The 72,089-nt window shown below is 48.5% G+C and overlaps 2 protein-coding genes across 2 annotated transcripts in view; both read left to right on the top strand.

Moving 5' to 3' along the window:
* The first annotated feature begins 7,655 nt into the window (after nt 1–7,655).
* On the top strand, nt 7,656–23,499 carry LOC116359573 (uncharacterized). Its single transcript, XM_031812407.1, has 14 exons — nt 7,656–7,831; nt 9,163–9,368; nt 9,617–9,754; nt 11,303–11,438; nt 11,548–11,888; nt 12,243–12,484; nt 12,844–12,985; nt 18,009–18,152; nt 18,833–18,891; nt 20,109–20,299; nt 20,707–21,107; nt 21,464–21,563; nt 21,918–22,113; nt 22,484–23,499. Exons 1-14 carry the CDS (start codon nt 7,706–7,708, stop codon nt 22,612–22,614), a joined length of 2,553 nt encoding a protein of 850 aa, XP_031668267.1. The 5' UTR covers nt 7,656–7,705; the 3' UTR covers nt 22,615–23,499.
* Nucleotides 23,500–46,744: 23,245 nt separating this feature from the next.
* The window catches only part of LOC109886628 (liprin-alpha-1-like), a 76,907-nt gene continuing 51,562 nt past the window's right edge, over nt 46,745–72,089 (top strand). The window contains 2 exon segments of the mRNA XM_031812978.1: nt 46,745–47,752; nt 54,333–54,590. Of these exon segments, the coding sequence (XP_031668838.1) occupies nt 54,333–54,590 (258 nt within the window). The 5' untranslated portion in view covers nt 46,745–47,752.

A 72,089-nucleotide genomic window follows, 5' to 3' on the forward strand; every position in this document is an offset into this window, starting at 1 on the left:
TTGACTTCATCATGTCCATTTTGTGATGTTTTTCACTGTTGAATCATATTGCAAGTGTACGTGCATTGTTGTGCAACTGGTAACCCAAAAATAAAAATATGGTGATTTCATTATGTCCATTTGTTTATGTTTTCTTACTTTTGCAAAGTCACTGGGCATTTGCAATATGGTTCAATGGGCAGGTACCATCACGAATTTGTCATGCTATAAAAATCCTCAAGGAATGTGAAATTGACTGGCCTGATGAACACAGGATGGCCTGGCAGTGATAGTTGCTCCTTTCCATCGCTCGTTGTGTTGACTTCATCATGTCCATTTTGTGATGTTTTTCACTGTTGAATCATATTGCAAGTGTACGTGCATTGTTGTGCAACTGGTAACCCAAAAATAAAAATATGGTGATTTCATTATGTCCATTTGTTTATGTTTTCTTACTTTAGCAAAGTCACTGGGCATTTGCAATATGGTTCAATGGGCAGGTACCATCACGAATTTGTCATGCTATAAAAATCCTCAAGGAATGTGAAATTGACTGGCCTGATGAACACAGGATGGCCTGGCAGTGATAGTTGCTCCTTTCCATCGCTCGTTGTGTTGACTTCATCATGTCCATTTTGTGATGTTTCTCACTGTTGAATCATATTGCAAGTGTACGTGCATTGTTGTGCAACTGGTAACCCCCCAAAAAAATATGGTGATTTCATTATGTCCATTTGTTTATGTTTTCTTACTTTAGCAAAGTCACTGGGCATTTGCAATATGGTTCAATGGGCAGGTACCATCACGAATTTGTCATGCTATAAAAATCCTCAAGGAATGTGAAATTGACTGGCCTGATGAACACAGGATGGCCTGGCAGTGATAGTTGCTCCTTTTCATCGCTCGTTGTGTTGACTTCATCATGTCCATTTTGTGATGTTTTTCACTGTTGAATCATATTGCAAGTGTACGTGCATTGTTGTGCAACTGGTAACCCAAAAATAAAAATATGGTGATTTCATTATGTCCATTTGTTTATGTTTTCTTACTTTTGCAAAGTCACTGGGCATTTGCAATATGGTTCAATGGGCAGGTACCATCACGAATTTGTCATGCTATAAAAATCCTCAAGGAATGTGAAATTGACTGGCCTGATGAACACAGGATGGCCTGGCAGTGATAGTTGCTCCTTTCCATCGCTCGTTGTGTTGACTTCATCATGTCCATTTTGTGATGTTTTTCACTGTTGAATCATATTGCAAGTGTACGTGCATTGTTGTGCAACTGGTAACCCAAAAATAAAAATATGGTGATTTCATTATGTCCATTTGTTTATGTTTTCTTACTTTTGCAAAGTCACTGGGCATTTGCAATATGGTTCAATGGGCAGGTACCATCACGAATTTGTCATGCTATAAAAATCCTGCAGGAATGTGAAATTGACTGGCCCGATGAACTTGGGATGGCTGGGCAGTGATTCTGGTTAATCTCAGTCGCTCGTTAGGGTTGATTTCAGAATGTCACTTTGGTGATGGTACCTCACTGTTTAAACATATTGCAAATGGACAAGAGTCACCAGCAAGTCACCGTCCGTCAGTCAATTAGATATCATTCTGACACCAAACTGATACAAACTGACACCAAACCCACTTTTTCCAACTCGTTTAGTAGCCAACTATCACATACTTCAGAGCTGGCCCAAAATTCACAACGCCTTCGGTTCAAACCATAAAAAAAACATAAAACACGTAGTTACGTTCTAGCTGCGGGTCCATTTCTTATGTTATGTGTAGGCCTAGCTGAGGCGACCCCGAATCCCAAGTTTCGGCTCGATCGGTCATTTGGTGTCCGAGCAAAACCCTAATTGGTGCTGAAAATCCACTTTTTTCCATGACTTGCTACGGGGTCCTTGAATGAGCTATCGGACAGAAACATTGGGGTCCGTCTCTATGAAACGAGACGGTCGCAATGCACCTAGTCTTGCGTCTCTGAGACTTTTCTAAATGTCGTCATTTTCGTAACGGTCAAAATGAATTGAAGTCATTGCAAATGTACGAGGCTGTTTCTCGGTCCGAGAACCTTCTAGAGCCACGTAACTCACCACGCACTATTGACCGGAGGTCTAGAACAGGATTCTAAAGTTTCGGAACTCTAGGTCTGACGGTTCTTTTTTAGCTCGAACAAAGCTAACTATTGCAGTCACTGTCTGTCTCTACGCACCCCAATACGTCCCTCCATCCAAGTTGAGTTTTAGGGTGATTTATTTTTCCTTTGAAATTTTATGGGAAAAATGACTGATTTACAGTTCATGGGGGTTGCCTAATCACATATATGAAGTTTTGGAAAGATCTGACTTTTTTAACCCCTCGAAACAGCCCAAGAGACACCAATTATGACACTTCCGGTTGGCACAGGAAGCTATAAATCAACACATATCCTCAATGCGGTATGCTTGTACAGAATCCTGAGTTTTAAGTCCTTACGTTAAGAATTGACTGATTTACACAGGGTTGAATGCACTATGTCTATCAAACTGCAGGCAGGGTATGGATAAACACTTTTAGGGTGATTTTAACCACTTCCGGTTGGTCCAGGAAGCTTAGAATCAACACAGGTAGACCTCGTAGTGGCCTGATGGACTGTCATTGAAGACAGGTTCATACGACATTCATAACCCACATAGGCTTCAGGTTGAATTTAGGGGTGCAGGCAATGTATTCCTATGGGGAGAGAAGTCAATGCAAACTCTTTGAAGTAAACACCCTCTTTTAACTATTAAGGGTTAATGCCACACGGTCAACGTTAGGCTTGCACGGATCGGGAGGACCTTAGGAACGTACCTGAGGTCGAATTGTGCTTCTCACCCTAACGGTTCTCTCACTGTCACCCAAAAGCAAATGACGTTGTGGGGCAGGCTTCATTTTGGGCCTACTTTTCTAATGGTCGCTGCGCCTAGACCGAGCGAGCTACGGTCAAGCGGGATATCTCGTTGAACTCGGCACGGCCTAGAGATTATGTTTATGCCATTGCCTGCTCTCTGTGTCTTTGAGCACCGCACTTTATCACTCCATCCTTGCTGTGTGTGTATGTGAAAGCTTTTCTTTGACATCTGTTGGGAGAAATGACTGATTTACAGTTCATGAGGGTTACCTAGTCACACATATGAAGTTTTGGAGAGATGTGACTTTTCTAACCCTTCAAAACAGACAGTGTGACCCAATTAAAGGCACTTCCGGTTGGCACAGGAAGCTATAAGTAAACACATGTCTTGATTGACATAGAAACTTACAGAATCCTGAGTTTTAAGTCTTTAAGTTAAGAATTGACTGATCTACGATCTACACAGGATTGAATGTAGTCATTTTCACCTTTGAAGGTTATGTACATCAAAACACCTTTTGGGTTATAACCTGGTTAGGGGTGTTTGGCCTTTAGGCCTGTATGTCCCTTCATCCCATGAGAGAGAGTTTAACTTTTTAAGCCTCTCTGTGTCTTCTTATTCATAATCTTTAAATTTTTGGGTTACCAGATGCACAACAATCAGTATCCATCGTGAAATTTCAAAGTGTCCATAATGCACTCAGGTCGCCCCTGACAGAGAGAGGGCCGTAGTAGGGTGTTTCCATAGCGGGCATTAATATCAGAATGACCCTTAAATGCATTTAGGACCATATTTGAATTTTTGGGTTACCAGATGCACGTTTTCAATCACCAGGTGCACGGGTCTATTTCCTCCTCCAGCACTTGGCTAACAGTCCATAAAGCACCCAGGACGGCCCTGAGTGAAAGAGGGCCGTAGTAGGGTGCTCCTATAGCGGGCATTAAAATCAGAATGACCGTTAAATGGATTTAGGACCATATTTGTATTTTTGGGTTACCGGGTGCACAACAATCAGTATCCATCGTGAAATTTCAAAGTGTCCATAATGCACTCAGGTCGCCCCCGACAGAGAGAGGGCCGTAGTAGGGTGTTTCCATAGCGGGCATTAATATCAGAATGACCCTTAAATGCATTTAGGACCATATTTGAATTTTTGGGTTACCAGATGCACGTTTTCAATCACCAGGTGCACGGGTCTATTTCCTCTTGGGTTACCAGATGCACGTTTTCAATCACCAGGTGCACGGGTCTATTTCCTCCTCCAGCACTTGGCTAACAGTCCATAAAGCACCCAGGACGGCCCTGAGTGAAAGAGGGCCGTAGTAGGGTGCTCCTATAGCGGGCATTAAAATCAGAATGACCGTTAAATGCATTTTGGGCCTTCTTTTTTTCAAAGTCGCTGCACTCAGAACGAGCTACGGTCAAGCGGGGCGTCTCGTTGAACTCGGCACAGTCTGGAGACTGTGGTGATGCCATTTTTTGTGTTGATTTCAGAATGCCATTTTGGTGATGGTCCCTCTCCGTTTAAACACATTGCAAATGTACAAAAGTCAACTAGCAAGTCAGTGTCCATCAGTCAATTAGATGTCATTATGACACCAAACTGATATCAATTGACACCAAACCCACTTTTTCCTACTCATTTAGAAGCCAACTATCACATATGTCAGAGCAGGCCCATAATTCACAGCGCCTTCGGTTTAAAACATAATAAAAACGTAAAACACATAGTTACGTTCTAGCTGCGGGTCCAGGTCGGACATTATGTGTAGGCCTATGTGAGGCGACCCCGAATCCCGAGTTTCGGCTCGATAGGTCCTTCGGTGCCCGAGTAAAACCCTAATTGGTGCTGAAAATCCAATTTTTTCCATGCCTTGCTACGGGGTCCTTGAATGAGCTATCGGACAGAAACGTTGGGATCTGTCTCTATGGGCCGAGCCGGTTTCAATGCACCTAGCCTTGCGTCTCTGAGACTTTTCTAAATGTCGTCATTTTCGTAACGGTCAAAATGAATTGAAGTCATTGCAAATGTACGAGGCTGTTTCTCGGTCCGAGAACCTTCTAGAGCCACGTAACTCACCACGCACTATTGACCGGAGGTCTAGAACAGGATTCTAACGTTTCGGAACTCTAGGTCTGACGGTTCTTTTTTAGCTCGAACAAAGCTAACTATTGCAGTCACTGTCTGTCTCTACGCACCCCAATACGTCCCTCCATCCAAGTTGTGTTTTAGGGTGATTTATTTTTCCTTTGAAATTTTATGGGAAAAATGACTGATTTACAGTTCATGGGGGTTGCCTAATCACATATATGAAGTTTTGGAAAGATCTGACTTTTTTAACCCCTCGAAACAGCCCAAGAGACACCAATTATGACACTTCCGGTTGGCACAGGAAGCTATAAATCAACACATATCCTCACTGGGGTATGCTTTTACAGAATCCTGAGTTTTAAGTCCTTACGTTAAGAATTGACTGATTTACACAGGGTTGAATGCACTATGTCTATCAAACTGCAGGCAGGGTATGGATAAACACTTTTAGGGTGATTTTAACCACTTCCGGTTGGTCCAGGAAGCTTAGAATCAACACAGGTAGACCTCGTAGTGGCCTGATGGACTGTCATCGAAGACAGGTTCATACGACATTCATAACCCACATAGGCTTCAGGTTGAATTTAGGGGTGCAGGCAATGTATTCCTATGGGGAGAGAAGTCAATGCAAACTCTTTGAAGTAAACACCCTCTTTTAACTATTAAGGGTTAATGCCACACGGTCAACGTTAGGCTTGCACGGATCGGGAGGACCTTAGGAACGTACCTGAGGTCGAATTGTGCTTCTCACCCTAACGGTTCTCTCACTGTCACCCAAAAGCAAATGACGTTGTGGGGCAGGCTTCATTTTGGGCCTACTTTTCTAATGGTCGCTGCGCTTAGACCGAGCGAGCTACGGTCAAGCGGGATATCTCGTTGAACTCGGCACGGCCTAGAGATTATGTTTATGCCATTGCCTGCTCTCTGTGTCTTTGAGCACCGCACTTTATCACTCCATCCTTGCTGTGTGTGTGTGTGAGAGCTTTTCTTTGACATCTGCTGGGAGAAATGACTGATTTACAGTTTAGGAGGGTTACCTAGTCACACATATGAAGTTTTGGAGAGATGTGACTTTTCTAACCCTTCAAAACAGACAGTGTGACCCAATTAAAGGCACTTCCGGTTGGCACAGGAAGCTATAAGTAAACACATGTCTTGATTGACATAGAAACTTACATAATCCTGAGTTTTAATTCTTTAAGTTAAGAATTGACTGATCTACGATCTACACAGGATTGAATGTAGTCATTTTCACCTTTGAAGGTTATGTACATCAAAACACCTTTTGGGTTAATTTAACCACTTCCGTTTGCTTCAGGAAGCTTAGAATTGGCACAGGTAGACCTCATAGTGGTCTGATGGACTGTCATAGAAGACAGGTTCATAAGGCATTCATAACCCACATAGGCTTCAGGTTGAATTTAGGGGTGCAGGCAATGTATTCCTATGGGGAGAGAAGTCAATGCAAACTCTTTGAAGTAAACACCTTCTTTTAACTATTAAGGGTTAATGCCACACGGTCAACGTTAGGCTTGCACGGATCGGGAGGACCTCAGGTACGTTCCTGAGGTCGAATTGTGCTTCTCACCTTAACGGTTCTCTCACTGTCACCCAAAAACAAATCACATTGAGGGCCAGCCTTCATTTTGGGCCTACTTTTCTAATGGTCGCTGTGCTTAGACCGAGCGAGCTACGGTCAAGCGGGGCATCTTGTTGAACTCGGCACGGCCTAGAGAATATGGAAATGCCATTGTAGGCTTTGTGTGTCTTTAAGCACCGCACTTTGTCACTCCATCCTTGCTGTGTGTGTGTTTCTGTGTGTGTGTGTGTGAGAGAGAGCTTTTCTTTGACATCTGTTGGGAGAAATGACTGACGTACAGTTTATGGGGGTTGCCTAATCACACATATGAAGTTTTGAAAAGACCTGACCTTTTTAACCCTTGGAAAATGCCACTGTGACACCATTTAAGGCACTTCCGGTTGGCACAGGAAGCTATAAATAAACTCATATTCTGATTGAGGTATGCCTTTACATAATCCTGAGTTTTAAGTCTTTACGTTAAGAACTGAGTTATTTACGGAGGGTTTAGGGAGTGTGTGTTATTTCAGAAAATCATAAAAAATCACAGAAATCTCGCAGAGCTCCGCAGCACACTTTAAAAAGATTCGTAAGAACACCCTGCAACTGGATCTGTAACCGTTGAAAAAAAAAACACCTATCCGTGAACATCACCAATCTGTCGTTGTACGATTTCTCTTAAATACATTTCATGTGTCGTAAGTGCATAGTACTGGTGCAAATGCTTACTAGCCGACCAGGTGAACCTATCTGTCGATGTGCCCTTGAGCAAGGCACTTCACCCTAATTGCTCCTGTAAGTGGCTCTGGATCAGAGCGTCTGCTAAATGACTAACATGTAAATAGAAAATGTAAATCAGGTCAATCTCTCTGCCAAGAGATTAGCAGAGACTAGTTCAAGATGTACAGAATTACTGTAACTCACAACTTTATTTCCCCTTTCGTTTCAGGTTATTATGAAAAGGTATTTTAATCTTTGTTTCCCAGTTCAATAAAACCAGTTATACCTGTCATAAAGAGAACATGTCCAGGGTGAGTTACGAAGGAAACAATGTTGGCCTCTGCTCTGACATTCCTCCTGAATGGATGGTGTGTCTGAGAAGGTATAAAGGTTTGGAGGTTGGATGCTGGAGGCAGATAGGTAGAGAGGAATCCTCCAGAGAGATCCAGGCATCATGTCCTCCTCCACACCGGTGTTGCTGCATCTGCTGCTACTGGTCTCCCTGGCTTCAGCGGGACACTTCTATGGAGGCTCCATGTCTGTCACCCCCAAAGGGAGGAATGCTGACGGAACATTCAAGGTGAGAGATATTCAGGGGATCATGGTCTGCTCCCAATTCTGATATTTTGCCCACACACACACACACACACACACACACACACACACACACCTTCACATATGCTGCTACTATCTGTTAATTATCAATGCATAGTCACTTTATCCCTAATACCTACATGTGCATATTACCTCAATTACCTCGACTACCCCGTACCGCTGCACATTGACTCAGTACCGGTACTCCTTATATATAGCCTTGTTATTGTTATTGTATTGGGTTACTATTTTTCCTTTAGTTAATTAAGCAAATTGTTCTTACTTGTTTAAAACTCTGCATTGTTGGTCAAGGGCTTGTCACTCAGCATTTCACGGTAAGGACTACTACACCTGTTGCATTCAGCGCAGGTGACAAATAATAACTAATGTTTTTATTTGATTAGATTCTGAAGGGTATTCGCATTTGGTTGGACTCTTCAGAAATGTTGAATCACATCACGTCTATTCCAATACAATTCATTGTAATACGGTATACTAATAAGAGTCATTGCAATAATTGTGACTTTATATCAATTATATTCAATCACCATGTATTGTTTTATATAGCATATGAGTATTTATGCTTTAATTAATGGTGTGCAAAGTTTTGTTCTTATCAAATGAATGAGAAATAAGAGGCTGTAGAATAAATACATTAGAGATGTATTCAGCTTTTGCATCAATGCAAAATGAGCACCCTGGTATTTTCAGAAGGGAATAAATAACACAAGTTAATATTTCTAAATGTGTTTGTTTTTCCATTTGTTATGTTTTATTCAGTCTGAACATAACAGGTGAACATGTTTCACTGGTCTAAACTCTTAGCAGATATGGTGCATGTGTGTAGGACAGAGAAAGGAACCGTTGTGCACCGGTTCTGTCATTGTAGTAAGTTAGTGTATTTCTGGTGCTCTCTATCCATACAGCCACTCAGATCATATTAGACATGGACTTAGAACAGTCTCCAAGCCATTACCTCCTTAATTACATGACAAATGCCACGCTTGACTCGGACAAGCTAAGGTTGCAGTTGATAACAATTCCCTACTTTGCAGATACATTTATTCTTGTATTTTGGAGAGAAAAAAGAAGACAAACCAACCACTTTTCAATTAAAGCATGTTTCAACAGGTTGCAGACGTTTTGCCATTAGACAAATTTAACAGTAGATTCATAGACCCGGGCGGTAGCGTAGCCTAGTGGTTAGAGCATTGGACTAGTAACCGATAAGCTGTTTCAAAACAACAGCGTTAATTAAACTTCATCAGTCTAATGAGGTTTTATTGCCCCATTACAATGTGACTTTCTGTTCTCCAGGTGGATTTACGCTACAAGAATACCCATGATTGGTGTGATTACTCTTACTGGTATTGTTCCTCGGGGAACTGCGGCTCTTCTATCAAAGATGTCAGAGGCACAATTGACAGCAGCAGCAGAGGACGGAGTGGTTACAACAACCAGTGGTGTGAAACTGAAACTGTCGAGACCAGAAATATCCCCAGTGATAAACCTTTTCAATTGATGCAAGTTTGTTATGAAATACATGTAATCAATTTATTTAACACGCATTGTGCACAATGACTCATGTTAAACTCACATCTGGTAAAATGGTTTTAGCTATACTGTTAAAACCTACCTCTACAAGGTAGACTCCCCTCTGAGTTTTTTTTTCAAAGACTGTGACGAAGACGCTCGGTAAATTATATGGAGGGTTTGATAACATTCCATCCCAAGTGACCACTTACCTAAATATGGTTTGTTGTTGTAACAGACAAAACAGCTGCTGTTGGATCCCAACAGTAAACCATCTTGGATATTGGAGCCTGGAAACACAAGTGGATCTGGGAACAAGATCTGATACTGGTGAACCCAACAGATCTCCAGTCACAGCCATTCTTCCTTTCATACGGTAACAACTTTCTGACTCCCAAAACATTACCTCTTTGAACCGATCAGCTTTATCTATATATCCAATATAGGTTATTATATATTATTATATATATTATTATATATATTATTATATATTATTATATATATTATTATATATATTATTATATATTATTATATATATTATTATATATATTATTATATATATTATTATATATATTATTATATATATTATTATATATAATATTGAAATCCTAATTAGACATATTCCTACATTTTTGGCTGGCGGTAAGGAGGCGCAAGTGTCAAACTCAAGTTAATTAGCAATTTTGTGATGTAAAAAAATAGCGCAATAGCATTTTCCTACCCTGACATCAGCAATTGATCGGTTTAACTTCAGCTCATTTGTGTTAAAGTGGGCGGGGGGCCATGTTTTAAAGTGGGCGGGGGGCCATGTTTTAAAGTGGGCGGGGGGCCATGTTTTAAAGTGGGCGGGGGGCCATGTGTTAAAGTGGGTGGGGGGCCATGTTTTAAAGTGGGCGGGGGCCCATGATTTAAAGTGGGCGGGGGGCCATGTTTTAAAGTGGGCGGGGGGCCATGTGTTAAAGTGGGCGGGGGGCCATGTTTTAAAGTGGGCGGGGGCCCATGTGTTAAAGTGGGCGGGGGGCCATGTGTTAAAGTGGGCGGGGGGCCATATTTGAGGTGTGTCCAGGGGCAGCCCCCACACCGGTCCGTTCTTTTTTCTCCAGGCCCCGATCATTAGCCAGATATTATCATGTTGTGCAACAAAAACAAACCCTCTGGGCTATTTATTATGGTGGCTGTAACTGTATTCAGACATTTAGCCTATTTAAACAAGTTGTTGTTGGGTTTTTATTAGAATTGGATAAGAATTATACACTGTCTTTTCAGGCCTTATCAATAGCCTAGTGAAATTGATTTTGCTAATTGACTACGTTTGGCATTTCCATGTCCAGACTGCAATTTACAGTAGGCCTTGCCCCTATATCACTGCACATGCTATGGCCTATGTTCATTTCCATACTGAAGCAATACAATGGAAAATGAAAAATGGATCGATGATGGCTAGAAGACCGGTGACGTCGAACGCCGAGCACCGCCCGAACAAGGAGAGGCAACGACTTCGGCAGAAGTCGTGACACTATTTAACTAACTAGACTGTAACGAACCAACATTCTAACTGGAGTTGATGACATCACAATAAATATATAAAATACCGTAAATACACAACTTGAAGCAACCACATGTTTATCCATGGAACACATTCTGATTGGCCAGTGAGGGGTCAAAGCTTCGACACACCCACAACTGGTTTATTCATTGACTTGTCTAGTTAAATAAAGGTTAAATAAAATACAGAAATACAAATCAAGGCTCAGCCCCTTTTGCACCACTGCCAGCAACTGCACATATAATTGTGGTGGTGAAAATAACTAAAATGTAGCTCTACTGCCAGCTCTTAGACTAACCGTTGTGTTAGGTTTGTTCAAATAGAGCCCGTAGAATTTACTCATTTCATATGTTGTATTTCTGACTCCTGTCATTGTAGTGTTCCCCAGAACTGTCAGAGGTCCTACAACCTCATGGCCTTTGACCCTGACGGTGATCGTGTCAGATGCAGATACGGATTGGTCAGACCTGAGTGCGATAGGTGTGATCAGCCTTCAGGTTTCTACCTGGATCAGGTTGGTGTGGGCAGTTATTTTCAACACCTTGAATCTCATGTGATTGTTGATATATTGTCTTTGGTCTTAACCAGCTATTCCATTTGTGTTCTAACCTCTTCACTGTTAGGGCTCTTGCTCCTTACAATACGGCTACACTTCAACGAGTGGCGTCTATGGGTTTGAGCTAGTTGTAGAGGACTTTCCTAACCAACACATCACCCTGTCCTACACCGATGGCTCTAGTTCCTCCAGGGCACCGCTTCATGCAGGGAGACGCCGACGCGCCAGCTACCAAACAACCGTCTCCTATCCCTGGAGCCAAACCACCACCACTCCTTCTCCTTGGTGGTGGTGGAGCCAAACCACCACTGTCGCCCCCTGGCCCACTACCACCACCACCACCCCGCCCACTACCACCGCCCCCTGGCCCACTACAACCACCCCCTGGCCCACTACCACCACCACCCCGCCCACTACCACCACCACCCCCTGGCCCACTACCACCACCACCCCCTGGCCCACTACCACCACCACCCCCTGGCCCACTACCACCACCACCCCCTGGCCCACTACCACCACCACCCCCTGGCCCACTACCACCACCACCCGCTGGCCCACTACCACCACCACCCCCTGGCCCACTACCACCACCACCCCCTGGCCCACTACAACCACCCCCTGGCCCACTACAACCACCCCCTGGCCCACTACCACCACCCCCTGGCCCACTACCACCACCACCACCACCACCACCACCACACCCACTACCACCACCCCCTGGCCAACTACCACCACCACCACCCTGCCCACTACCACCACCAGGCCCACTACCACCACCCCCTGGCCCACTACAACCACCCCCTTGCCCACTACAACCACCCCCTTGCCCACTACAACCACCCCCTGGCCCACTACCACCACCACCAGGCCCACTACCACCACCACCACCACTACCACCACCACCAGGCCCACTACCACCACCACCTGGACCACCACCACCCCAGGAAGCCTGTATCCCTCCACTGCTCCCCTCAGCAAACTCCCTCTGCATTTCTCTCTTCTGGGTGAGAGACTCCTCTTCTGATGGTTAACAATGCATTTGATTTATTTATTTATTGAACCTTTGCCTATTTAACTAGGCAAATCAGTTAAGAACAAATTCTTATTTAAAAAGACAGCCTACTGGGGAACAGTGGGTTAACTATCTTGTTCAGGGGCAGAACGAAAGATTTTTACCTTGTCAGCTCGGGGATTAAACAGGGCAACTTTTTGGTTACTGGCCCAACGCTCTAACCACTAGGCTACCTGCCACCCCCTGGATGGAGGATTGGACATATGTATTCTTTAAACAACATCAAACATGGCATTTATTTGTGAAGTATTGGCCTTTACTTGTGTACGTTTGTGTTCTTTTCCACTTCAGTGGACTCTAGTGTTCCGTCCTGCGATGAGGGTATGTACCTGCCCAGGTTCGTGCAGCCGACACCACACAACGGAGAACATCTCCACGCCGAGGTCAACAAAGAGCTGGAGTTCAGGGTCAAGGCCGAGGCTACACACTCAACGTAAGAGACATGATAGTCTATAATACAGTATTGTACCCAGGATTATATTTCTAGTGCTTGAACTCCTGGTTGTAACAGGTCATCCTGGCTGTAACAGTCCGTCCTGGCTGTAACAACACATCCTGGCTGTAACAGTGCGTCCTGGCTGTAACAGGTCATCCTAGCTGTAACAGTTTAGTCCTGATTTTAACAATAGATCCTGGCTGTAACAGTCCGTCCTGGCTGTAACAGTCCGTCCTGGCTGTAACAGGTCAACCTGGGTGTAATAATGCATCCTGGTTGTAACAGGTCATCCTGGCTGTAACAGTCCATCCTGGCTGTAACAGTCCGTCCTGGCTGTAACATGTCATCCTGGCTGTAACAATGCATCCTGGCTGTAACAGGTCATCCTGGATGTTACAGTCCGTCCTGGCTGTAACAATGCATCCTGGCTGTAACAGTCCGTCCTGGCTGTAACATGTCATCCTGGCTGTAACAATGCATCCTGGTTGTAACAGGTCATCCTGGCTGTAACAGTCCGTCCTGGCCGTAACAATGCATCCTGGCTGTAACAGTCCGTCCTGGTTTTAATAATGCATCCTGGCTGTAACAGGTCATCCTGGCTGTAACAATGCATCCTGGCTGTAACAGTCCGTCCTGGATGTAACAATGCATCCTGTCTGTAACAGTCCGTCCTGGATGTAACGATGCATCCTGGCTGTAACAGGTCATCCTGGCTGTAACAGTCCATCTGGCTGTAACAATAGATCCTGGCTGTAACAGTCCGTCCTGGCTATAACAATGCATCCTGGCTGTAACAGTCCGTCCTGGCTGTAACAATGCGTCCTGGCTGTAACAGGTCATCCTGGCTGTAATAATGCATCCTGGCTGTAACAGGTCATCCTGGCTGTAACAGTCCATCCTGGCTGTAACAATGCATCCTGGCTGTAACAGGTCATCCTGGCTGTAACAATGCGTCCTGGCTGTAACAGGTCGTCCTGGCTGTAACAGTCTGTCCTGGCTGTAACAATGCTTCCTGGCTGTAACAGTCGTCCTGGCTATAATAATGCATCCTGGCTGTAACAGGTCATCCTGGCTGTAACAGTCCGTCTGGCTGTAACAATAGATCCTGGCTGTAACAGTCCGTCCTGGCTGTAACAGGTCACCCTAGCTGTAACAATGCATCCTGGTTGTAACAGGTTATCCTGGCTGTAACAGGTCATCCTGGCTGTAATAATGCATCCTGGCTGAAACAGGTCATCCTGGCTGTAACAGTCCATCCTGGCTGTAACAATGCATCCTGGCTCTAACAGGTCATCCTGGCTGTAACAATGCATCCTGGCTGTAACAGGTCGTCCTGGCTGTAACAGTCTGTCCTGGCTGTAACAATGCTTCCTGGCTGTAACAGTCCGCCCTGGCTGTAATAATGCATCCTGGCTGTAACAGGTCATCCTGGCTGTAACAGGTCATCCTGGCTGTAACAATGCATCCTGGTTGTAACAGGTCATCCTGGCTGTAACAGTCCGTCCTGGCTGTAACAATGCATCCTGGCTGTAACAGTCCGTCCTGGTTGTAATAATGCATTCTGGCTGTAACAGTCCGTCCTGGCTGTAACAATGCATCCTGGCTGTAACAGTCCGTCCTGGCTGTAACAATGCATCCTGGCTGTAACAGGTCATCCTGCCTGTAACAGTCCGTCTGGCTGTAACAATAGATCCTGGCTGTAACAGTCCGTCCTGGCTGTAACAGGTCACCCTGGCTGTAACAATGCATCCTGGTTGTAACAGGTTATCCTGGCTGTAACAGTCCGTCCTGGCTGTAACAATGCATCCTGGCTGTAACAGGTCATCCTGGCTGTAACAATGCATCCTGGCTGTAACAATGCGTCCTGGCTGTAATAATGCATCCTGGCTGTAACAGGTCATCCTGGCTGTAACAATGCATCCTGGCTGTAACAGTCCGTCCTGGATGTAACAATGCATCCTGTCTGTAACAGTCCGTCCTGGCTGTAACAATGCATCCTGGCTGTAACAGGTCATCCTGGCTGTAACAGTCCGTCTGGCTGTAACAATAGATCCTGTCTGTAACAGTCCGTTCTGGCTGTAACAGGTCACCCTGGCTGTAACAATGCATCCTGGCTGTAACAGTCCGTCCTGGCTGTAACAATGTGTCCTGGCTGTAATAATGCATCCTGGCTGTAACAGGTCATCCTGGCTGTAATAATGCATCCTGGCTGTAACAGGTCATCCTGGCTGTAACAATGCATCCTGGCTGTAACAATCCGTCCTGGCTGTAATAATGCATCCTGGCTGTAACAGGTCATCCTGGCTGTAACAGGTCATCCTGGCTGTAACAATGCATCCTGGTTGTAACAGGTCATCCTGGCTGTAACAGTCCATCCTGGCTGTAACAATGCATCCTGGCTGTAACAGTCCGTCCTGGCTGTATTAATGCATTCTGGCTGTAACAGTCCGTCCTGGCTGTAACAATGCATCCTGGCTGTAACAGTCCGTCCTGGCTGTAACAATGCGTCCTGGCTGTAATAATGCATCCTGGCTGTAACAGGTCATCCTGGCTGTAACAATGCATCCTGGCTGTAACAGTCCGTCCTGGATGTAACAATGCATCCTGTCTGTAACAGTCCGTCCTGGATGTAACAATGCATCCTGGCTGTAACAGGTCATCCTGGCTGTAACAGTCCGTCTGGCTGTAACAATAGATCCTGGCTGTAACAGTCCATCCTGGCTGTAACAGGTCACCCTGGCTGTAACAATGCATCCTGGTTGTAACAGGTTATCCTGGCTGTAACAGTCCGTCCTGGCTGTAACAATGCATCCTGGCTGTAACAGTCCGTCCTGGCTGTAACAATGCGTCCTGGCTGTAATAATGCATCCTGGCTGTAACAGGTCATCCTGGCTGTAATAATACATCCTGGCTGTAACAGGTCATCCTGGCTGTAACAGTCCATCCTGGCTGTAACAATGCATCCTGGCTGTAACAGGTCATCCTGGCTGTAATAATGCATCCTGGCTGTAACAGGTCATCCTGGCTGTAACAGTCTGTCCTGGCTGTAACAATGCATCCTGGCTGTAACAGTCCGTCCTGGCTGTAATAATGCATCCTGGCTGTAACAGGTCATCCTGGCTGTAACAGTCCATCCTGGCTGTAACAATGCAACAATGCATCCTGGCTATAACAGTGCAGTCCTGGCTGTAACAATGCATCCTGGCTATAACAGTGCAGTCCTGGCTGTAACAATGCATCCTGGCTGTAACAATGCATCCTGGCTCTTACAGTGCATCCTGGCTATAACAGTGCATCCTGGCTGTAACAGTTTAGTCCTGATTTTAACAACACATCCTGGCTGTAACAGTTTAGAAATATTTTCTTCTGCAATCAATTATTTAGCTTAATGCAGCCTACTGTATACGTTCACCAAAAGGTCTAAGAACACCAAGAGTTTTCCAATTAAGAGTAAATGTATTTTCTGTGATTGATCTGGATTGGTGTGGCTGTCGCTTTGCTAAGTGAGATGCTTGTGACGTCCAATTCTTGATGTCACCCCACATAAATTGCAATTTAAAAACGGTTAAGGTAAGAGTTAAGGTTAGGTAAAGTTTTTTTTAAATAAAAAAATATACATATATTTCACCTTTTATTTAATAACCAGGAAGGCGAGTTGAGAACAAGTTCTCAATTACAACTGCGACCTGGCCAAGATGAAGCAAAGCAGTGCAACACAAACAACAACACAGAGTTACACATGGAATAAACAAAACATGCAGTCAAAAACACAATAGAAAAGTGTATATATACAGTGTGTGCAAATGAGGTAAGATAAGGGAGGTAAGGCAATAAATAGGCCATATTGGTGAAATATAATAATGACAATTTAGCAATTAAACACTGGAGTGATAGAGACTGGAGTAATAGATGTGCAGAAGATGAATGTGCAAGTAGAGATACTGGGGTGCAAAGGAGCAAAAAATAAATAACAGTATGGGGATGAGGTAGTTGGGTGGGCTATTTACAGATGGGCTATGTAAAGGTGAAGTGATCTGTGACCTGCTCTGACAGCTGGTGCTTAAAGTTAGTGAGGGAGATATGGGTCTCCAGATTCAGTGATTTTTGCAATTCGTTCCAGTCATTGGCAGCAGAGAACTGGAAGGAAAGGCGGCCAAAGGAAGAATTGGCTTTGGGGGTGACCAGTGAAATATACCTGCTGGAGCGCGTGCTACGAGTGGGTGCTGCTATGGTGACCAGTGAGCTGAGATAAGGCGAGGCTTTACCTAGCAGAGACTTATAGATAACCTGGAGCCAGTGCCTTTGGCGACGAATATGAAACGAGGGCCAGCCAATGAGGTCATACAGGTTGCCATGGTGGGTAGTAAATGGGGCTTTGGTGACAAAAAAAATGATGGCGCTGTGATAGACTACATCCAATTTGCTGAGTAGAGTGTTGGAGGCTATTTTGTAAATGACATCGCCGAAGTCAAGGATCGGTAGGATAGTCAGTTTTACGAGGGTATGTTTGGCATAATGACTGAAGGATGCTTTGTTGCGAAATAGGAAGCCGATTCTAGATTTCATTTTGGATTGGAGATGCTCAATGTGAGTCTGGAAGGAGAGTTTACAGTCTAACCAGACACCTAGGTATTTGAAGATGTCCACATATTCTAAGTCAAAACCGTCCAGAGTAGTGATGCTGGACGGGCGGGCAGGTGCTGGTAGCGATCGGTTGAAGAGCATGCATTTAGTTTGACTTGCATTTAAGAGCAGTTGGAGGCCACCGAAGGAGAGTTGTATGGCGTTGAAGCTCATCTGGAGGTTAGTTAACACAGAGTCCAAAGAAGGGCCAGAAGTGTACATAATGGTATCGTCTGCGTAGAGGTGGATCAGATAATCCTCAGCAGCAAGAGCGACATCATTGATGTGTACAGTGGTTTAAGTTAGGGGAGAGGTTAAGGTTAGGGTTCGGATTCAGGGTTTGGTCATCCAAGGATCCCACTTAGCATTTACCTTTTCCGTTTGATCTCCTTTCTAGGATTAATGATGTCATCGTCAGTGGACCTATGAACATCACCAATGTCATGACTACCCAGGGGGAGTTTGTCATCCGGTGGACACCCATCCGGGACAATCTGGGGGAGTATTTCCCCATTTGCTTCATCACTGAGGGGATTTCTGGGTAGGTCTTATGTTTTATAATGCTAGAAATATCACCAGAACTGCTCTTCTACTTCCTGTACGTTCTGCTACTTCCTGTACGTTCTGCTACTTCCTGTATGTTCTGCTACTTCCTGTATGTTCTGTGACTTCCTGTACGTTCTGCTACTCCCTGTACGTTCTGCTACTTCCTGTGTGTTCTGCTACTTCCTGTGTTCTGCTACTTCCTGTATGTTCTGTGACTTCCTGTACGTTCTGCTACTCCCTGTACGTTCTGCTACTTCCTGTGTGTTCTGCTACTTCCTGTGTTCTGCTACTTCCTGTATGTTCTGCGACTTCCTGTACGTTCTGCTACTTCCTGTATGTTATGCTACTTCCGGTGTGTTCTGCTACTTCCTGTATGTTCTGCTACTTCCTGTACGTTCTGCTACTTCCTGTACGTTCTACTACTTCCTGTACGTTCTTTTACTTCCTGTATGTTCTGTGACTTCCTGTACGTTCTGCTACTCCCTGTACGTTCTGCTACTTCCTCTGTGTTCTGCTACTTCCTGTGTGTTCTGCTACTTCCTGTATGTTGTGCTACTTCCCTCTGGAGTTTCCTCTTTATATGATATTTAATTTCACATGAGAGAGAGAGACTAATAATACATGTAATGATGATATTGTGCCGTTGTTCACCCTGATCTTCTCTAACACTTTCAGATCAAGTGTCTATCAGTCTGAGATGAGATGTGTTGTGGTGGAGGTCGGACGCAGAAAGGGTTTGTACATTCTTCCACCATCAATATGTTGTGGTGTGTGATTGTACAATATGCTGTGGCGTGTGATTGGACAATATGCTGTGGTGTGTTATTGTACAATATGCTGTGGTGTATGATTGGACATTATGCTGTGGTGTGTGATTGGACAATATGCTGTGGCGTGTGATTGGACAATATGCTGTGGCGTGTGATTGGACAATATGCTGTGGTGTGTGATTGGACAATATACTGTGGCGTGTGATTGGACAATATGCTGTGGCGTGTGATTGTGCAATATGCTGTGACGTGTGATTGGACAATATGGTGTGGCGTGTGATTGGACAATATGCTGTGACGTGTGATTGGACAATATGGTGTGGCGTGTGATTGGACAATATACTGTGGCGTGTGATTGGACAATATGCTGTGGCGTGTGATTGGACAATATGCTGTGGTGTGTGATTGGACAATATGCTGTGGTGTGTGATTGGACAATATACTGTGGCGTGTGATTGGACAATATGCTGTGGCGTGTGATTGGACAATATGCTGTGGTGTGTGATTGGACAATATGCTGTGGCGTGTGATTGGACAATATACTGTGGCGTGTGATTGGACAATATGCTGTGGCGTGTGATTGGACAATATGCTGTGACGTGTGATTGGACAATATGCTGTGGTGTGTGATTGGACAATATGCTGTGGTGTGTGATTGGACAATATGGTGTGGCGTGTGATTGGACAATATGCTGTGGCGTGTGATTGGACAATATGCTGTGGCGTGTGATTGGACAATATGCTGTGGCGTGTGATTGGACAATATGCTGTGGCGTGTGATTGGACAATATGCTGTGGCGTGTGATTGGACAATATGCTGTGGCGTGTGATTGGACAATATGCTGTGGCGTGTGATTGGACAATATGCTGTGGTGTGTGATTGTATAATTGTGCACTTTAATAACAGACGCTCTGAATACTGTATGATACATACTATACCTAGACAACACATCTGAATACTGTATGATACATACTATACCTAGACAACACATCTGAATACTGTATGATACATACTATACCTAGACAACACATCTGAAATCACCAAACATGAAGGAAAGATAAAAATGAAACTCGAAATGACCCCAACCAACTCAAATCATGGGTCACAGTCAGACTGTTTTGATTAAGACATTTATGCAAAAGGAAGAAATACAACAATAAGAAAATATCTCCCGTGACAGTCAAAGCCAAGGTGGTGTGTGACGAGACCAAGATGACGGTCGAAGTGGAGAAGTCCTCTGTTACTGAAATTCACGAGGACCACCTCCGCCTCAACGATCCCAGTAACTCTGCCTGCGACCTGCAACGCCTCTCTAACAGCACCCACATCATTGGAGTCATCCCCCTCAATGCCTGTGGCACTCAGATAGAGGTGAGGCCTCCGAGATGTCAAATATTATAGTGGGATGACACATGTACAGTATTCCTCTTTGTGTGAGACCCATTCACTCCTGTGTGTCTGTCTGCGTTCTCTATATTGAACCTGGTTCGAGGGGATATTCACCCCAAGGCACCAGCTCGGCTGACAGATCTGGAATTGGTAGTGTTTAAGATGTAAGATGTAGTGTTTTGGTGAGGGGTGGATTTATGCTGCCTGTGGGAAGATCTGCCCTCAGAACAGTTTTGCATCAAAAGAGACACCAACATGCTCACTCATAACCCCAAGAGGTTCACAGCAACATCAGAACTGAACCGATTGATCTTGATGACGTGTGTAAAGTTCAGTGCCCACAAAAGTAACTGTCTAGATGATTTTCCTCTCCATCTCTCTCAATCCAGGAGGACGACGACAACCTCATCTTCAAGAACCAAATCACCACCTTCGACAACCCCAACGACATCATCACCAGGCACCACCAGGTGGAGTTCCAGTTCTACTGCCAGTACGCCAAACGTGGCAACGTGTCCCTGGGCTTCACTGCACACAGGGACAGCATCACGGTGGTGGAGAAAGGCTTCGGCACGTTCACCTACCAGTTTGAGTTCTACCAGACCAGCCAGTTCGCCAACATGGTGGATCCCCGTGACTACCCGTTAGACGTGGAGGTGAAGCAGATGATCTACATGGACATCGAGGCGGTCTCCACTGTGAACAGCACTGAGCTCTTCGTGGAGTCCTGCAGAGCGGCGCCGTACGACAACCCCGACTACCATCCCACCTACCCCATCATAGAAAACGGGTGAGACTGAGCACACAGATTCAGATCAGCTTTATTAGCACGAGTGGCAAGGCTACTGTTGGTAAAGCAAAGTGAGATAAAGACATCAACAATAACATTCAAAATAATAATAATAGTAATGGTGATTAGAGAAAGGAAACACACTCATATATATTAAAATATAAACACTGAGGCATTCATCAACCTCAGGGTGGACACTTGTCAGTACTGTGAGATGATAATAGAAACGACAGGTTTGAGACATTTGTATAAACGCTGGGGAGAATTCTAGACTAAAAGATTGTTTTACTGCACTTACTGTATGTACTTTACATATTTACTGTACTCTAGGTTTTAACTGTGTGTTTTTTTACCAGGTGCATTGTGGACGAGACGGTTCAAATCTTCTCACCGCGTCACCAGAGGCATTTCCAGTTCGGAATGGAAGCTTTCAAATTCATCGGAATGCATGACCAGGTAAATGGGGACAGATTGCTGCATCATTCAAGGATCGTATCAAGGGTTATATCCTCTCAGTTCAGTGACCTTTGCACCCTCTGGCTATAGATGTACATCAGCTGTTCAGTTACCTTTGAACCCTCTGGCTATAGGTGTACAACAGCTGTTCAGTGACCTTTGAACCCTCTTGCTATAGGTGTACATCAGCTGTTCAGTGACCTTTGAACCCTCTGGCTATAGGTGTACATCAGCTGTTCAGTGACCTTTGAACCCTCTGGCTATAGGTGTACATAGGCTGTTCAGTGACCTTTGAACCCTTTGGCTATAGATGTACATCAGCTGTTCAGTGACCTTTGAACCCTCTGGCTATAGGTGTACATCAGCTGTTCAGTGATCCTGTGTGAGGCTGGGAACCCCAACACCCGGTGTGCCCAGGGCTGCGTCAACTCCACCTCCCCCCAACCTGCTGGTCACCACCACCACCGCAAGAGAGAGGCCGCCATGCAAACTGCCAAACACCACATCTCCCAGGGTCCTTTGCGCCTGAGAAAGAGTTCAGAGAGCTCAGGTAAGCTAACCCTGAGGGAAACGGCTGTAGCTTTAGATGAGCTACAAATCAAATGTTGTACTTTGTGTTATTGACGATACAGTATATTACAGTATATCATCAATGGTCCTCTGTAGCTCAGTTGGTAAAGTGTGACACTTGTAATGCCAGGGTTGTGGGTTCATATCCCAGAAGAAAATACATGAGGATGTACCACTACGTTGCTCTGGTTAAGAGAGTGTCTGCTAAATGACGACACATTTAGGAAGGACTCTTCTACAGTGGAATCGTTCAACAGGAAATAACATCTCTGCATAAACAGGTGTTTTTTTGGTTTCACAAAGAGTTTCTGTGTTATAAAAGGTGTTTGTGTGTTTTCTTGTCTTCCCAGTGACCAACGTGAACATGGGGTTGATGGTTGGGTGTATCATAGCAGCCGTTGCCATGCTGTGCGGAGTGATGCTCTACAAGTCCAAAACATCAGGCGTTAAATACCAGCCCCTGACAACATTTGAGACTTAGTCCCATGGCAGCCATCCTTTCACATGTAGTCTGCATTATAGAAAGAAGGATGGTGGGAAATATTGAACATTTGAAAAGTGGTCTCTGACTTTAACAATGAAATGTCTCTTGAGATCAATACAAGAATATGCATTAATCCGTAAACGTACTTAGCGGTGACTCTGATTATAACAATGTGTCTTGGCTGACCAGGTAAAAAGTTCTGAATAGGCACTCGAGCACCAGTAGGATTGCAGGTATCATATATCACAGGAAGCTGCTGAGGGGAGCACAGCTTATAATGTCTGGAATGGAGAGAATTGAGTGAATGGTATTTGATTCCACTCTACTCGTTTCACTCCAGCCATTACCATGGTCCCGTGATCCCCAATTAAGGTGCCACCAACCTCCTGTGATGTATATATATATATTTACTGTAGCCTGTTCCTATACACATTTGACCCATATAGTGCCCTCTAGTGTACAAATGAAATGTTATATACAAAGACAGAACAGCTATAATCCACATAACAACCGTAGAGGTTTGGCCCAAATGTCTCCTACAACTTGTTTGACCAGTTTAACTCCTGCTTCTTCCTACTGTCTGTATTGTGATGTGGGGAAAGTCATGTCATACTGGGATGTACTCTGAAATATTTGACCCTGGTCACATTCTGGAAAGCTTTCTATATAGGCCAGGGTCTGTTGAACCAGGGATCACTTACATTTATTTGTTGTGATTGTGTTACATCAAAATGGAACCCTGGTTAAAATAAATGTTTAGTCTATATGATGTACTGAATTACTGTAAAATTGTCCTTTCAAATAAATGAATGTATTTGTATTCATTTTAGCCATTATGTCTTATGTCTTATTATGAAACATTAAAATACAATGTAAATAGCATCTTTGTGTATCTAAAATAGTGTGTATGATTCTTCCTGGATCCACTAAAAATGAATGCCGCTTGTGCCTCCCCACATGATCCAACATGGCTGCCCTGTTACATGTGGCCATCAGTGGAGCAGGAGTGCTTTGATCCAACATGGCTGCCTTGTTACATGTGGTCATCAGTGTAGCAGAAGTGCTTTGATCCAACATGGCTGCCCTGTTACATGTGGTCATCAGTGGAGCAGAAATGCTTTGATCCAACATGGCTGCCCTGTTACATGTGGCCATCAGTGTAGCAGAAGTGCTTTGATCCAACATGGCTGCCCTGTTACATGTGGCCATCAGTGGAGCAGGAGTGCTTTGATCCAACATGGCTGCCCTGTTACATGTGGTCATCAGTGTAGCAGAAGTGCTTTGATTTGCATTCTGCTTAGGAAATGTAGACCTATAGGCCTAATGCAAAGAAATGATTTATAGATGTTTTTTAAATGAGTGAATTCCTTGTTGTTTACACAATTCATCTTGATGTTTACTGGAATAAAACTCAACTCTAAATAAGTTGACATCAGTGGATGTTTCTGAGGGGAGGACGGCTCATAATAATGTCTGGAACGGAGCGAATGGAATGGCATTAAACTCAAGGTAACCAAGGAAACCAGGTGTTTGATGTATTTGACACCATTCCATCTAACTCCTCTCCAGACATTATCAATGACTTGTCCTCCCCAATTAAAGTGGCACCAACCTTCTGTGGTTGACACAGTTCAGTGTTGAATACATGTGGGTCATTCTTGGGCTGGGGTAATATTTCAGTCCCCTTTTTATATTATATTTCAAGTATTGGGTCACCGAAATGAAACGTTAACAGATTTTGTATAAACATTGAAATGTCCAGTATAATGAATTGAAATAAATATAGTATTCATTTAAAGCTTATTATAAAAAACATCTTATTTTTTAAGCTGACACTAAGAATTGTGTCATGTCCCCCAGGCGTTTGACATCATTTTTACTTGGGAAATTAATGTGAAAATGTGCACATAATTAATACCTTCTCACATTAATGTAAACAGATGTGTGTTATTTTGTTGAGAGTTTTATCAAATAAATACATGATTATTGATTAAAATGACATAATTTGACCTCTGTCCCTCAGTCTATACTCAACCCCGTCACACCAACCAAACTCTGGTAATAAAAATGCTCCGTCCACCCTTTATGTGCCATCACTGTGCAGCCGTCTTCATCGACCTTGCCAAGGCTTTCGACTCTGTCAATCACCATATTCTTATCGGCAGACTCAGTAGCCTCAGTAGCCTCAGTCCACCCTTTATGTGCCATCACTGTGCAGCCGTCTTCATCGACCTTGCCAAGGCTTTCGACTCTGTCAATCACCATATTCTTATCGGCAGACTCAGTAGACTCAGTAGCCTCAGTAGCCTCAGTCCACCCTTTATGTGCCATCACTGTGCAGCCGTCTTCATCGACCTTGCCAAGGCTTTCGACTCTGTCAATCACCATATTCTTATCGGCAGACTCAGTAGCCTCAGTAGCCTCAGTCCACCCTTTATGTGCCATCACTGTGCAGCCGTCTTCATCGACCTTGCCAAGGCTTTCGACTCTGTCAATCACCATATTCTTATCGGCAGACTCAGTAGCCTCAGTAGCCTCAGTCCACCCTTTATGTGCCATCACTGTGCAGCCGTCTTCATCGACCTTGCCAAGGCTTTCGACTCTGTCAATCACCATATTCTTATCGGCAGACTCAGTAGCCTCAGTAGCCTCAGTCCACCCTTTATGTGCCATCACTGTGCAGCCGTCTTCATCGACCTTGCCAAGGCTTTCGACTCTGTCAATCACCATATTCTTATCGGCAGACTCAGTAGCCTCAGTAGCCTCAGTAGCCTCAGTCCACCCTTTATGTGCCATCACTGTGCAGCCGTCTTCATCGACCTGTCCAAGGCTTTCGACTCTGTCAATCACCATATTCTTATCGGCAGACTCAGTAGCCTCAGTAGCCTCAGTCCACCCTTTATGTGCCATCACTGTGCAGCCGTCTTCATCGACCTTGCCAAGGCTTTCGACTCTGTCAATCACCATATTCTTATCGGCAGACTCAGTAGCCTCAGTAGCCTCAGTCCACCCTTTATGTGCCATCACTGTGCAGCCGTCTTCATCGACCTTGCCAAGGCTTTCGACTCTGTCAATCACCATATTCTTATCGGCAGACTCAGTAGCCTCAGTAGCCTCAGTAGCCTCAGTCCACCCTTTATGTGCCATCACTGTGCAGCCGTCTTCATCGACCTGTCCAAGGCTTTCGACTCTGTCAATCACCATATTCTTATCGGCAGACTCAGTAGCCTCAGTAGCCTCAGTCCACCCTTTATGTGCCATCACTGTGCAGCCGTCTTCATCGACCTTGCCAAGGCTTTCGACTCTGTCAATCACCATATTCTTATCGGCAGACTCAGTAGCCTCAGTAGCCTCAGTCCACCCTTTATGTGCCATCACTGTGCAGCCGTCTTCATCGACCTTGCCAAGGCTTTCGACTCTGTCAATCACCATATTCTTATCGGCAGACTCAGTAGCCTCAGTAGCCTCAGTCCACCCTTTATGTGCCATCACTGTGCAGCCGTCTTCATCGACCTGTCCAAGGCTTTCGACTCTGTCAATCACCATATTCTTATCGGCAGACTCAGTAGCCTCAGTAGCCTCAGTCCACCCTTTATGTGCCATCACTGTGCAGCCGTCTTCATCGACCTTGCCAAGGCTTTCGACTCTGTCAATCACCATATTCTTATCGGCAGACTCAGTAGCCTCAGTAGCCTCAGTAGCCTCAGTCCACCCTTTATGTGCCATCACTGTGCAGCCGTCTTCATCGACCTTGCCAAGGCTTTCGACTCTGTCAATCACCATATTCTTATCGGCAGACTCAGTAGCCTCAGTAGCCTCAGTCCACCCTTTATGTGCCATCACTGTGCAGCCGTCTTCATCGACCTTGCCAAGGCTTTCGACTCTGTCAATCACCATATTCTTATCGGCAGCCTCAGTAGCCTCAGTAGCCTCAGTAGCCTCAGTAGCCTCAGTCCACCCTTTATGTGCCATCACTGTGCAGCCGTCTTCATCGACCTTGCCAAGGCTTTCGACTCTGTCAATCACCATATTCTTATCGGCAGACTCAGTAGCCTCAGTAGCCTCAGTCCACCCTTTATGTGCCATCACTGTGCAGCCGTCTTCATCGACCTTGCCAAGGCTTTCGACTCTGTCAATCACCATATTCTTATCGGCAGACTCAGTAGCCTCAGTAGCCTCAGTCCACCCTTTATGTGCCATCACTGTGCAGCCGTCTTCATCGACCTTGCCAAGGCTTTCGACTCTGTCAATCACCATATTCTTATCGGCAGACTCAGTAGCCTCAGTAGCCTCAGTAGCCTCAGTCCACCCTTTATGTGCCATCACTGTGCAGCCGTCTTCATCGACCTTGCCAAGGCTTTCGACTCTGTCAATCACCATATTCTTATCGGCAGACTCAGTAGCCTCAGTAGCCTCAGTCCACCCTTTATGTGCCATCACTGTGCAGCCGTCTTCATCGACCTTGCCAAGGCTTTCGACTCTGTCAATCACCATATTCTTATCGGCAGACTCAGTAGCCTCAGTAGCCTCAGTAGCCTCAGTCCACCCTTTATGTGCCATCACTGTGCAGCCGTCTTCATCGACCTGTCCAAGGCTTTCGACTCTGTCAATCACCATATTCTTATCGGCAGACTCAGTAGCCTCAGTAGCCTCAGTCCACCCTTTATGTGCCATCACTGTGCAGCCGTCTTCATCGACCTTGCCAAGGCTTTCGACTCTGTCAATCACCATATTCTTATCGGCAGACTCAGTAGCCTCAGTAGCCTCAGTCCACCCTTTATGTGCCATCACTGTGCAGCCGTCTTCATCGACCTTGCCAAGGCTTTCGACTCTGTCAATCACCATATTCTTATCGGCAGACTCAGTAGCCTCAGTAGCCTCAGTCCACCCTTTATGTGCCATCACTGTGCAGCCGTCTTCATCGACCTGTCCAAGGCTTTCGACTCTGTCAATCACCATATTCTTATCGGCAGACTCAGTAGCCTCAGTAGCCTCAGTCCACCCTTTATGTGCCATCACTGTGCAGCCGTCTTCATCGACCTTGCCAAGGCTTTCGACTCTGTCAATCACCATATTCTTATCGGCAGACTCAGTAGCCTCAGTAGCCTCAGTAGCCTCAGTCCACCCTTTATGTGCCATCACTGTGCAGCCGTCTTCATCGACCTTGCCAAGGCTTTCGACTCTGTCAATCACCATATTCTTATCGGCAGACTCAGTAGCCTCAGTAGCCTCAGTCCACCCTTTATGTGCCATCACTGTGCAGCCGTCTTCATCGACCTTGCCAAGGCTTTCGACTCTGTCAATCACCATATTCTTATCGGCAGCCTCAGTAGCCTCAGTAGCCTCAGTAGCCTCAGTAGCCTCAGTCCACCCTTTATGTGCCATCACTGTGCAGCCGTCTTCATCGACCTTGCCAAGGCTTTCGACTCTGTCAATCACCATATTCTTATCGGCAGACTCAGTAGCCTCAGTAGCCTCAGTCCACCCTTTATGTGCCATCACTGTGCAGCCGTCTTCATCGACCTTGCCAAGGCTTTCGACTCTGTCAATCACCATATTCTTATCGGCAGACTCAGTAGCCTCAGTAGCCTCAGTCCACCCTTTATGTGCCATCACTGTGCAGCCGTCTTCATCGACCTTGCCAAGGCTTTCGACTCTGTCAATCACCATATTCTTATCGGCAGACTCAGTAGCCTCAGTAGCCTCAGTAGCCTCAGTCCACCCTTTATGTGCCATCACTGTGCAGCCGTCTTCATCGACCTGTCCAAGGCTTTCGACTCTGTCAATCACCATATTCTTATCGGCAGACTCAGTAGCCTCAGTAGCCTCAGTCCACCCTTTATGTGCCATCACTGTGCAGCCGTCTTCATCGACCTTGCCAAGGCTTTCGACTCTGTCAATCACCATATTCTTATCGGCAGACTCAGTAGCCTCAGTAGCCTCAGTCCACCCTTTATGTGCCATCACTGTGCAGCCGTCTTCATCGACCTTGCCAAGGCTTTCGACTCTGTCAATCACCATATTCTTATCGGCAGACTCAGTAGCCTCAGTAGCCTCAGTCCACCCTTTATGTGCCATCACTGTGCAGCCGTCTTCATCGACCTGTCCAAGGCTTTCGACTCTGTCAATCACCATATTCTTATCGGCAGACTCAGTAGCCTCAGTAGCCTCAGTCCACCCTTTATGTGCCATCACTGTGCAGCCGTCTTCATCGACCTTGCCAAGGCTTTCGACTCTGTCAATCACCATATTCTTATCGGCAGACTCAGTAGCCTCAGTAGCCTCAGTAGCCTCAGTCCACCCTTTATGTGCCATCACTGTGCAGCCGTCTTCATCGACCTTGCCAAGGCTTTCGACTCTGTCAATCACCATATTCTTATCGGCAGACTCAGTAGCCTCAGTAGCCTCAGTCCACCCTTTATGTGCCATCACTGTGCAGCCGTCTTCATCGACCTTGCCAAGGCTTTCGACTCTGTCAATCACCATATTCTTATCGGCAGCCTCAGTAGCCTCAGTAGCCTCAGTAGCCTCAGTAGCCTCAGTCCACCCTTTATGTGCCATCACTGTGCAGCCGTCTTCATCGACCTTGCCAAGGCTTTCGACTCTGTCAATCACCATATTCTTATCGGCAGACTCAGTAGCCTCAGTAGCCTCAGTCCACCCTTTATGTGCCATCACTGTGCAGCCGTCTTCATCGACCTTGCCAAGGCTTTCGACTCTGTCAATCACCATATTCTTATCGGCAGACTCAGTAGCCTCAGTAGCCTCAGTCCACCCTTTATGTGCCATCACTGTGCAGCCGTCTTCATCGACCTGTCCAAGGCTTTCGACTCTGTCAATCACCATATTCTTATCGGCAGACTCAGTAGCCTCAGTAGCCTCAGTCCACCCTTTATGTGCCATCACTGTGCAGCCGTCTTCATCGACCTTGCCAAGGCTTTCGACTCTGTCAATCACCATATTCTTATCGGCAGACTCAGTAGCCTCAGTCCACCCTTTATGTGCCATCACTGTGCAGCCGTCTTCATCGACCTGGCCAAGGCTTTCGACTCTGTCAATCACCATATTCTTATCGGCAGACTCAGTAGCCTCAGTCCACCCTTTATGTGCCATCACTGTGCAGCCGTCTTCATTGACCTTGCCAAGGCTTTCGACTCTGTCAATCACCATATTCTTATCGGCAGACTCAGTAGCCTCAGTAGCCTCAGTCCACCCTTTATGTGCCATCACTGTGCAGCCGTCTTCATCGACCTTGCCAAGGCTTTCGACTCTGTCAATCACCATATTCTTATCGGCAGACTCAGTAGCCTCAGTAGCCTCAGTCCACCCTTTATGTGCCATCACTGTGCAGCCGTCTTCATCGACCTTGCCAAGGCTTTCGACTCTGTCAATCACCATATTCTTATCGGCAGACTCAGTAGCCTCAGTAGCCTCAGTAGCCTCAGTCCACCCTTTATGTGCCATCACTGTGCAGCCGTCTTCATCGACCTTGCCAAGGCTTTCGACTCTGTCAATCACCATATTCTTATCGGCAGCCTCAGTAGCCTCAGTAGCCTCAGTAGCCTCAGTAGCCTCAGTAGCCTCAGTCCACCCTTTATGTGCCATCACTGTGCAGCCGTCTTCATCGACCTTGCCAAGGCTTTCGACTCTGTCAATCACCATATTCTTATCGGCAGACTCAGTAGCCTCAGTAGCCTCAGTCCACCCTTTATGTGCCATCACTGTGCAGCCGTCTTCATCGACCTTGCCAAGGCTTTCGACTCTGTCAATCACCATATTCTTATCGGCAGACTCAGTAGCCTCAGTAGCCTCAGTCCACCCTTTATGTGCCATCACTGTGCAGCCGTCTTCATCGACCTTGCCAAGGCTTTCGACTCTGTCAATCACCATATTCTTATCGGCAGACTCAGTAGCCTCAGTAGCCTCAGTCCACCCTTTATGTGCCATCACTGTGCAGCCGTCTTCATCGACCTTGCCAAGGCTTTCGACTCTGTCAATCACCATATTCTTATCGGCAGACTCAGTAGCCTCAGTAGCCTCAGTAGCCTCAGTCCACCCTTTATGTGCCATCACTGTGCAGCCGTCTTCATCGACCTTGCCAAGGCTTTCGACTCTGTCAATCACCATATTCTTATCGGCAGACTCAGTAGCCTCAGTAGCCTCAGTAGCCTCAGTCCACCCTTTATGTGCCATCACTGTGCAGCCGTCTTCATTGACCTTGCCAAGGCTTTCGACTCTGTCAATCACCATATTCTTATCGGCAGACTCAGTAGCCTCAGTAGCCTCAGTAGCCTCAGTCCACCCTTTATGTGCCATCACTGTGCAGCCGTCTTCATCGACCTTGCCAAGGCTTTCGACTCTGTCAATCACCATATTCTTATCGGCAGACTCAGTAGCCTCAGTAGCCTCAGTCCACCCTTTATGTGCCATCACTGTGCAGCCGTCTTCATCGACCTTGCCAAGGCTTTCGACTCTGTCAATCACCATATTCTTATCGGCAGACTCAGTAGCCTCAGTAGCCTCAGTAGCCTCAGTCCACCCTTTATGTGCCATCACTGTGCAGCCGTCTTCATCGACCTTGCCAAGGCTTTCGACTCTGTCAATCACCATATTCTTATCGGCAGACTCAGTAGCCTCAGTAGCCTCAGTCCACCCTTTATGTGCCATCACTGTGCAGCCGTCTTCATCGACCTTGCCAAGGCTTTCGACTCTGTCAATCACCATATTCTTATCGGCAGACTCAGTAGCCTCAGTAGCCTCAGTCCACCCTTTATGTGCCATCACTGTGCAGCCGTCTTCATTGACCTTGCCAAGGCTTTCGACTCTGTCAATCACCATATTCTTATCGGCAGACTCAGTAGCCTCAGTAGCCTCAGTCCACCCTTTATGTGCCATCACTGTGCAGCCGTCTTCATTGACCTTGCCAAGGCTTTCGACTCTGTCAATCACCATATTCTTATCGGCAGACTCAGTAGCCTCAGTAGCCTCAGTCCACCCTTTATGTGCCATCACTGTGCAGCCGTCTTCATCGACCTTGCCAAGGCTTTCGACTCTGTCAATCACCATATTCTTATCGGCAGACTCAGTAGCCTCAGTAGCCTCAGTCCACCCTTTATGTGCCATCACTGTGCAGCCGTCTTCATCGACCTTGCCAAGGCTTTCGACTCTGTCAATCACCATATTCTTATCGGCAGACTCAGTAGCCTCAGTAGCCTCAGTCCACCCTTTATGTGCCATCACTGTGCAGCCGTCTTCATCGACCTTGCCAAGGCTTTCGACTCTGTCAATCACCATATTCTTATCGGCAGACTCAGTAGCCTCAGTAGCCTCAGTCCACCCTTTATGTGCCATCACTGTGCAGCCGTCTTCATCGACCTTGCCAAGGCTTTCGACTCTGTCAATCACCATATTCTTATCGGCAGACTCAGTAGCCTCAGTAGCCTCAGTCCACCCTTTATGTGCCATCACTGTGCAGCCGTCTTCATTGACCTTGCCAAGGCTTTCGACTCTGTCAATCACCATATTCTTATCGGCAGACTCAGTAGCCTCAGTAGCCTCAGTCCACCCTTTATGTGCCATCACTGTGCAGCCGTCTTCATTGACCTTGCCAAGGCTTTCGACTCTGTCAATCACCATATTCTTATCGGCAGACTCAGTAGCCTCAGTAGCCTCAGTCCACCCTTTATGTGCCATCACTGTGCAGCCGTCTTCATCGACCTTGCCAAGGCTTTCGACTCTGTCAATCACCATATTCTTATCGGCAGACTCAGTAGCCTCAGTAGCCTCAGTCCACCCTTTATGTGCCATCACTGTGCAGCCGTCTTCATCGACCTTGCCAAGGCTTTCGACTCTGTCAATCACCATATTCTTATCGGCAGACTCAGTAGCCTCAGTAGCCTCAGTCCACCCTTTATGTGCCATCACTGTGCAGCCGTCTTCATCGACCTTGCCAAGGCTTTCGACTCTGTCAATCACCATATTCTTATCGGCAGACTCAGTAGCCTCAGTAGCCTCAGTCCACCCTTTATGTGCCATCACTGTGCAGCCGTCTTCATCGACCTGTCCAAGGCTTTCGACTCTGTCAATCACCATATTCTTATCGGCAGACTCAGTAGCCTCAGTAGCCTCAGTCCACCCTTTATGTGCCATCACTGTGCAGCCGTCTTCATCGACCTTGCCAAGGCTTTCGACTCTGTCAATCACCATATTCTTATCGGCAGACTCAGTAGCCTCAGTAGCCTCAGTCCACCCTTTATGTGCCATCACTGTGCAGCCGTCTTCATCGACCTTGCCAAGGCTTTCGACTCTGTCAATCACCATATTCTTATCGGCAGACTCAGTAGCCTCAGTAGCCTCAGTCCACCCTTTATGTGCCATCACTGTGCAGCCGTCTTCATCGACCTTGCCAAGGCTTTCGACTCTGTCAATCACCATATTCTTATCGGCAGACTCAGTAGCCTCAGTAGCCTCAGTAGCCTCAGTCCACCCTTTATGTGCCATCACTGTGCAGCCGTCTTCATCGACCTTGCCAAGGCTTTCGACTCTGTCAATCACCATATTCTTATCGGCAGACTCAGTAGCCTCAGTAGCCTCAGTCCACCCTTTATGTGCCATCACTGTGCAGCCGTCTTCATCGACCTTGCCAAGGCTTTTGACTCTGTCAATCACCATATTCTTATCGGCAGACTCAGTAGCCTCAGTAGCCTCAGTAGCCTCAGTCCACCCTTTATGTGCCATCACTGTGCAGCCGTCTTCATCGACCTTGCCAAGGCTTTTGACTCTGTCAATCACCATATTCTTATCGGCAGACTCAGTAGCCTCAGTAGCCTCAGTAGCCTCAGTCCACCCTTTATGTGCCATCACTGTGCAGCCGTCTTCATTGACCTTGCCAAGGCTTTCGACTCTGTCAATCACCATATTCTTATCGGCAGACTCAGTAGCCTCAGTAGCCTCAGTAGCCTCAGTCCACCCTTTATGTGCCATCACTGTGCAGCCGTCTTCATCGACCTTGCCAAGGCTTTCGACTCTGTCAATCACCATATTCTTATCGGCAGACTCAGTAGCCTCAGTAGCCTCAGTAGCCTCAGTCCACCCTTTATGTGCCATCACTGTGCAGCCGTCTTCATCGACCTTGCCAAGGCTTTCGACTCTGTCAATCACCATATTCTTATCGGCAGACTCAGTAGCCTCAGTAGCCTCAGTCCACCCTTTATGTGCCATCACTGTGCAGCCGTCTTCATCGACCTTGCCAAGGCTTTTGACTCTGTCAATCACCATATTCTTATCGGCAGACTCAGTAGCCTCAGTAGCCTCAGTAGCCTCAGTCCACCCTTTATGTGCCATCACTGTGCAGCCGTCTTCATCGACCTTGCCAAGGCTTTTGACTCTGTCAATCACCATATTCTTATCGGCAGACTCAGTAGCCTCAGTAGCCTCAGTAGCCTCAGTCCACCCTTTATGTGCCATCACTGTGCAGCCGTCTTCATTGACCTTGCCAAGGCTTTCGACTCTGTCAATCACCATATTCTTATCGGCAGACTCAGTAGCCTCAGTAGCCTCAGTAGCCTCAGTCCACCCTTTATGTGCCATCACTGTGCAGCCGTCTTCATCGACCTTGCCAAGGCTTTCGACTCTGTCAATCACCATATTCTTATCGGCAGACTCAGTAGCCTCAGTAGCCTCAGTCCACCCTTTATGTGCCATCACTGTGCAGCCGTCTTCATCGACCTTGCCAAGGCTTTCGACTCTGTCAATCACCATATTCTTATCGGCAGACTCAGTAGCCTCAGTAGCCTCAGTCCACCCTTTATGTGCCATCACTGTGCAGCCGTCTTCATCGACCTTGCCAAGGCTTTCGACTCTGTCAATCACCATATTCTTATCGGCAGACTCAGTAGCCTGAGTAGCCTCAGTCCACCCTTTATGTGCCATCACTGTGCAGCCGTCTTCATCGACCTTGCCAAGGCTTTCGACTCTGTCAATCACCATATTCTTATCGGCAGACTCAGTAGCCTCAGTAGCCTCAGTAGCCTCAGTCCACCCTTTATGTGCCATCACTGTGCAGCCGTCTTCATCGACCTTGCCAAGGCTTTCGACTCTGTCAATCACCATATTCTTATCGGCAGACTCAGTAGCCTCAGTAGCCTCAGTCCACCCTTTATGTGCCATCACTGTGCAGCCGTCTTCATCGACCTTGCCAAGGCTTTCGACTCTGTCAATCACCATATTCTTATCGGCAGACTCAGTAGACTCAGTAGCCTCAGTAGCCTCAGTCCACCCTTTATGTGCCATCATTAACAGGAAGTGACATCATTTCACAATTTCCATCTTCATGGTACAGAAACAGGCAAGTAATCATGTTATTTTAGATCTGTATGTTGTTGTTTTTTAAAGTCAGGTGGGGATGGTCGAGCTGACCAACACATCCCTCCTCCTATATGGAAACACCTCCATCCAGTGCTGGACTCCCTTCAGGACACACATCCCTCCTGCTATATGGAAACACCTCCATCCAGTGCTGGACTCCCTTCAGGACACACATCCCTCCTCCTATATGGAAACACCTCCATCCAGTGCTGGACTCCCTTCAGGACACACATCCCTCCTGCTATATGGAAACACCTCCATCCAGTGCTGGACTCCCTTCAGGACACACATCCCTCCTCCTATATGGAAACACCTCCATCCAGTGCTGGACTCCCTTCAGGACACACATCCCTCCTGCTATATGGAAACACCTCCATCCAGTGCTGGACTCCCTTCAGGACACACATCCCTCCTCCTATATGGAAACACCTCCATCCAGTGCTGGACTCCCTTCAGGACACACATCCCTCCTCCTATATGGAAACACCTCCATCCAGTGCTGGACTCCCTTCAGGACACACATCCCTCCTCCTATATGGAAACACCTCCATCCAGTGCTGGACTCCCTTCAGGACACACATCCCTCCTCCTATATGGAAACACCTCCATCCAGTGCTGGACTCCCTTCAGGACACACATCCCTCCTCCTATATGGAAACACCTCCATCCAGTGCTGGACTCCCTTCAGGACACACATCCCTCCTCCTATATGGAAACACCTCCATCCAGTGCTGGACTCCCTTCAGGACACACATCCCTCCTCCTATATGGAAACACCTCCATCCAGTGCTGGACTCCCTTCAGGACACACATCCCTCCTCCTATATGGAAACACCTCCATCCAGTGCTGGACTCCCTTCAGGACACACATCCCTCCTCCTATATGGAAACACCTCCATCCAGTGCTGGACTCCCTTCAGGACACACATCCCTCCTCCTATATGGAAACACCTCCATCCAGTGCTGGACTCCCTTCAGGACACACATCCCTCCTGCTATATGGAAACACCTCCATCCAGTGCTGGACTCCCTTCAGGACACACATCCCTCCTCCTATATGGAAACACCTCCATCCAGTGCTGGACTCCCTTCAGGACACACATCCCTCCTCCTATATGGAAACACCTCCATCCAGTGCTGGACTCCCTTCAGGACACACATCCCTCCTCCTATATGGAAACACCTCCATCCAGTGCTGGACTCCCTTCAGGACACACATCCCTCCTGCTATATGGAAACACCTCCATCCAGTGCTGGACTCCCTTCAGGACACACATCCCTCCTCCTATATGGAAACACCTCCATCCAGTGCTGGACTCCCTTCAGGACACACATCCCTCCTCCTATATGGAAACACCTCCATCCAGTGCTGGACTCCCTTCAGGACACACATCCCTCCTCCTATATGGAAACACCTCCATCCAGTGCTGGACTCCCTTCAGGACACACATCCCTCCTCCTATATGGAAACACCTCCATCCAGTGCTGGACTCCCTTCAGGACACACATCCCTCCTCCTATATGGAAACACCTCCATCCAGTGCTGGACTCCCTTCAGGACACACATCCCTCCTCCTATATGGAAACACCTCCATCCAGTGCTGGACTCCCTTCAGGACACACATCCCTCCTCCTATATGGAAACACCTCCATCCAGTGCTGGACTCCCTTCAGGACACACATCCCTCCTGCTATATGGAAACACCTCCATCCAGTGCTGGACTCCCTTCAGGACACACATCCCTCCTCCTATATGGAAACACCTCCATCCAGTGCTGGACTCCCTTCAGGACACACATCCACAAGTGTCTGTATTGCACGTTTTTGCTGATGGTTCTTGCACACAGTATAAGCAGAGAGGCAACTTCCTGCTTTTCACAACAATAATTACACAAACGGGGATTCAAAGCTGGTACAAGGAACTTTGAGTCAAGCCATGGAAAAAAAGGGGCTCCTGATGGTGTGGGAGGAACGTTGAAGAGAACAGGCTGGTGGCTGAGGGCCGTGATATCAGCGATGCACAGGAGCTTGACAAAGCCCTCCGTGAGACAAACACATCAGTGAAGCTGTTCTTTGTGAAGAGGGCCGATGTTGAACGTGCGATGGAGATGATGCCCCGATAAAAGCGATGCCCTCCACCATGAGAATATCAGCCTTGCTCCTGGTGAGCTGATGTCTCGTGATGTCGGCTGTCTTCGTTCAACAAATAAGGAGCTCAACTGTACATGTTTTAACACACAGCGCTTCAGGTTCAGGCAGGAGGTCCTGGCTGCTCCAGAACAGCGCTTCAGGTTCAGGCAGGAGGTCCTGGCTGCTCCAGAACAGCGCTTCAGGTTCAGGCAGGAGGTCCTGGCTGCTCCAGAACAGCGCTTCAGGTTCAGGCAGGAGGTCCTGGCTGCTCCAGAACAGCGCTTCAGGTTCAGGCAGGAGGTCCTGGCTGCTCCAGAACAGCCAATGAGGAAAATCCACAAGCTGTGGACGAAATCCAGTGGGTAAATCCAGGTCTTCTTGGTCAGTGGTGTGTAGTGGAATATGATCACCTTCATCCAGGCATCATCCTCGACACGGATGAAATTAGTGTACAAGTGAAATATATGCATTGTGTGGGACCAAACACATATTTTTCTGGCCTTCTCAAGACGACATCCACTGGTCTCAGTTTGAGGAAGTCCTTGAGATGATTCCACATCCCCACAGCGTGTGACAACCCACCATGTAGAGGTTGAGAGAGATGATTGGGCTCTCAGGAAGAAAACCACGAATGAATGAATGAATGAATGAATATGGTGCTCCTGAGAAGAAGGGTCGTCATGGTGACACTAGTGCTGTAGTTAACAGCTGTTCTAACATTCTAAATGCCCTTGGAAAATGTTCCTACAGTTTGATGACACGCTGAACCTTTCTGATGAAACCTGCTGAATGTTATTAACTACCTTAATGCCTGATGTGTTTGTATTTGTTTCTATATTCACTGCAGTTTGGTTAATAAAACCCAGATTATTCTAAATATATCTAATGTCCTTATTACATGGTTGCGTACAATGACATGTAATGTTTTGGGGTAAATCTCGGAGGGATTTTGATAGTAAACAAAACTAGTTTATATGGAAACCGATGTGTCTCTTCAACTCTGTCACGCTAGTCTCAACCCCGTTACAGTATTCAACCCTGTTACAGTATTCAACCCTGTCACCCTAGTCTCAACCCTGTTACAGTATTCAACCCTGTCACCCTAGTCTCAACCCCGTTACAGTATTCAACCCTGTTACAGTATTCAACCCTGTCACTCTAGTCTCAACCCTGTTACAGTATTCAACCCTGTCACGCTAGTCTCAACCCTGTTACAGTATTCAACCCTGTTACAGTATTCAACCCTGTTACAGCATTCAACCCTGTCACCCTAGTCTCAACCCTGTTACAGTATTCAACCCTGTTACAGTATTCAACCCTGTCACGCTAGTCTCAACCCTGTTACAGTATTCAACCCTGTTACAGCATTCAACCCTGTCACCCTAGTCTCAACCCTGTTACAGTATTCAACCCTGTCACGCTAGTCTCAACCCCGTTACAGTATTCAACCCTGTCACCCTAGTCTCAACCCTGTTACAGTATTCAACCCTGTCACCCTAGTCTCAACCCTGTTACAGTATTCAACCCTGTCACGCTAGTCTCAACCCCGTTACAGTATTCAACCCTGTCACGCTAGTCTCAACCCCGTCACATGACAATATTTGTTCAATAACATGGCAAAGATGAATAAATATGAATTGAGTGTTTTCTGAGCTCAGTCTGAAATGTTAAGGACAATCCCAAAAAGATTAGATTCATGTTAAACTGCTGAATTGAAGGCTTGTTTATTATTTAAATGATGAACCCGCTGACACATAATGTGTCTTATCTCAGAGTTTCATAAAGCAACATTCAGAGATTTGACATTCTATATGTATAATCATTGAATATGTTTCGGGGGAACACATGAGCATCAGGTAAATGTATATTGTTTTACATTCAGACAACTTCCATATTGTCTGTGACGGGGTTGGAGATAAATGGTGTCCATATCAGACAAAAATGGACAATAATAAACAAGGGCTTTAATGCCTGAGGTGGGAGAATGGATTTTCTTGATGGTTTAATATCTACTTAATGTTGTGCGCTGTTCAGAAAATGCATTTATTCTAGTAAAAAAATACATATATATATTTATCATTTTCAAATATTTCCGCAGCCCAAGAATGAGCCAAGTACTGTGGTATAAGTATGTTGATTTACACTGCCCTCCTGTGGTCAAATATGAGTTAAATCCATGACTATTATCACCCAGACTAACAGTATCTATTGTAGTATTAATTCAAGCATAATGGCATGTCTTGTCTAGTTTGCCATAGTTACAGTATATTTGTAACATACGTTTTTGTTGTAGATAAATGAAGTACTTCATAATGGGGCCAGTGATAATCCCCTCACTGACAGACCATCATCATCATCAGACATCCCTTGTTGCAACACAAATCTTTGCAGTTTTACCATCTCACCACCAGGGGGCGCTGCAGCACCTTCAGCACCAGTACTTCCCGTTTTTCACAATTCCTGACATTTAATCCTTGTAAAAATTCCCTGTCATAGGTCAGTGAGGATCACCTTTTATTTTAAGAATGTGAAATGTCAGAATAATAGTAGAGAGAATGATTTATTTCAGCTTTTATTTCTTTCATCACATTCCCAGTGGGTCAGAAGTTTACATACACTCAATTAGTATTTGGTAGTATTGCCTTTAAATTGTTTAACTTGGGTCAAACGTTTCGGGTAGCCTTCCACAAGCTTCCCAAAATAAGTTGGGTGAATTTTGGCCCATTCCTCCTGACAGAGCTGGCGTAACTGAGTCAGGTTTGAAGGCCTCCTTGTTCGCACACGCTTTTTCAGTTCTGCACACAAATTTTCTACGGGATTGAGGTCAGGGCTTTGTGATGGCCACTCCAATACATTGACTTTGTTGTCCTTAAGCCATTTTGCCACAACTTTGGAATTATGCTTGGGGTCATTGTCCATTTGAAGTCCCATTTGCGACCAAGCTTTAACTTCCTGACTGATATCTTGAGATGTTGCTTCAATATTTCCACATAATTTTCCTACCTCATGATGCCATCTATTTTGTGAAGTGCACCAGTCCCTCCTGCAGCAAAGCACCACCACAACATGATGCTGCCACACCCGTGCTTCACGGTTGGGATGGTGTTCTTCAGCTTGCAAGCCTCCCCCTTTTTCCTCCAAACATAACGATGGTTAATATAGCCATAACAGTTCTATTTTGTTTCATCAGACCAGATGACATTTCTCCAAAATGTGCGATCTTTGTCCCCATGTGCAGATGCAAACTGTAGTCTGGCTTTTTTTATGGCAGTTTTGGAGCAGTGGCTTCTTCCTTGCTGAGCGGCCTTTCAGGTTATGTTGATATAGAACTCATTTTACTGTGGATATAGATACTTTTGTACCCGTTTCCTCCAGCATCTTCACAAGGTCCTTTGCTGTTGTTCTCAGATTGATTTGCACAAAAGTACATTCATCTCTAGGAGACAGAACACGTCTCCTTCCTGAGCGGTAGGATGGCTGTGTGGTCCCATGGTGTTTATACTTGCGTACTATTGTTTGTGCAGATGAACGTGGTACCTTCAGGCGTTTGGAAATTGCTCCCAAGGATGAACCAGACTTGTGGAGGTCTTGGCTGATTTCTTTTGATTTTCCCATGTCAAGCAAAGAGCACTGAGTTTGAAGGTAGGCCTTGAAATACATCCACAGGTACACCTCCATTTGACTCAAATTATGTCAATTAGCCTATCAGAAGCTTCTAAAGCCATGACATAATTTTCTTGAATTTTCCAAGCTGTTTAATGGCACAGTCAACTTAGTGTATTTAAACTTCTGATCCAATGGAACCCAAACAATAGTTGGAAAAATGACTTGTGTCATGCACAAACTAGATGTCCTAACAGACTTGCCAAAACTTTAGTTTGTTAACAAGAAATTTGTGGAGTGGTTGAAAAACGAGTTTTAATGATTCCAACCTAAGTGTATGTGTCACACCCTGGCCATAGAGAGGCTTTTATTCTCTATTTTGGTTAGTTCAGAGTGTGACTAGGGTTGGCATTCTAGTTTCCGTATGTCTATGTTAGTGTGGTTCCCAATCATAGGCAACTGTCTATCGTTGTCTCTGATTGGGGATCATATACTGTATAGGTTGGCATTTTCCATTTGAGTTTTGTGGGATGTTTTCTGTTTAGTGTCTGTACCTGACAGAACTGTTCGCGTTGTTATTTTTGTTTGAGTGGTTTTTTTTATAATAAAAATCATGAACATTTTCCACGCTGCGCTTTGGTCCACTCCTTTGGTCCACTCCTTTGGTCCACTCCTTTGGTCCACTCCTTTGGTCCACTCCTTTGGTCCACTCCTTTCGACGAGAGCCGTGACCGTATGTTTGGTCCACTCCTTTCGACGAGAGCCGTGACCGTATGTTTGGTCCACTCCTTTCGACGAGAGCCGTGACCGTATGTTTGGTCCACTCCTTTCGACGAGAGCCGTGACCGTATGTTTGGTCCACTCCTTTCGACGAGAGCCGTGACCGTATGTTTGGTCCACTCCTTTCGACGAGAGCCGTGACCGTATGTTTGGTCCACTCCTTTCGACGAGAGCCGTGACCGTATGTTTGGTCCACTCCTTTCGACGAGAGCCGTGACCGTATGTAAACTGTAGTTGGGCAGACATGATCATGGCACATTCCTGTAGGGGGTGGCAGCTGTCAGAGCTTGGGGAGGAAGTGGTGCTCATTGGTGGACATCTATTTTTAAAGTGTTGAAAGGGGCAGGAAACGACAGGGTAAAGCTCAGAGGTCAAGAGTTACGGAAACGCACGGCTGTCCTGTGATTCTCTGACTGGCAAACAGGGGTGGGAGACAGGGGTGGCAGACAGGGGTGGCAAACAGGGGTGGCAGACAGGGGTGGCAAACAGGGGTGGCAGACAGGGGTGGCAAACAGGGGTGGCAGACAGGGGTGGCAGACAGGGGTGGCAGACAGGGGTGGCAGACAGGGGTGGCAAACAGGGGTGGCAAACAGGGGTGGCAGACAGGGGTGGCAAACAGGGGTGGCAGACAGGGGTGGCAGACAGGGGTGGCAGACAGGGGTGGCAGACAGGGGTGGCAGACAGGGGTGGCAAACAGGGGTGGCAGACAGGGGTGGCAGACAGGGGTGGCAAACAGGGGTGGCAAACAGGGGTGGCAGACAGGGGTGGCAAACAGGGGTGGCGACAGGGGTGGCAAACAGGGGTGGCAGACAGGGGTGGCAGACAGGGGTGGCAAACAGGGGTGGCAGACAGGGGTGGCAAACAGGGGTGGCGACAGGGGTGGCAAACAGGGGTGGCAGACAGGGGTGGCAGACAGGGGTGGCAAACAGAGGTGGCAGACATGGGTTGGGTTTGGGTGTAGGTCTAGGTGAAACACGAGAGTGGAGACAGGGGAGAGGGTAAAGGAGGAGAGATGGGTAGATGGATGGGGGAGGGAGGAGGGCTAGGGGGTGATGGGTAGAGGAGGAGAGGGGAGACAGGGGAGAGGGTAGAGGGAGAGATGGGTAGATGGATAGGGGGAGGGAGGAGGGCTAGGGGGTGATGGGTAGAGGAGGAGAGCAGGAGAGCGGGAGAGGGGAGATGGAGAGATGGGTAGAGGGGGAGAGCGAGAGAGGGGAGATGGGTAGAGGGGGAGAAGGGAGAGGGGAGATGGGTAGAGGGGGAGAAGGGAGATGGCTAGGGGGTGATGGGGAGAGGGGAGATGGGTAGAGGGGGAGAAGGGAGATGGCTAGGGGGTGATGGGGAGAGGGGAAATGGGTAGAGGGGGAGAGCGAGAGAGGGGAGATGGGTAGAGGGGGACAGCGAGAGAGGGGACATGGGTAGAGGGGGAGAGCGAGAGAGGGGAGATGGGTAGAGGGGGAGAAGGGTAGAGGGGGAGAAGGGAGATGGCTAGGGGGTGATGGGGAGAGGGGAAATGGGTAGAGGGGGAGAGCGAGAGAGGGGAGATGGGTAGAGGGGGAGAGCGAGAGAGGGGAGATGGGTAGAGGGGGAGAGCGAGAGAGGGGAGATGGGTAGAGGGGGAGAAGGGTAGAGGGGGAGAAGGGAGATGGCTAGGGGGTGATGGGGAGATGGGTAGAGGGGGAGAGCGAGAGAGGGGAGATGGCTAGGGGCTGATGGGGAGAGGAGGAGAGCGGGAGAGGGGAGATGGGTAGAGGGATAGAGCGAGAGAGGGGGGAGGGATTGATAAGACTGTAGTGACAGACACCTCATTAGACCTGTCATCAGTGTGACCTTACAGGTAGAGTGCTGGGTACCTTCCTCAAGTTTCAAAGGGTCGGTTAACCGGTTATCTCATACACGACATAAATGGCCCATTCCCATTATAGTTCACAGGCAGAACAGTCTAGCACACAGTACACTGCATTCTAGTTCACAGGCAGGACAGTCTAGCACACAGTACACTGCATTCTAGTTCACAGGCAGGACAGTCTAGCACACAGTACACTGCATTTTAGTTCACAGACAGGACAGTCTAGCACACAGTACACTGCATTATAGTTCACAGACAGGACAGTCTAGCACACAGTAAACTGCATTTTAGTTCACAGGCAGGACAGTCTAGCACACAGTAAACTGCATTTTAGTTCACAGAAAGGACAGTCTAGCACACAGTACACTGCATTTTAGTTCACAGACAGGACAGTCTAGCACACAGTAAACTGCATTTTTAGTTCACAGACAGGACAGGCTAGGGGGTGATGGGTAGAGGAGGAGAGCAGGAGAGCGGGAGAGGAGATGGAGAGATGGGTAGAGGGGGGAGAGCGAGAGAGGGGAGATGGGTAGAGGGGGAGAAGGGAGAGGGGAGATGGGTAGAGGGGGAGAAGGGAGATGGCTAGGGGGTGATGGGGAGAGGGGAGATGGGTAGAGGGGGAGAAGGGAGATGGCTAGGGGGTGATGGGGAGAGGGGAAATGGGTAGAGGCGGAGAGCGAGAGAGGGGAGATGGGTAGAGGGGGAGAAGGGAGATGGCTAGGGGGTGATGGGGAGAGGGGAAATGGGTAGAGGGGGAGAGCGAGAGAGGGGAGATGGGTAGAGGGGGACAGCGAGAGAGGGGACATGGGTAGAGGGGGAGAGCGAGAGAGGGGAGATGGGTAGAGGGGGAGAAGGGTAGAGGGGGAGAAGGGAGATGGCTAGGGGTGATGGGGAGAGGGGAAATGGGTAGAGGGGGAGAGCGAGAGAGGGGAGATGGGTAGAGGGGGAGAGCGAGAGAGGGGAGATGGGTAGAGGGGGAGAGCGAGAGAGGGGAGATGGGTAGAGGGGGAGAAGGGGAGAGGGGGAGAAGGGAGATGGCTAGGGGGTGATGGGGAGATGGGTAGAGGGGGAGAGCGAGAGAGGGGAGATGGCTAGGGGCTGATGGGGAGAGGAGGAGAGCGGGAGAGGGGAGATGGGTAGAGGGATAGAGCGAGAGAGGGGGAGGGATTGATAAGACTGTAGTGACAGACACCTCATTAGACCTGTCATCAGTGTGACCTTACAGGTAGAGTGCTGGGTACCTTCCTCAAGTTTCAAAGGGTCGGTTAACCGGTTATCTCATACACGACATAAATGGCCCATTCCCATTATAGTTCACAGGCAGAACAGTCTAGCACACAGTACACTGCATTCTAGTTCACAGGCAGGACAGTCTAGCACACAGTACACTGCATTCTAGTTCACAGGCAGGACAGTCTAGCACACAGTACACTGCATTTTTGTTCACAGACAGGACAGTCTAGCACACAGTATTATAGTTCACAGACAGGACAGTCTAGCACACAGTACACTGCATTATAGTTCACAGACAGGACAGTCTAGCACACAGTACACTGCATTATAGTTCACAGACAGGACAGTCTAGCACACAGTAAACTGCATTTTAGTTCACAGGCAGGACAGTCTAGCACACAGTAAACTGCATTTTAGTTCACAGAAAGGACAGTCTAGCACACAGTACACTGCATTTTAGTTCACAGACAGGACAGTCTAGCACACAGTAAACTGCATTTTTAGTTCACAGACAGGACAGTCTAGCACACAGTACACTGCATTTTAGTTCACAGACAGGACAGTCTAGCACACAGTACACTGCATTTTAGTTCACAGACAGGACAGTCTAGCACACAGTACACTGCATTTTAGTTCACAGACAGGACAGTCTAGCACACAGTACACTGCATTTTAGTTCACAGACAGGACAGTCTAGCACACAGTAAACTGCATTTTAGTTTAGTTTAGTTTTATTTTGCATACATTGCAACTGAAAGTTGAATTGTGAATATAAGTACAAACATAAAACATCAACAAATCAATAAAGTATGAAATCGAACTGGAAGCCTGATGGATGATCAGGGAAGCAGATCTGATGGATGATCAGGGAAGCAGATCTGATGGATGATCAGGGAAGGAGATCTGATGGATGATCAGGGAAGGAGATCGGATGGATGATCAGGGAAGCAGATTTGATGGATGATCAGGGAAGCAGATCTGATGGATGATCAGGGAAGCAGATCGATCTGATGGATGATCAGGGAAGCAGATCTGACGGATGATCAGGGAAGCAGGTCTGATGGATGATCAGGGAAGCAGGTCTGATGGCACTTTGCAGTTCCACCACACGCTGCTATGTCATAAGAGTGTGACTGTCTGTTTAGCAATTCCATCATGCCCCAATAACGCCATTATGAGAAGGGGTTGGGTCTCATTACTACTGATGTAGTCTAACAGGACCATCCTACTGCTGTAGTCTAACAGGACCACCCTACTGCTGTAGTCTAACAGGACCATCCTACTGCTGTAGTCTAACAGGACCATCCTACTGCTGTAGTCAAACAGGACCATCCTACTGCTGTAGTCTAACAGAACCATTCTACTGCTGTAGTCTAACAGAACCATCCTGTAGTCTAACAGAACCATCCTGTAGTCTAACAAAACCATCCTACTGCTGTAGTCTAACAGAACCATCCTGTAGTCTAACAGAACCATCCTGTAGTCTAACAGAACCATCCTGTAGTCTAACAGAACCATCCTGAGGCTCCATAACTAATTTACTAGTTACTAGTTTACTATTTACTAGAACTAATTCAAAACGCACCCTCACATTTTCTCTCTCTGGCTTTTCCCCTCTCTCTTTCTCCTTCACTCTCAAAAGCTGGAGAGGATGTTGGAGCTCAGGATGATTATGTTGACTGATTACTGCCAATATTGCAGGTCCCTGAAGCAAAACGTCTACTCACTTGATTGACTGGAATTTCCCAGAAGGTCTCTAAGACATAAATTATTCAGGTCAGACCGGACGCTGAGGATAATAAACATTTAAATTGTTCACTTTGAAATTGGCAATATCTGTCTCATAGTGTACATGGAGGGCATAATTACTTTAATAAAGACACCATGTGGAGTGTCTCTGGAGTGCTGTGTGTGTGTGTGTGTGTGTGTGTGTGTGTGTGTGTGTGTGTGTGTGTGTGTGTGTGTGTGTGTGTGTGTGTGTGTGTGTGTGTGTGTGTGTGTGTGATTGTTCACCACACATAGGCTAATCACAATGACCTAAAACACACTCAAAGATAATATACTGTAAATCTAACGTCAGACTGAATGAGCGGCAACATTGGTCACCGACGGTAGCCTGCGACGTACCGACGTGCTTTCCACCGTTCCAACGTATTGACGCACAGGAGAGCAGGAAACGATAGACAACAAGAAGTGACTCCTGAGCCGACCGGGAGAGGGACGGCTCCTGTCGAGCTGGACTACCAAAGAAAACTGGATTAAAAGCTTGCATTCGGACGGAAACCTGGTTTATTTGATACGTTGGTAACCCATGGACAAATTGGCCGTGGATACATATTTATCAAGTGCGTTTCGAGCTCAATCCAAGGAGTTTAAAGTTTACGCGATCTCCTAGTTTTCTTTTTTGCCAGCCTGTGATGTGGTGACGCGGCTCGTCGACGGGAAGCTAAGCTAACGTTAGCTGGCAAAATACACCAGAGAAAATGGGTTTTTAGATATTTTAGTTTTCTTCTGACTTCGTCTTCATTTTTTTTCTTTCATTTGACCCTTGAAGTTGGATTATAAACACTTTTTATATATATATATATATGCTTTGCCTGGTATTGTCTTGGACAGTAACATTACACTTTTTAGTTGCAGTCCAATGAGCTATCGTAACCGGCTGTAGTGCCGAGCTAGCTCTGGACATTTGATTGCTAACGGTGGCTAGCTATCTAGCTACATCTGTTTCCACTTTTGTTCCTTGTAAGGAGTGTTGCCTAACTACACTTTTTTTTTCCTTCCCTTGAACAAAGTATAGAAAATGTTAGGATGAGTTAATAATTGTGTTTCTGTATATTATATGTGCAAACACTAATAATCAGTTTGACTCACTTATCTTTGTGCAATGCAGAAGTCACTACCGTTAGCGAAATAGCTAGCTAGAGTTGTTGCCCTCTGATGTGGGTCTGGCGGTGCGGCCTTTTGGAGTTAACTTGTTCGCCGTCGGGGACCTTTCAGTCTGGATGGTTTTCAACATTTCATTGGATTTAATGTTTTGAATGGCTTGGATTATTCATACAATTGTACCGTTGTATTAGTTGAACGAACTGGCTAGAAGTTAAGTTGAAGAAAGCTCGGCAACATAAATAGAAAAGTGGACATCCACAAAGGAATTTCGTCTACTCTGCAAAGGTAACGTTAGCTAACCATTGATCTATATGCATTCATGTATAATCTGTTTATTGTACCAGCTTTACTAACTTTCTACCAGGCAGATGTCATGTTATATGTCCATTTGGTTCACAGCTCTAGAAAGGAGTGCATTTGGCAGTAACTTAACTTATTTAACTTAAATACCTCAACCTTTTCGATAACTGCCAATTGATTGATCTAGTTAGCTAGGTGTCCGTACTCATTTTATGTCTCCTGCCTTGAGTTTGAAAGAGTTTAGGACTGTTATACACTAGACCTACAGTACCAACACAACGCGCCTTGGCAGCTAGTTTGTTTATCAAAAACAGTCACATTCCAGACCGAAAGTATTAGCGTTACGCTTTCCCCGTGACCTTGCTGTTATGGTTTACACATTAATGTTACCGGACTTTGACCCTCTTGTCTCTCTCTCTTCGGACTTCAGCCTACCTGTAGCAGCCTTGTTTACGCTGGTATGTTAGTAGCCCGTCCAGTATGAACGCTGTGTACGTTTTGTTCAATGGATGTGCATAGGGACTAAAGCCTTATGTAAACGCTACTTGGTGATGTAGGTGTACCCCTCCTCCTCCCAACTCACTGCATTGAGATGTCTACAACTGAACTGCCATACTTTGAAGCCTACTGACATGATGGACTTGTTGTTTTTGTGCATTGAGGTAGTTACACTACAGAGTATTGCTACCATCTGTCATTCTGTCTCGTGCTCTTCAGTAGGGCCCCCCTCCCCCTCAAACTCCATTGTTTTGTTGGTTTGACCTTGTTACTGGAGAGCTGCTGTCCATTTGCCTACGTGAAAATTAGGTTATATTTGGCAGCAGCCAATCAGAATATTTCTCACCTCGGATATGTGGGGGATTTGGATGGTTTTGGCTCAATGACGGGCCTGCTTTGTAAACAAGCTCCTAAGGTACAGTGCCACTGCTCAGGTCCCTGAACTGAACACAGTTGCTTCTGAAAGCAAGTGCCTTTGGCGTTGAAGGCCGTGGAAGAAGAAGAAAGGAAAGCCCCAGTCCTCCCCGGCCACCCAGTAAAAAATGCACTTCGTTCCAATTCATTAGCTGCAGTTCCGTTTGTTTAAAAAAACTATGTAGCTCACATGATTCTGGGCTTTCCCGCCTGGAGGCCCGTCTGCAGGGCCTAATCGCCAGTGTTGAGCCCCCTGTTGTGGAGCCAGTGGATGGAGTCAACCACTCAGTCAGGCCTGCATCCCCAACATCTTATGCCTGCCCATTTACAATGGAAAACCATATTACTGTACACACACACATCCAGAGTGATTGTGAGTATAGGCTAGGTCTACATATGTTTGTGTATATTGGGTTTCTTAGTGTCTGGTCAATGGAAGGGCTGAGTAGTGGTCTGGCTTCATCATCTGATGCACCACAGGCTTTGGTGCAAACCTCAAGCACAAATCTCCCGTTAGGAATTGGCCCTTGGAAAGCATAAAGGACCCCCTCCTTATAACATAGCAGCGTATTCAGACTCTCTGCAGACCAGGGTCATGATGAAGTCTCAGTATACTGACTCTCTGCGGACCAGGGTCATGATGAAGTCTCAGTATACTGACTCTGCGGACCAGGGTCATGATGAAGAAGTCATTACTCGGTATACTGACTCTCTGCGGACCAGGGTCATGATGAAGAAGTCATTACTCAGTCTACTAACTCTCTGCAGACCAGGGCCATTGTGAAGAAGTCATTACTCAGTCTACTGACTCTCTGTGGACCAGGGTCATGATGAAGTCTCAGTATACTAACTCTCTGCAGACCAGGGCCATTGTGTAGAATCCATTACTCAGTCTACTGACTCTCTGTGGACCAGGGTCATGATGAAGAAGCCACTATTCTTTACTTTACTGAATTTTTTGTAGCCATGGGGAAATGTTGTTTCAGTGTCAAGTACATGTTTAAAATGGTGTTTAAATAGCTAAACAAATTGACAGTACAACTTTCATAACAGATACATACCAATAAGAAGAGACGAGCCTGCTGGCCTTACTGGGTGGATAGGAACATTAGCCTGCTGGCCTTACTGGGTCTAGAGGAACATTAGCCTGCTGGCCTTACTGGGTCTATAGGAACATTAGCCTGCTGGCCTTACTGGGTCTATAGGAACATTAGCCTGCTGGCCTTACTGGGTCTATAGGAACATTAGCCTGCTGGCCTTACTGGGTCAATAGGAACATTAGCCTGCTGGCCTTACTGGGTCAATTGGAACATTAGCCTGCTGGCCTTACTGGGTCAATTGGAACATTAGCCTGCTGGCCTTACTGGGTCAATTGGAACATTAGCCTGCTGGCCTTACTGGGTCAATTGGAACATTAGCCTGCTGGCCTTACTGGGTCAATTGGAACATTAGCCTGCTGGCCTTACTGGGTCAATTGGAACATTAGCCTGCTGGCCTTACTGGGTGGATAGGAACATTAGCCTGCTGGCCTTACTGGGCCAATAAGAAGAGACGAGCCTACTGGCCTTACTGGGCCAATAGGAACATTAGCCTGCTGGCCTTACTGGTTTAATAGGAACATTAGCCCAAGCTATTTAGGGGGGGGGATATCACACCTGGCACAAATGATTGTCTAGTTGTGTTTTTCTTGTTTCGGGGTGCCCTATACCTGCGCCCAGAGGGGAGTAGTTCAAAGTCCAGGTACAGGGGGTGGCTTGGGTCTAAAATGATTTTGTGAGCCTTGCAGGGGGACCTGATCTTAAAGATCTCATCCAGGCCTGTCTGTTTGACTCCAAGTACCTTGGGGAGGGCCCTGACCTTAAAGATCTCATCCAGGCCTGTCTGTTTGACTCCAAGTACCTTGCTTGCTGTGGTGATAATCCTTCTCAACACATTTGTCTGGCTGACAGTGGCATTGCCAAAACAACAAACAATACAAAAAGTTAAAATACTCTCACTGAAAGATTTGTAAAACAGAGTCAGTATAGTACAATTAACATTAAAAGATCCCAGCTTTTGAGAAAAGTCAGTCTGTCGATCAGGTCTTGTACATTTACTCCACTGAAGCTTATTGGCCCATGTATGTGTACATGTATGTGTATTCCTCTACAATCTCTATGTTCTGACCTCTGATAGATGTTGCAGAGGTAGGTGGTGTTCTCTTCCTGACGTCTAGGCACATCTCTTTGGTCTTGTTGGTATGGAGGACCAAGTGTGATTGGTCACACCACTCTTTAAAGTCATTTCGGACGTTCCTCATCATCATGCAACAGGCAGTGTCATCAGCGAACTTAACGAGGTGTCTGTCAGGATGGGAACTAATACAACTATTAGTGTATGAGATGTATACTGACTCTCTGCAGACCAGGGTCATACTGATATATATATATATATATATACACACACTGCTCAAAAAAATAAAGGGAACACCTAAACAACACAATGTAACTCCAAGTCAATCACACTTCTGTGAAATCAAACTGTCCACTTAGGAAGCAACACTGATTGACAATAAATTTCACATGCTGTTGTGCAAATGGAATAGACAACACGGGGAAATTATAGGCAATTAGCAAGACACCCCCAATAAAGGAGTGGTTCTGCAGGTGGTGACCACAGACCACTTCTCAGTTCCTATGCTTCCTGGCTGATGTTTTGGTCACTTTTGAATGCTGGCGGTGCTTTCACTCTAGTGGTAGCATGAGACGGAGTCTACAACCCACACAAGTGGCCCAGGTAGTGCAGCTCATCCAGGATGGCACATCAATGCGAGCTGTGGCAAGAAGGTTTGCTATGTCTGTCAGCGTAGTGTCCAGAGCATGGAGGCGCGACCAGGAGACAGGCCAGAACATCAGGAGACGTGGAGGAGGCCGTAGGAGGGCAACAACCCAGCAGCAGGACCGCTACCTCCGCCTTTGTGCAAGGAGGAGCAGGAGGAGCACTGCCAGAGCCCTGCAAAATTACCTCCAGCAGGCCACAAATGTGCATGTGTCTGCTGAAACGGTCAGAAACAGACTCCATGAGGGTGGTACGAGGGCCCGACGTCCACAGGTGGGGGTTGTGCTTACAGCCCAACACCGTGCAGGATGTTTGGCATTTGCCAGAGAACACCAAGTTTGGCAAATTCGCCACTGGCGCCCTGTGCTCTTCACAGATGAAAGCAGGTTCACACTGAGCACGTGACAGAGTCTGGAGAGGCCGTGGAGAACGTTCTGCTGCCTGCAACATCCTCCAGCATGACCGGTTTGGTGGTGGGTCAGTCATGGTGTGGGGTGGCATTTCTTTGGGGGGCCGTACAGCCCTCCATGTGCTCGCCAGAGGTAGCCTGACTGCCATTAGGTACCGAGATGAGATCCTCAGACCCCGAGTGAGACCATATGCTGGTGCGGTTGGCCCTGGGTTCCTCCTAATGCAAGACAATGCTAGACCTCATGTGGCTGGAGTGTGTCAGCAGTTCCTGCAAGAGGAAGGCATTGATGCTATGGACTGGCCCGCCCGTTCCCCAGACCTGAGTTGGCCCTGGGTTCCTCCTAATGCAAGACAATGCTAGACCTCATGTGGCTGGAGTGTGTCAGCAGTTCCTGCAAGAGGAAGGCATTGATGCTATGGACTGGCCCGCCCGTTCCCCAGACCTGAATCCAATTGAGCACATCTGGGACATCATGTCTCGCTCCATCCACCAGACTCCTGGACAGTCTGCACCACAGACTGTTCAGGAGTTGGCGGATGCTTTAGTCCAGGTCTGGGAGGAGATCCCTCTGGGCACCATCCACTACCACATCAGGAGCATGCCCAGGTGTTGTAGGGAGGTCATACAGGCACGTGGAGGCCACACACACTACTGAGCCTAATTTTGACTTGTTTTAAGGACATTACATCAAAGTTGGATCAGCCTGTAGTGTGGTTTTCCACTTTAATTTTGAGTGTGATTCCAAATCCAGACCTCCATGGGTTGATAAATTTGATTTCCATTGATAATTTTTGTGTGATTTTGTTGTCAGCACATTCAACTATGTAAAGAAAAAAGTATTTAATAAAAATATTTCATTCATTCAGATCTAGGATGTTATTTTAGTGTTCCCTTTATTTATTTGAACAATATATATATTTATTTATTTGATTTATTTATTAATTCCATTCTTCTACTTTTTTAGGTTTGTGTGTATTGTTGTGAATTGTTAGATACTACACTATTGGAGTTAGGAAGACAAGCATTTCTCTACAGCCTCAATAACATCTGCTAACTATGTGGATGTGACCAACAGCATTTTATTTAATGACAAAGCCATTTCTCTCTGCGGACCAGGGCCGTGACGAAGAAGGACATTTCTCAGTCGTTAGAAAATGGCACTTGCAAACGCCAGGATAGTGAGTTTGATTCCCGCTTAGCATGACTTTCAGTTGCTTTGGATAAGGGCATCTGTTAAATGGCATGAATTATTATCATTATAATTAGATGCATTATTATATTAATGGAGTTGTACTTAACAAACCGGTTGCAGAAAAGAGTGCTTTGACTGGGCTCTCCTCTTGTTTAATACAGTGGTTTACAGCAGACCTACCAAGTAGTTTTGGTTTATTAAATCATAAATCAGCAACATTGCAGTAACCAGTTAGTGCAATATATACGGCCTGATTGTGTGTGGAGGCCTTCCCCACTGTGTTCTGTTTTCTCACTGCAAATGAATGTTCTCTCCATGCGTGCCTGCCACTACCCTTCAGACAACAGCTTGGCTCAAGGTGCTGATTTATTGAGTGCAGATGGTGAGATAGTGAGAGTACTGTTGTCACGCTGCGCGGGATCTTTATCTTGTTCGCTAGCCATTTCTGTTGATGGGCCGGGTGTTTCTGTTGATGGGCCGGGTGTTTCTGTTGATGGGCCGGGTGTTTCTGTTGATGGGCCGGGTGTTTCTGTTGATGGGCTGTGTACGTGTGTATTTTGAGTGTGTTAGAAACAAACTTCATAGAATCTCTGCAAGCACTCTGTCACACAGAACATCAGAGATGGCACCACACACAAATGTCAGCACTTGTAACTTAACACAAGTGTGAGGCCCAGTGTCTCGCGGCCCAGTGTCTCGCGGCCCAGTGTCTCGCGGCCCAGTGTCTCGCGGCCCAGTGTCTCGCGGCCCAGTGTCTCGCGGCCCAGTGTCTCGCGGCCCAGTGTCTCGCGGCCCAGTGTCTCGGGGCCCAGTGTCTCGGGGCCCAGTGTCTCGCGGCCCAGTGTGTCGCGGCCCATCGTGGCAGTGCTGGCAGGTTGTTGTGTCCAGCCCTCCCTGGCTATCTTTCTGTGCTCTCGGTTGTGAATGAACTGAATGATTTCCTCAGAGTCAAACATGAAGAAAATACAATGTTGTATGTTCAGGATCACCTTGCGGTTCCATGTTTCCGTGTTCGTAGTAAGCGCCGCTTAGTGAAGTTGTCATTGATCCTGATGTGTGATAAGTCATTCAACTCTGATGTAAAGATCAAGACGCTGTTGAGCTCCGAGGCGTTGTCCTTGTATGTGTTGGCGACTTCTTTCTCTGACATTTTCTCTCCCCCTTTTCTCTCTCCACCCCTCTCCTCCCTGTCTCCCATTCCTCTCTCCCTTTTCTCTCTCCTCCTATCCTAGATGATGTGCGAGGTGATGCCCACCATCAGCGAGTCGGAGGGGCCTTCGGGTGGCCGGCGGGGGTCTGGCTCGCCTCTTCATTCGGACTCGGAGGGGCACTTTGAATCTCTGATGGTTTCCATGCTGGAGGAACGCGACCGGCTACTGGACACGCTGAGGGAGACCCAGGAGAACCTAGGCCTGACCCAGGGCAAGCTGCACGAGGTCAGCCACGAGAGGGACTCGCTGCAGAGGCAGCTTAACACCGCCCTGCCCCAGGTAAGAGACCTGCAGCTGGTGCTGCTGGTGTAGATAGTGAGGCTGCTGATGCTACTGTACGGGACACATGTTTTCGGTTCACACTGCTCTGTGTTTTTATTTGTTATTTTTGATATATGGTGAAATCACATAAGGCCTGTTACAAACTGGGTGGTCCTAGCCCTGAATGCTGATTGGCTGACAGCTGTGGTAAATCAGACCATATGACAACATTCCTTTTTATTGCTCTAATTAAGTTGGTAAGCAGTTTCTAATTCAGAGGTTTGTGATATATGGCCAGTATACCCCCCCCCCCCACCCTGGCCTTATTGCTTAAATATACCCCCACCCCCCACCCCACCCTGGCCTTATTGCTTAAATATACCCCCCCACCCCACCCTGGCCTTATTGCTTACATATACCACCACCCCCCCCCCCCCCCCCCACCCACCCTGGCCTTATTGCTTAAATATACCCCCCCCCCACCCCACCCTGGCCTTATTGCTTAAATATACCCCCCCACCACCCACCCTGGCCTTATTGCTTAAATATACCCCCCCCCCACCCACCCTGGCCTTATTGCTTAAATATACCCCCCCCCCCCACCCACCCTGGCCTTATTGCTTAAATATACCCCCCCCCCCACCCACCCTGGCCTTATTGCTTAAATATACCCCCCCCACCCTGGCCTTATTGCTTAAATATACCCCCCCCCCACCCTGGCCTTATTGCTTAAATATACCCCCCCACCCTGGCCTTATTGCTTAAATATACCCCCCCCCCCCCACCCTGGCCTTATTGCTTAAATATACCCCCCCCCCCACCCTGGCCTTATTGCTTAAATATACCCCCCCCCCCCCCACCCTGGCCTTATTGCTTAAATATGCCCCCACCCCACCCTGGCCTTATTGCTTAAATATACCATTTAATTCTAGACTACTGGGGTAGAGAGAGAGTAGAGTTTGTTCCCACAAGCGGAGAGGGATGCTACTGTATAAGTCCACACTAGCTGCATTTTGTTGAGTGTGTTTAGCTACGGGATGAAAGGCCCTAGTGCAGCCTCTTCCCTCAGCAGATGGCCTTAGTGATTGAGACTCCACAGGGACTCTGGTTAAGGGGGGGGGGGGTTGGTGGTAAGTCTCCCCCTCCCATTACTGTAGTCCCTCAACCAGCCAGTGTAAAACGCCTGAGTTTTAACCTTCTGTTGTCGTTCTGGACGCTCTCCAAGGTTACACAAAGCACTTGTCCGTCCGTCAGATGAACTGCCGTTGTCACGCGGTGCTAGAATATGTATGATGGGCTTGATCCTCCTCTTTCCTCTGTAACGGGCCACTGCTGACCTCACGGATCACACACACACACACACACACACACTGCTAGGCCTGTCTGACTGGTCCAATAAAGTAGTGCTGGAGAGGTTTCTGATGAGATGAGACATGTAATGGCATTGAGACTCATGTAATGGCATTGAGACTCATGTAATGGCATTGAGACTCATGTAATGGGGCGGCAGGGTAGCCTAGTGGTTAGAGCGTTGGACTAGTAACCGTTGCAAGTTCAGATCCCTGAGCTGACAAGGTACAAATCTGTCGTTCTGCCCCTGAACAGGCAGTTAACCCACTGTTCCTAGGCCGTCATTGAAAATAAGAATTTGTTCTTAACTGACTTGCCTAGTTAGATAAAGGTAAATAAAATTGTGTTCCTACAGGAAGTAGTCCTACGGACTGTGACATGCATGTAATCGCCAACGTTTCTGCCATGGAGGGAAACAGAACCTCGGTGTGGCTTTATGTAATTCTAACGTGTTCATATCTGAACTGGGTCATGAGCAGGAAGCACCTCAACCAGAGAAGAACTTAGTTTTGTATACTGTGTCTCTGAGGTAAATTCAGGAACGTCTGTGGTTTGGCTGGTGAATACATTTTGTCTAATGAAATTCCTTCCCTGAAGTGACCTTTGTTCTGGCTTTGGTTGTGGACTTTGATTGGTCTTTATTCAGACTGACCGTGTCTTCAGCTGTTGGTTAGTATTAGTTAGTTAGTTTGTAGCACGAGGTGGTAGAGTCCTGCATTTCTCTTTCTACTGTAATGAAGAAAAGGTTCTCTCTCTCTCGATTAAGCCTTGCACCCGTCTGGTCGGTCTGTCTCTCTGTATGTGTGTATGATGGAGGCTCGGGTTTCAGTCCCTCTCACAAGGCACATCCTCATGGTTTTACGTTGTGAACCAGGCCCTGGGGGGGATTGGGTGGTTTTACGTTGTGAACCAGGCCCTGGGGGGGATTGGGTGGTTTTACGTTGTGAACCAGGCCCTGGGGGGGATTGGGTGGTTTTACGTTGTGAACCAGGCCCTGGGGGGGATTGGGTGGTTTTACGTTGTGAACCAGGCCCTGGGGGGGATTGGGTGGTTTTACGTTGTGAAACAGGCCCTGAGGAGATTGGGTGGTTTTACGTTGTGAACCAGGCCCTGAGGAGATTGGGTGGTTTTACGTTGTGAACCAGGCCCTGGAGGATTGGGTGGTTTTACGTTGTGAACCAGGCCCTGGAGGATTGGGTGGTTTTACGTTGTGAACCAGGCCCTGGGGGATTGGGTGGTTTTACGTTGTGAACCAGGCCCTGGGGGGGATTGGGTGGTTTTACGTTGTGAACCAGGCCCTGGGGGGGATTGGGTGGTTTTACGTTGTGAACCAGGCCCTGGGGGGGGATTGGGTGGTTTTACGTTGTGAACCAGGCCCTGGGGGGGGATTGGGTGGTTTTACGTTGTGAACCAGGCCCTGGGGGGGGATTGGGTGGTTTTACGTTGTGAACCAGGCCCTGGGGGGATTGGGTGGTTTTACGTTGTGAACCAGGCCCTGAGGAGATTGGGCGGTTTTACGTTGTGAACCAGGCCCTGGGGGGGATTGGGCGGTTTTACGTTGTGAACCAGGCCCTGGGGGAGATTGGGCGGTTTTACGTTGTGAACCAGGCCCTGGGGGATTGGGTGGTTTTACATTGTGAACCAGGCCCTGGGGGGATTGGGTGGTTTTACGTTGTGAACCAGGCCCTGGGGGATTGGGTGTCCTCTGTTAATAATGCACAAGGACCTGGAGTTCAATTAAACCAGCTGTTCTGGGCTCGCCAGACGATGGCCGACACTAATACAAAAGCACATCAGATACTTAACAGTTTAATTTAATTAAACTCTATCTCACTAGTGTTATCCAGAGGAGGGGAAGAGTTCTAGTTGTATTCTCCATAGCTGGACAATAGGATGAGAATCCCATTAAAAGCTGTTGGTTTCCTGTACCCTGCCCAGTTTTATACCTTCTTCCTCATTCCGTTTAGCTTCTCTTCTTTTCTTTGGAGCGGTCGCTGACCTCACACGGTGTAACACTGTCCTTGGGAACACACGCCTCGCTTTCCTGTTGACCCTTCTCACATCTGGTGCACCAGAGAGGAAGCCAGAGTTTTAACCATTTGTTCGGGGCAGAAATGGACTGATGCCTTGAGTGGTCGTCAGAATGCAGAACTCTGAAGAGAAGCAGTTCTATTGCTGATGGAAATGAATTCCTAGATGTGTTCTTCACTTTTTTTCTGCTCTAGAAATGGAATCCATCTCTACTCAGGATTTTCAACTTTATTGGGTTCTGCACTGCTACCACTCACCAGTTATTAACTTCCAGTCCCGGCTGTAGCTCCGGGACCTAACCCTGCCGCTCAGGACGTGTCTGTCACCCTGCTGTTCGGGACGTGTCTGTCACCCTGCCGTTCGGGACGTGTCTGTCACCCTGCCGTTTGGGACGTGTCTCTGTCACCCTGCCGTTTGGGACGTGTCTCTGTCACCCTGCCGTTTGGGACGTGTCTCTGTCACCCTGCCGTTTGGGACGTGTCTCTGTCACCCTGCCGTTTGGGACGTGTCTCTGTCACCCTGCCGTTTGGGACGTGTCTCTGTCACCCTGCCGTTTGGGACGTGTCTCTGTCACCCTGCCGTTCGGGACGTGTCTCTGTCACCCTGCCGTTCGGGACGTGTCTGTTGTACCCTGCCGTTCGGGACGTGTCTGTTGTACCCTGCCGTTCGGGACGTGTCTGTGTCACCCTGCCGTTCGGGACGTGTCTGTGTCACCCTGCCGTTCGGGACGTGTCTGTGTCACCCTGCCGTTCGGGACGTGTCTGTGTCACCCTGCCGTTCGGGACGTGTCTGTCACCCTGCCGTTCGGGACGTGTCTGTCACCCTGCCGTTCGGGACGTGTCTCTGTCACCCTGCCGTTCGGGACGTGTCTCTGTCACCCTGCCGTTCGGGACGTGTCTCTGTCACCCTGCCGTTCGGAACGTGTCTCTGTCACCCTGCCGTTCGGAATGTGTCTGTCACCCTGCCGCTCGGGACCGCGTGGAGCTACGGGTACCCTGCGAACATGCTACGATGCCAGGGCTAATTAAACTCTGTCTGTGGGGGTGCCCCCAGTACACAGAGCTGTGAACAGGAACCATGGTGGTGAACCCTTTATCAGTGTGTGTGCCCAGGAAGAGAGAGGAACCAGTCTGTCATTCTGCTAGGTGATGGTGTCTACAGTACACCACGTCAGGACAGGTCTGCTCTTGTCAATCCCCCACTATAGGAGCCCTGTGGCAACACCTCAGACATGTTATTACATCGTAAAGGTTGTGGAATGTCAGACTGGTGGGAGGGCTTGGTACTATGCTGTTGGGGGGGGGACACCTAGCTATTGGAGTGGGGGGGGGACCTGGCTGTTGGGGGCGGGACACCTAGCTACTGGGGGGGGGGGCTGGCTGTTGGGGGGGCGGGACACCTAGCTACTGGGGGGGGCTGGCTGTTGGGGGGGACACCTAGCTATTGGAGGGGGGGGGACCTGGCTGTTGGGGGCGGGACACCTAGCTACTGGGGGGGGGGGCTGGCTGTTGGGGGGGACACCTAGCTATTGGAGGGGGGGGGGGGCTGGCTGTTGGGGGGGGGACACCTAGCTATTGGAGGGGGGGGGGGGGGGCTGGCTGTTGGGGGGGGGACACCTAGCTATTGGAGGGGGGGGGGGGGCTGGCTGTTGGGGGGGACACCTAGCTATTGGAGGGGAGGGGAGGGGGGACCTGGCTGTTGGGGGACACACCTAGCTATTGGAGGGGGGGGGTTGCTGTTTCGTTTGGCTGGACTCAGTGGCTGCATATCTGACTTATAAAGCTGGAACAGGAAGGGGGGTGCCTCTGACGTGACTGATTGGTAGTCTCTTTGTCCCTCAGATTGACATTGCCAGGGTACTAGCCTAGCTAATTCACGGTAACCTGGGGTAACAGGCCAAACATGCACTAATTACAGGTGCCTCCAATGCACTGTGTAGAGAGACACTGGTGATGGAGCCAGACTGTAAGAGGGGGACCTATAGGGGGACCTGTAGGGGGACCTATAGTAATAATGTGTTGCCCCCTCCCCTCCCTCCTGCTATGTCATCCCATTGCTTTTATTTGGCACCATTACACACCATGTCCCTCTCCTTCTCTCTGTCCCTCTCCTTCCCTCTGTCCCTCTCCTTCTCTCTGTCCCTCTCCTTCCCTCTGTCCCTCTCCTTCTCTCTGTCCCTCTCCTTCCCTCTGTCCCTCTCCTTCTCTCTGTCCCTCTCCTTCTCTCCGTCCCTCTCCTTCTCTCTGTCCCTCTCCTTCTCTCTGTCCCTCTCCTTCTCTCTGTCTCTGTCTTCCTCTTAATTCAATTTCGATGTTTAAATTCCTCTGCCTGGTCTTGTGAAGCACTGGGTAGGTGGGGAGTGGCTTTACCTGAAAGTTATCAGCCTGCTTGCTAATAGGGCAACACCTCTCCCTCACGCCTCCTGCTTTCCCCCTCCCCCAGAGAGTTGCCCCTCTTGTGGAATGTACCAACATTCCAGGGCAGCGTGCTCATACATCCACAGCCCCTCAACCCTCAGTCGGTAGTGAACCTCACTGTCAACACTGTCAGTTAGTAGTAAACTGTACTGACGGGGTTGTCGGGACAGTTCACTGCTGACTGACGGGACAGTTCACTGCTGACTGATGGGGTTGTAGGGACAGTTCACTGCTGACTGTCGGGGCAGTTCACTGCCGACTGTCGGGGCAGTTCACTGCCGACTGTCGGGGCAGTTCACTGCCGACTGTCGGGGCAGTTCACTGCCGACTGTCGGGGCAGTTCACTGCGCCGACTGTCGGGGCAGTTCACTGCGCCGACTGTCGGGGCAGTTGATTCTCAACTGCCATTCTTTTCCCCCTAATTGACCAGGATGGCCCATTCATTCACACGTGCACATTCACACGTGCACACACACACTCATTCACACGTGCACACACACACACACTCATTCACACGACCAGCGCCATGAATATATTTATGATCCCTTCTGTTTTAGACTGTTGACACCGGGGTGGTGTTGTGTTCAGCCCCAGCAGGTTTAATCTAATGTTATGCCCCATATGGTGGAATTGGGCTAATTGTGTCGTTGAGGACAGTGCCATTTGAAGCACAGTGTGGTTTTGTTAAAGTGGGGAACTGTTTTTCTCTGTACTCTCTCACGCTCTGTCTCTCTCTCGCTCTCTCTCTGTGTGTGTGTGTGTGTGGTGAATTAAATCTGTTCTTCAGGCCTGGTGGTGTTTCTATGGCTCTACACAAGGGAGGAGGTGATGGAAGTTTAAAGGGAGAAGGGGGGAGTATGGGGGGGTTAACGAAAAGCGGTGCTCTGCTGGATGGTGTTCTACCACTCTAGGAGGGGGTGGATGGAGGGAGGGAGAGGAAGGGGGAGAGGAGTAGAAGGGAAGTGGGGGAAAGTGAAAATGTTAGAGGGTAACAGACAGACAAGATGGAGAGCGAGAGACAGACCAGATGAAGAGCGTGGGGTCTGAGTGGAGGGCGTGGGGTCTGAGTGACATTTCGGCACAGTGGCTGCTTGGTGTGGGTGGGGAAAGCAGGAGCCTCTTCACGTGATAAGGCCAGAGAGAGAGAATGAGAGAGGCCGGCAGGGAGAGCTTACTGGTCTTGTGATGGGGGCCAGTAGAGGACTGTAGTAATGCTCTTATTATAAGATGGAGATTTAGTAAAGTCTCATATACCCATACTAACAGAGAGCAGTGAGGTGTTTCATAGCTCTGTCTCTTCCCTCCTCTCTTCCCTCCTCTCTTCCCTCCTCTCTCTTCCCTCCTCTCTCTTCCCTCCTCTCTTCTCGTCTCTCTTCTCGTCTCTCTTCTCGTCTCTCTTCTCGTCTCTCTTCTCGTCTCTCTTCTCGTCTCTCTTCTCGTCTCTCTTCTCGTCTCTCTTCCCGTCTCTCTTCCCTCCTCTCTCTTCCCTCCTCTCTCTTCCCTCCTCTCTCTTCCCTCCTCTCTCTTCCCTCCTCTCTCTTCCCTCCTCTCTCTTCCCGTCTCTCTCTTTCCTCCTCTCTCTTTCCTCCTCTCTCTTTCCTCCTCTCTTCTCATCTCTCTTTCCTCCTCTCTTCTCATCTCTCTTTCCTCCTCTCTTCTCATCTCTCTTTCCTCCTCTCTTCCCTCGTCTCTCTTCTCATCTCTCTTTCCTCCTCTCTTCCCTCGTCTCTCTTCCCTCGTCTCTCTTCCCTCGTCTCTCTTTCCTCGTCTCTCTTTCCTCCTCTCTCTTCCCTCGTCTCTCTTCCCTCGTCTCTCTTCCCTCGTCTCTCTTCCCTCGTCTCTCTTCCCTCGTCTCTCTTCCCTCGTCTCTCTTCCCTCGTCTCTCTTCCCTCGTCTCTCTTCCCTCGTCTCTCTTTCCCTCGTCTCTCTTCCCTCGTCTCTCTTCCCTCGTCTCTCTTCCCTCGTCTCTCTTCCCTCGTCTCTCTTCCCTCGTCTCTCTTCCCTCGTCTCTCTTCCCTCGTCTCTCTTCCCTCGTCTCTCTTCCCTTCTCTCTCTTCCCCTCCCCTACTCTTTCCCTCCCCTACTCTTTTGCCTCACTCAACTCCAAATGTGATTTGTTTCCGTGGCGTCTTGGTTTAGAGGGCTTCTATAAAATATCTCTGTTTTTCTCCTCGTGTGCCTCTGCCTGTTTATTCTTCCCACATTCACTCTCTCTCTCTCCTTTCCTCTCTTCAAAGTCCTTTTAAAGTTATGTTCCTTGTTTTAGCATCTTTTGTAGTTTCCGAGGGGGAGGTGGAGGGGGGGAGGTGGAGGGGGGAGAGGTGGAGGGGGGGAGAGGTGGAGGGGGAGAGGTGGAGGGGGAGAGGTGGAGGGGGAGAGGTGGAGGGGGAGAGAGGGGGAGGGGGAAAGGGAGACAGGGGGAGGGGGGAGAGGGAACGAACTGTATTCTATTGATTGTGGTGCATAAATCCATCCTCACTCTGTATTCCATGGAAAATGTGACGAGGGAAAGTTTATTTTTTAATTATTTTTTCATTCACTGGTGGGAGTATGGAGTTGGTGGAGCATAGCCAGGGGTTCATTCCTCCTTCTATCCATTGAGGGGACCCTGAGAGGGGCAGAGAAACAGAGAGAGGGAGGGGGAAGGGGGGGGGGGGTACAGAAACCCCCACAAAACAATCTACCCAAAGTTCAAGACGTGAGGGTTTTTGTATATGGTTGTGTAGTCTAAGTTTTGGACATCTGTGACAGAAATGTTGAATTATTTCTCTGCATGGACTTTGAGACCCAGGTCCTGGTACCGGATCCTACACAAGTCCCCTCCCACTCTGGGTTTGGCAACTCGTGGTCCGGTCTGGCAGGTTGTGTCAGGTCCCCTTTAGGACCCTCTGACTCTCTAAGACTGGCATGTTTGCTCCTGACTCGGTCCACAGGCTCTCTGTCAACGTTTGCACATTACTGCAATGCACTGTTTTCTGCCTGCTGCCATGAAGCACCTCTATAACACAGACCTATGAGGCAGCAGTAGTCTCCTTGAGGCAGCCCTCCCTCCCTGCCCTAACCCAGATTAAGGATTTGGGGGCTGTTAATCTCTGATATCAGAGGGGCTCTGATCAGTGGAAATTAGAGTGGGGTCTTGCCCTCCAGATAAATAATCCATGGTTTGGAACTGGAGTAGGGCAAGGAGTAGTATGGGGGTTCAGGAATGGATTGAACCCAGTAGAGGAATGAGACCCCTCCTCTGAACCTTGGCTCTCTGGGGGCTGAACCGTGGCTCTCTGGGGCTGAACCGTGGCTCTCTGGGGGCTGAACCGTGGCTCTCTGGGGCTGAACCGTGGCTCTCTGGGGGCTGAACCGTGGCTCTCTGGGGGCTGAACCGTGGCTCTCTGGGGGCTGAACCGTGGCTCTCTGGGGGCTGAACCGTGGCTCTCTGGGGGCTGAACCGTGGCTCTCTGGGGGCTGAACCGTGGCTCTCTGGGGGCTGAACCGTGGCTCTCTGGGGGCTGAACCGTGGCTCTCTGGGGGCTGAACCGTGGCTCTCTGGGGGCTGAAACCGTGGCTCTCTGGGGGCTGAACCTTGGCTCTCTGGGGGCTGAACCTTGGCTCTCTGGGGGCTGAACCTTGGCTCTCTGGGGGCTGAACCTTGGCTCTCTGGGGGCTGAACCTTGGCTCTCTGGGGGCTGAACCTTGGCTCTCTGGGGGCTGAACCTTGGCTCTCTGGGGCTGAAATGACAGGCTTCTCTGAATTATGCCCCATCTCTGTTTGCACTTTGTTTCATTCCAGTAATTGTGTGTGTGTGTGTGTGTGTGTGTGTGTGTGTGTGTGTGTGTGTGTGTGAGAGAGAGACTGTTGGCTGATGTAAAGCTCCTTAACCTGAGAGTGGCTTACCACAGTACAGGGTGTTGTGGCCTCATAAGGCCTTGTAGCAGTGGAGCCATCTAACCCAGACATCACTGTAGCTATAATACTTAAAGGGCCAGACCACTGGTTCTCTAACCTCTCCTCGGGGGACCCACCCCTCCATGTAATGTCTGGGGGTCCCGGGGAGAGGTTAGAACCACTGATCTAGATCACCCCCCCCCCCCCCCAAACAGGGCAGTGGAACGGCATGTAGAATTAGTTCCAGTCCACCTTAGACCCACTATTCCACCAATAGACACAGCGTATGAACATAGAGCCCCTGCATGGGGACTTTGGACACACAGGGACATTCACCACCAATGTTTTCCTCCCAGGATACCAATAACATCCAAGGAACCAGACTGGGAGAGAGAGGGGGACAACTCAGTGACTTACCAAGAGAGTGTGAGAAAAGGAGTGCGAGAGGGGGAGAAAGAGGGACAGAACAGGAGACTGAGACAAAGGAGCGAGAGAGGGACAGAACAGGAGACTGAGACAAAGGAGCGAGAGAGGGGGAGAAAGAGGGACAGAACAGGAGACTGAGACAAAGGAGCGAGAGAGGGGGAGAAAGAGGGACAGAACAGGAGACTGAGACAAAGGAGCGAGAGAGGGGGAGAAAGAGGGACAGAACAGGAGACTGAGACAAAGGAGCGAGAGAGGGGGAGAAAGAGGGACAGAACAGGAGACTGAGACAAAGGCGGACTTGTTCCAGACAGTCACTAGAGGAGAGAGTCAGACCAGTGTTGCTGCAGTCTCTTACCAGATGTAACAGCAGAGTAGAGAGTCTGTTAGACCAGTGTTGCTGCAGTCTCTTACCAGATGTAACAGCAGAGTAAATAACAGTTTCAGGAGATTCTGCAGTCTCTTACCAGATGTAACAGCAGAGTAAATAACAGTTTCAGGAGATTCTGCAGTCTCTTACCAGATGTAACAGCAAAGTAGAGACTCTGTTAGACCAGTGTTGCTGCAGTCTCTTACCAGATGTAACTGCAAAGTAGAGACTCTGTTAGACCAGTGTTGCTGCAGTCTCTTACCAGATGTAACTGCAAAGTAAATAACAGTTTCAGGAGATGCTGCATGCCATGGGCCAGGCTCCAGCTCAACACACTATTCAGCCAAGGTCCTTTCTGTCTTTACAGTGTGTAGTGCTCAAGTGCCCCGATCCGGAAGCCCGTTGTCTGGGGTACTTTGGCTTTTGACCGGCAGATGCCTGGAGTTGTGTGGTTCAGGGTTAAACGTCTCCGTGGCTTCAGATTGCAGAGTGCTGTTGGGAGCCTGGTATCAACACCATTGGCATTTACATTGTATTCTACATGTGTACTTGTTTTACAGTTCCCTACCATTCTACGTGCTTATTAAAGACATGCTGACTAAGTGTTTGTTTTTTAACCTCTCGCTGTGGGCTGGATGTGTTAATGTGTCGTTTGTACATACAGATTGACTGTTTTTGCCACCAAATCCCTCGTTTGAAAGCAACGGTCTTTCTGGAAGCTGTGCTGTGTCATTTCCCCCCTGTATCTCCCACCATGTGGGCCCGGTACCCCTATCAATTGGGAGTTCCACCAATGTGACTCACCCGTCTGTATCATGAAACCTCGGTAGAGGACTCACCTCCTGACAGACGAGATGACCCTCGGTAGAGGGCTCACCACCTGACAGACGAGACGACCCGCGGTAGAGGACTCACCTCCTGACAGACGAGACGACCCGCGGTAGAGGACCTACCTCCCGACAGACGAGACGACCCGCGGTAGAGGACTCACCTCCCGACAGACGAGACGAGACGGCCCGCGGTAGAGGACTCACCTCCCGACAGACGAGACGGCCCGCGGTAGAGGACTCACCTCCCGACAGACGAGACGACCCGCGGTAGAGGACTCACCTCCCGACAGACGAGACGACCCGCGGTAGAGGACTCACCTCCCGACAGACGAGACGACCCGCGGTAGCGGACTCACCTCCCGACAGACGAGACGACCCGCGGTAGAGGACTCACCTCCCGACAGACGAGACGACCCGCGGTAGAGGACTCACCTCCCGACAGACGAGACGACCCGCGGTAGAGGACTCACCTCCCGACAGACGAGACGACCCGCGGTAGAGGACTCACCTCCCGACAGACGAGACGACCCGCGGTAGAGGACTCACCTCCCGACAGACGAGACGGCCCGCGGTAGAGGGCTCACCACCTGACAGACGAGACGACCCACGGTAGAGGACTCACCTCCTGACAGACGAGACGACCCGCGGTAACATCACACCCACTCTGTTACCCACCGGACATCTGCCCAGCGAACACAGCGAGAGGCTGCTCCCATTTCATTCAAATGGGTGTATGCACGTGCTCCACCTTACATATTTAATAGAGGTGTGTGTGTCTCTGTCTGTGTGTGTGTGTGTCTCTGTCTGTGTGTGTGTGTGTACATGCTGTTCCAGAGCCAGTACTGTTCTTTCTCCAGACAAACGTGCGTCTATTTGCACAATGTCTCTTGTTTACATTCACTTGGAAATGTCCAATCCTATCAAACATGACATCCGGTAGATCCCCTCTCTCTCACTGTGTACAAAGCATTAAGAACACCTGCTCTTTCCATGACACAGACTGACCAGGTGAAAGATACGATCCCTTCTTGATGTCACCTGTTAAATCCACTTCAATCAGTGTAGATGAAGGAGAGGAGACGGGTTTAAAGAAGGATTTTTAAACCTGGAGACATGGATTGTGTATATGTGCCATTCAGAGGGTGAATATGTATATTTAGTGTTTCTCTCTTCACCGTCTCTCTGTCTCTCTCTCTGTCTCTCTCTCTGTCTCTCTCTCTGTCTCTCTCTCTGTCTCTCTCTCTGTCTCTCTCTCTGTCTCTCTCTCTCTCTCTGTCTCTCTCTCTCTCTCTCTCTCTCTGTCTCTCTGTCTCTCTCTCTCTGTCTCTCTCTCTCTGTCTCTCTCTCTCTGTCTCTCTCTCTCTGTCTCTCTGTCAGAGGTTGTGATGTAAAGTGAGTTTACGTCTGTGTGTTTAAACAAACAGGGCTGCTCCCTGTCTCTGTCTGACGCATCACAGACAGACCCATATGGTGGCGTGTGTTTTCATGACTACTGTCTACACTGTTTGGCTTTACACAGGCCTGTTAATGGGGACAGTTCTGTTTGGCTTTACACAGACCTGTTAATGAGGACTGTTCTGTTTGGCTTTACACAGGCCTGTTAATGAGGACTGTTCTGTTTGGCTTTACACAGACCTGTTAATGAGGACTGTTTTGTTTGGGTTTACACAGACCTGTTAATGAGGACTGTTTTGTTTGGGTTTACACAGACCTGTTGATGAGGTCTCTCTCTGAAGTGTCCTTCTCGAATGAGGGAGGGAGCTGTCATACTGGAATGAATTTTGGGGCTACCGAGTGGGGCAGCGGTCTAAGGCACTGCTCAGTGCTGAGAGTCATCACTACAGACACCCAGGTTCGAATCAAGGCTGTTTCACAACCAGCCGTGATTGGGAGTCCCATAGGGCGGCACACAATTGGCCCAGCATCACCTGGGTTTGGCCGGTCTAGGCCATCATTGTAAATAATGATTTATTCTTAGCTGACTTGCCTAGTTAAATAAAGGTAACACGAGAGGAGGGAGCTGTTATACTGGAATGAGAGAAGGGGAGGGAGCCGTCATGCTGGGGGGAGGGAGCCGTCATGCTGGGGGGAGGGAGGGAGCCGTCATGCTGGGGGGAGGGAGGGAGCCGTCATGCTGGGGGGAGGGAGGGAGCCGTCGTGCTGGGGGGAGGGAGGGAGCCGTCGTGCTGGGGGGAGGGAGGGAGCCGTCGTGCTGGGGGGGGGGGGGGGGGGGGAGGGAGCCGTCGTGCTGAGGGGGGGGTCGGGAGGGAGCCGTCGTGCTGGGGGGAGGGAGGGAGCCGTCGTGCTGGGGGGGGGGGGGGGGGTCGGGAGCCGTCGTGCTGGGGGGGGGAGGGAGGGAGCCGTCGTGCTGGGGGGGGGAGGGAGGGAGCCGTCGTGCTGGGGGGGGGGAGGGAGGGAGCCGTCGTGCTGGGGGGGGAGGGAGGGAGCCGTCGTGCTGGGGGGGGGGGGGAGGGAGGGAGCCGTCGTGCTGGGGGGGGGGGAGGGAGGGAGCCGTCGTGCTGGGGGGGGGGGGGAGGGAGCCGTCGTGCTGGGGGGGGGGAGGGAGGGAGCCGTCGTGCTGGGGGGGGGGGAGGGAGCCGTCGTGCTGGGGGGGGGAGGGAGGGAGCCGTCGTGCTGGGGGGGGAGGGAGGGAGCCGTCGTGCTGGGGGGGGGGGAGCCGTCGTGCTGGGGGGAGGGAGGGAGCCGTCGTGCTGGGGGGAGGGAGGGAGCCGTCGTGCTGGGGGAGGGAGGGAGGGAGCCTTCGTGCTCTAGGGAGGGAGGGAGGGAGCCTTCGTGCTCTAGGGAGGGAGGGAGGGAGCCTTCGTGCTCTAGGGAGGGAGGGAGGGAGCCTTCGTGCTCTAGGGAGGGAGGGAGGGAGCCTTCGTGCTCTAGGGAGGGAGGGAGGGAGCCTTCGTGCTCTAGGGAGGGAGGGAGGGAGCCTTCGTGCTCTAGGGAGGGAGGGAGGGAGCCTTCGTGCTCTAGGGAGGGAGGGAGGGAGCCTTCGTGCTCTAGGGAGGGAGGGAGGGAGCCTTCGTGCTCTAGGGAGGGAGGAGGGAGCCTTCGTGCTGTAGGGAGGGAGGGAGAGCCTTCGTGCTGTAGGGAGGGAGGGAGAGAGCCTTCGTGCTGTAGGGAGGGAGGGAGGGAGCCTTCGTGCTGTAGGGAGGGAGGGAGGGAGCCTTCGTGCTGTAGGGAGGGAGGGAGGGAGCCTTCATGCTGTAGGGAGGGAGGGAGGGAGCCTTCATGCTGTAGGGAGGGAGGGGAGGGAGCCTTCATGCTGTAGGGAGGGAGGGAGGGAGCCTTCATGCTCTAGGGAGGGAGGGAGCCTTCATGCTCTAGGGAGGGAGGGGAGCCTTCATGCTCTAGGGAGGGAGGGAGCCTTCATGCTCTAGGGAGGGAGGGAGCCTTCATGCTCTAGGGAGGGAGGGAGCCTTCATGCTCTAGGGAGGGAGGGAGCCTTCATCTGGGAGGGAGGGAGCCTTCATGCTCTAGGGAGGGAGGGAGCCTTCATGCTCTAGGGAGGGAGGGAGCCTTCATGCTGTAGGGAGGGAGGGAGGGAGCCTTCATGCTGTAGGGAGGGAGGGAGGGAGCCTTCATGCTGTAGGGAGGGAGGGAGGGAGGGAGCCTTCATGCTGTAGGGAGGGGAGGAGGGAGGGAGCCTCATGCTGTAGGGAGGGAGGGAGGGAGGGAGCCTTCATGCTGTAGGGAGGGAGGGAGGGAGGGAGCCTTCATGCTGTAGGGAGGGGGGCTCCATGCTGGAGGGAGAGAGGGAGCCTTCATGCTGGGGGGGGGGGGGGGGAGCCGTCATGCTGGAGGGAGGGAGCTATCATGCTGGAGGGAAGGAGGGAGGGAGGGAAGGAAGGAGGGAGGGAACTGTCATGCTGGAGGGAGGGAACTGTCATGCTGGAGGGAGGGAGGGAGGGAAGGAGGGAGGGATCTGTCATGCTGGAGTGACGGAGGGAGCCGTCATGCTGGAGGGAGGGAGCTGTCATGCTGGAGGGAGAGAAGGAGGCAGACAAGATACTTTCTGACGCTGGTGGTGTCCCACAGCAGCAAATACAGGTTTCTGTTAATACAGAACAGTTTCTGTGTTAATTTATCCCACCAGATGTCCTATCTAGACTGTAATACCAGGAGGACAACAGGTCGCCTAGCGGTTAGAGCATTGAGCAAGTTATCCAAAGGTCGCTATTCCCGAATCCCCATGCCGACAAGGTGAAACACAAGTTGATGTGCAAGGCACTTAATCCTAGTTGCTCCAGGGGTCTGTGTTGATAATGGCTGATAATGGTTGACCCTGGCTGTGACCCCAGTCTCCGAGGGTGTCTCAGGGGCAGTTAGGATATGCAGGCACACGGGGACACCAAGCACACGGAGACACCAAGCACACGGAGACACTCGGTGCACTCAGACGCCCACACACATCACACTCAACATATATTCTAGGAAGCCGTGCTGACAGGCGTAAGATAAATGATCTTCAGTGGTATTTCTCTCTTCCCCCCCCCCCCCCCCGAAGCGCTAGGTCAGAAATGAAAAGGAGAGCATTCAGCTGTGCTTTTGTCCCACTCTGCTCTCAGGCCTCTTAGTGCTGCACTGATGGATGGACAGTGGACAGACAGACGCGCTGCTTATCAGTTGAGCCCACATTAGGCCGTTACCACGGGGCCCTTAGCCTAGATAGACTTGTGTGCTAAACATTAAAGCATGTCTGACCGAAGCCTTTTTTGCCTTTGGTGATGTAGAAAAGAGAAAAGCTGCCCTTGGTGTCTGGTTTGGTCACATGTCTTTAGTACAAAGAGGAGAGAGACACACAGGGGCACCACAGAGGTGAAAAAGAAAGCGACACAGAGGTTGCAGATTTATTTTCATAGTTTGTGACATTTTGAAAATGTAGTGTTTTTTTTTTTAAGTGCCAGGATTTCATACTCAATTTGGCTTTTCATCTAGTTTGATTCGCCGCACGCTGGGGTGGCAGGGTAGACTAGTGGTTAGAGTGGAGGAGGGGCAGGGTAGACTAGTGGTTAGAGTGGAGGGGTGGCAGGGTAGACTAGTGGTTAGAGTGGAGGGGAGGCAGGGTAGCCTAGTGGTTAGAGTGGAGGGGTGGCAGGGTAGCCTAGTGGTTAGAGTGGAGGGGCGGCAGGGTAGCCTAGTGGTTAGAGCGTTGGACTAGTAACCGGAAGGTTGCAAGTTCAAATCCCCGAGCTGACTAGGTACAAATCTGTCGAATCAAGGCTGTTTCGCAACCAGCCGTGATTGGGAGTCCCATAGGGCGGCGCACAATTGCCCCAACGTCATCTGGGTTTGGCCGGTCTAGGCCGTCATTGAAAATAAGATTTTGTTCTTAACTGACTTCCCTAGTTAAATAAAGGTCAAATAAAATGCTATTGATGAAGGGAATCTTGTTTCGAGCCCGCGTGTTTGACGACAACTGACAATTAGCATAATTATTCGAGAAGGGGGCGGGGCTGGATAAAAATGAAACAAGGCAACATTTGATGATGCAGCGACGGGGCGCAACAAAAGTAATGAAATGTAATCTGATTACTTTTACGAGTAACTAGTAATATCATGTATTACTTTTCAACACTTGGTAATACTGTAATAGTTACTTTGTGAAGTAAAGTGTGTTATTTTTTTTAGAATCATAACCCCACCGGGCGAGCGTTTTCATGATCCGATCTCAACTTGTTTCCTCATTTAACCAGAACTGGCGATGTGAGAGAGAGATTTTGTATGAAAAGCAAGCTAACCTGTACAGATGTATTCTTCCAGTATATATGGATAATTCAGCAGCCCAGATGACAGTGCAGCACACTAGACTAGCACAGGAAAGCAGCGCCACAGATGAATGGAAGAACTAGTGATCAGACCTGAGTTAGTAACCAGCCTATCAGATGGAAGGAGGAACCAGTGGTCAGACCTGAGTTAGTAACCAGCCTATCAGATGGGAGGAGGAACCAGTGATCAGACCTGAGTTAGTAACCAGCCTATCAGATGGAAGGAGGAACCAGTGATCAGACCTGAGTTAGTAACCAGCCTATCAGATGGAAGGAGGAACCAGTGGTCAGACCTGAGTTAGTAACCAGCCTATCAGATGGAAGGAGGAACCAGTGATCAGACCTGAGTTAGTAACCAGCCTATCAGATGGAAGGAGGAACCAGTGATCAGACCTGAGTTAGTAACCAGCCTATCAGATGTAAGGAGGAACCAGTGGTC

This window comes from Oncorhynchus kisutch, unplaced genomic scaffold (genome assembly GCF_002021735.2).
Source record: "Oncorhynchus kisutch isolate 150728-3 unplaced genomic scaffold, Okis_V2 Okis03b-Okis08b_hom, whole genome shotgun sequence".
In the NCBI taxonomy this organism is placed as follows: Eukaryota; Metazoa; Chordata; class Actinopteri; order Salmoniformes; family Salmonidae; genus Oncorhynchus; species Oncorhynchus kisutch.

What these genes read in the sequence shown, in the direction of transcription:
- LOC116359573 (XM_031812407.1), top strand. Translation starts at nt 7,706, where the DNA reads ATGTCCTCCTCCACACCGGTGTTGCTGCATCTGCTGCTACTGGTCTCC. An exon ending in CAGGTTTCTACCTGGATCAG is followed by an intron (nt 11,439 to 11,547) that starts GTTGGTGTGGGC and finishes CTTCACTGTTAG; the next exon opens with GGCTCTTGCTCCTTACAATA. An exon ending in TACCCCATCATAGAAAACGG is followed by an intron (nt 21,108 to 21,463) that starts GTGAGACTGAGC and finishes TTTTTTTACCAG; the next exon opens with GTGCATTGTGGACGAGACGG.